We start from the raw sequence: 72,089 nt of genomic DNA on the forward strand, positions 1-72,089 counted from the left end.
ATATATACATATATGGACAAGCAATGACAGCACGGCATGGTCTAAGATAGAGTAGAATATTATAGAATACAGTATATACTGTACATATGAGATGAGTAATGCAAGATATGTAAACATTATTAAAGTGACTAGCGTTCCATTTCTTAAAGTGGCCAGTGATTTCAATAAGCAGCAGCAGCCTCTAATGTGCTAGTGATGGCTATTTAACAGTCTGATGGCCTTGAGATAGAAGCTGTTTTTCATTCTCTCAGTCCCAGCTTTGATGCACCTGTACTGACCTCGCCTTCTGGATGATAGCGGGGTGAACAGGCTGTGGCTCGGGTGGTTGATGTCCTTGATTATCTTTTTGGCCTTCCCGTGACATCAGGTGCTGTAGGTGTCCTGGAGGGCGGGTAGTTTGCCCCTGGTAATGCGTTCGGCAGACTGCACCACCCTCTGGAGAGCCCTGCGGTTGAAGGCGGTGCAGTTGCCGTACCAGGCGGTGATACAGCCCGACAGGATGCTCTCAATTGTGCATCTGTAAATGTTTGTGAGGGTTTTTGGTTCCAAGCCAAATTTCTTCAGCCTCCTGAGGTTGAAGAGGCTCTGTTGCGCCTTCGTCACCACACTGTCTGCGTGGGTGGACCATTTCAGTTTGTCAGTGATGTGTACGCAATGGAACTTGAAGCTTTCCACCTTCTCCACTGCGGTCCCGTCGATGTGGATAGGGGGGTGCACCCTCTGCTGTTTCCTGAAGTCCACGATCATCTCCTTTGTTTTGTTGACATTGAGTGAGAGGTTACTTTCCTGGCACCACACTCCCAGAGCCCTCACCTCCTCCCTGTAGGCTGTCTCGTCATTGTTGGTAATCAAGCCTACAACTGTTGTGTCGTCTGCAAACTTGATGATTGAGTTGGAGGCGTGCTTGGCCAAGCAATCATGGGTGAACAGGGAGTACAAGGAGGGGGCTGAGCACGCACCCTTGTGGGGCCCCAGTGTTGAGGATCAGCGAAGTGGAGATGTTGTTTCCTACCTTCACCACCTGGGGGCAGCCCGTCAGGAAGTCCAGGACCCAGTTGCACAGGGTGTGGTTCAGACCCAGGGCCTCAAGCTTAATAATTTGCTTGGAGGGTACTATGGTGTTGAATGCTGAGCTATAGTCAATGAACAGCATTCTTACATAGGTATTCCTCTTGTCCAGATCGGATAGGGCAGTGTGCAGTGTGATGACGATTGCATAGTCTGTGGATCTATTGGGGCGGTAAGCAAATTGTAGTGGGTCTAGGGTGACAGGTAAGGTAGAGGTGATATGATCCTTGACTAGTCTCTCAAAGCACTTCATGATGACAGAGGTGAGTGCTACGGGGCGATAGTCATTTAGTTCAGTTACTTTTGCTTTCTTGGGAACAGGAACAATGGTGGCCATCTTGAAGCATGTGGGGACAGGAGACTGGGATAGGGAGAGATTGAATATGTCCGTAAACACACCAGCCAGCTGGTCTGTGCATGCTCTGAGGACGCGGCTAGGGATGCTGTCTGGGCCGGCAGCTTTGCGGGGGTTAACATGCTTAAATGTCTTACTCACATCGGCTATGGAGAAGGAGAGCCCACAGTCCTTGGTAGTGGCCCGCGTCGGTGGCAATGTGTTACCCTCAAAGCGGGCGAAGAAGGTGTTTAGCTTGTCTGGAAGCGAGACATCGGTGTCGGCGAAATGGCTGGTTTTCATTTTGTAGTCTGTGATTGTCTGTAGACCCTGCCACATACGTCTCGTGCCTGAGCCATTGAATTGCGACTCTACTTTCTCTCCATACTGATGTTTTGCCAGTTTAATTGCCTTGCGGAGGGAGTAGCTACACTGTTTTTATTCTGCCATATTCCCAGTCACCTTGCCATGGTTAAATGTGGTGGTTTGCACTTTCAATTTTGCGCGAATGCTGCCATCTATCCACAGTTTCTGGTTAGGGTAGGTTTTAATAGTCACAGTGGGCACAACATCTCCTATACACTTCCTGATAAACTCAGTCACCAGTGTATTCATCTACATTATCTTCTTCTTCCTCTTCAATGAGGTTTAACGGCGGTTGGCATCCAATTTGTTGCATTACCACCACCTACTAGGCCCTGTGTAGCTCAGTTGGTAGAGCATGGCGCTTGCAACGCCAGGGTTGTGGGTTCGTTTCTCACGGGGGGCCAGTATGAAAATGTATGCACTCACTAACTGTAAGTTGCTCTAGATAAGAGCGTCTGCTAAATGACTAAAATGTAAAATGTACTAGACTGGAGTACAACTCCCTTATATTTTGCTTGAAAATACAATAAAATAAAGAAATACCCTACCATCTAACACTACACTCACAAATTCAAAATTATTATTAATAATTAACACCACCCTTCTCCACTATTTAAATATATTCATTCCTACCTCATGCCCTCGACCTGAGATGATGGGACATCACCACTTAACACTCCCTGTAACTCTTCTGATGTCAAGTCTCGCACACCCAAATACCTCTCTGCAGCTGCCACCACAACCTCAATTTTCTTCAACTTATGCTACATCCCTGCAGTATAATTAATAACCATTGCTATAAATGCTAAAAATCCAATCTTACTGAAACATATATCACTTGTTGGTCTATCCCTCTGTACTGGTACCTATCTACTACTCTCACCACTCCTCTCCCTAGAACCATCTTCCTCTACTTTCTTCACTGCCTCAGCATAAGACAAATTCTTCTCTACTCTTACCCTGGAAACTTCAACCTGCTTCTCTCGCACGGGACATTTCTGATCCCCAGCCCCTTGGCCACCCCTACAATTAGCACATACCACTACTTTCCCCAATGCTACACATTCCTTTGTCGCATGCCCTTCTGCACACTTCTCACACCTTGGAACCTCCCTCCTACATACTGCTGCCACATGCCCATAAGTTTGACACCTGTAACATCGTAATGTATTCGGCACATAAGCTCGTACAGGATAACTTATATATCCTAACTTCACTTTGTCAGGCAAAGACTCAACTTCAAAACGCAAAAGAACAGACAATGACTCTTCTGTTTCCCCACTCTCGCCACCCTGTTTGCGTCGCACCAAACGACGAGCATCACAAACACCGGGAATCTTCCCCTTCAGTTGGTCCACTTTTACATTTACTGCTACCCAAGTAATCACTCCTTTCAATGGTGCCCTTTTCTTGAGAGTGAAACAATTCTTTCCCCCATTTGTTTAACTCTGAGCGCCTTCTCCCTCTGCCCAACAGAAACACAAACAATTATCACTAGACCACTTCTGGTTACCCTCACCGATTCCACTATACCCAACGCTTTTTTCACCCATCTTGAAACCACAAATGGATCAGCCAAAAGGCAAGGGTCCATTTTTTCCAAAAACTTCACTCCTACTGTCACAGACTCATCTTAATCCTGACCCTCTGTGCAAGCCTCTGGCTCCGAGTACTTCACCACACCTACCACCTCTGTCACGATCGTTGAGAGACGGGTCAGACCAAGGTGCAGCGTGGTATGCGAACATGTTTATTAAATAATAAACAACAAAACAAAACAACAAACCAACGTAATGTGAAGTCCAAGGCTATACACAATACAAGCCTAACACAGGAACAAGATCCCACAACATAGGGCAAACAGGCTACTTAAGTATGATCCCCAATCAGAGACAACAAGCGACAGCTGTCTCTGATTGGGAATCACACCCGGCCAAACATAGAAACACAACTCTAGATCCTAAACATAGAAAACATAGATTCACACACCCTGACTCCACAAACAAGAGTTCCATACGTCAGGGCGTGACAGTACCCCCCCCCCCCCAAAGGTGCGGACGCCGACCGCACAAACCTGACATAACAAGGTAGGGTCCGGGTGGGCATTCCGCTCGGAGGCGGATCCGGCTCCGGGCGTGACGACGACGTCTTCCTCTCAGCCTCCCCGTTGCGCCCCTGGTCTGGTCTGGACCCTGATGTGGGAGACCCCAAACCTGGAGAGGGGCTGACGTCTGGGTCTGGATCTGCAATCCTCCCGCGATGCACCAAGCCCTGTCTGGACCCTGGTGTGGGAGACCCCGAACCTGGAGAGTGGCTGACGTCTAGGTCTGGACTGGAGCCGCTGACCGGAGCTGAACTGGACCCCGGTGGAACGGACTGCTCTGGCTCCGGAGTGGAACCGCTGACCGGAGCTGGACTAAAAACCGGTGGAGCGGACTGCTCTGGCTCCGGAATGGATCCGCTGACCGGGGCTGGATTGGGCACCGGTGGAGTGGACTGCTCTGGCTCCGGAGTGGAGCAGCTGACCGGAGCTGGACTGGACCCCGGTGGAGCGGACTGCTCTGGCTCCGGAATGGATCCGCTGACCGGGGCTGGATTGGGCACCGGTGAAGCGGACTGCTCTGACTCCAGAGTGGAGCAGCTGACCGGTGCTGAACCAGGCACCGGTGAAACGGGGCACGGGCCGGGCCGGACTGGAGACACGCACCACTGGCCTGGTGCGGGGAGCAGGTACGGGGCGTACCGGGCTGACGACACGCACCACTGGTCTGGTGCGAGGAGCAGGGACGGGTCGTACTAGACTGGGACCACGCACCACTGGCTTGGTGCAGGGAGCAGGTACGGGGCGTATCAGGCTGGTGACACGCACCACTGGTTTGGTGCGAGGAGCAGGGACGGGCCGTACTGGACTGGGAACACGCACCACTGGCTTGGTGCGGGGAGCAGGTACGGGACGTACCGGGCTGGCGACACGCACCACTGGTTTGGTGCGAGGAGCAGGGACGGGGCGTACCGGGCTGATGACACGCACCACGGGTTTGGTGCGGGGAGCAGGTACGGGCCGTACCGGACTGGGAACCGGCGCTGGAGGTCTACGACTGTACCAGTCCAGTCCTTTACTCTCCGCGCCCAGTCTTCCTCCAGTGAGGACTCCTCCTTGATCCCCCACGAGTGCAGTGGTCGGGGCTCTTCTCTATCGATCCCCGACCACCCTTTTAGCCCCCCCAAATTGTTTTATTGGGGCTGTCTCGCGGGCTTTCTCCTCGGCCAACGCCTTCTGTGTTCCTCTCCTGCCTGGGCCTCCTCCTTCGCCCAGGGTCCTTTCCCTGCCAAAATCTCCTCCCATGTCCAAAAACTCTTCCCCACCTGTGTCCAGGGTGTCTGCTGCTCCTGGGCACGCTGCTTGGTCCATTTTTGGTGGGATCTTCTGTCACGATCATTGAGAGACGGGTCAGACCAAGGTGCAGCGTGGTATGCGAACATGTTTATTAAATAATAAACAACAAAACAACAAACCAACGTAACGTGAAGTCCAAGGCTATACACAATACAAGCCTAACACAGGAACAAGATCCCACAACATAGGTAGGCAAACAGGCTACTTAAGTATGACCCCCAATCAGAGACAACGAGCGACAGCTGTCTCTGATTGGGAATCACACCCGGCCAAACATAGAGACACAACTCTAGATCCTAAACATAGAAAACATAGATTCACACACCCTGACTCCACAAACAAGAGTTCCATACGTCAGGGCGTGACAACCTCAGATACTTCACCCTCATTCACTTCCTTTTCTCCTCCTGTCTTCAGCTCACTTTGCTTACATTTCCTACCATTCTACTTTACCAAACCTTCTCCCTTTTTCCCGAAGTTTTTTCCCGACACAAGCTCACAATCTTCCTCCCTCTCTCTCTTAGACCTTCTCTGCCGATCTTGAAGCGTGGATTCCGATTGGTCAGACCAGCGTTGAATAGTCATTAGCACGGGTACTTCCTGTTTGAGTTTCTGCCTATAGGAAGGGAGGAGCAAAATGGAGTCGTGGTCAGATTTGCCAAAAGGAGGGCGGGGGAGGGCCTTATAACCATCCCGGAAGTTCGAATAGCAATGGTTGAGGATTTTAGCAGACTGAGTACAACAGTCGATATGTTGATAGAACTTCGGCAGCCTAGTCCTCAAATTTGCTTTGTTAAAATCCCTGATTACAATAAATGCAGCCTCAGGATATGTGGTTTCCAGTTTGCATAAAGTCCAGTGAAGTTCTTTGAGGTCCGTCGTGGTATCGGCTTGAGGGGGGATATACACGGCTGTGACTATAACCAAAGAAAATTGGGAGATTATCTTGGGAGATAATACGGTCTGCATTTTCATGTTCCAGGGTCCTCTGAGGTCCTGTTTACTTCTTGCTAAAAATGTCACCACAGAGTTGTAGTTTCTAAGATGCGTGGTCAACACCTGCTTTAGATTATTTTATTTTTGAAAGGGGATCAAGTTTTCTGACCCCCTTTCATATTTCTATTTATTTTGGCAGACAGGACATCAGAATGTAGAAAGAGAGACAGTAGCCCTGTTTATATCTTGTTCTAACATGTGTCCTTTGTCCTGATCTTGTCTCCACATTTTCAGACAGGTGTAGACTATTAAAAGACACATTGTGATCTGATTGTGAAAAGATCTTCCCGACCACCTCCAGAGGTAATCAGGGACCCATTGTGTCTGGATATTTTACAAGTGTAGACGTATCTGTACAGTGAAACCATTTAAATCATCATTGACCAGCCATATAAAATCATTGACAGGTGGTACCATTGACTTATGGCATCAATATGTTTCTTACAATAAATAATACAATATTATTTAGAAAGAATATTTGTCAAATAATTTATATAGGGAGGGACCAAGAAATATGGTCACAGTGGATGGATAAAAGACACATTTTAACACCATGTATAAACCCATGTCTGAAAATGTGGACAAGATCAGGACATAGGACGCAAGTTAGAATCAGGTATAAACAAGGCTAGTGAGTTGGGGAACAGACAGAATGGCCGAGACAGGGCTCGAACCCCTGTCGCCAGGGGTGCATATGTGGTCCAGGTTGCCGCTCGACCTGTCTTCAACAGACCTGATTTTCATTGTTATTTGTACGACAAGACTGGGTGAGAATTCTTCATAGTTCATACTATATTTTTTATTTTGACCCCTTTTTCTCCCCAATTGGTAGTTACAGTCTTGTCTCATCGCTGCAACTCCCCTACGGACTCGGGAGAAGCGAAGGTCGAGAGTCATGCGTCCTCCGAAACACAACCCTGCCAAGCCGTACTGCTTCTTGACACACTGCTCACTTAACCCAGCAGCCAGCCGCACCAATGTGTCGGAGGAAACACCGTCCAGCTGACGACCGAAGTCAGCTTGCAGGCCTCCCCTAACCTGGACGACGTGTGCCCCCTCATGGGTCTCCTGGTCACAGCCTGGTATCGAACCCGGGTCTGATGCAGTGCCTTAGACCGCTGCGCCACTCGGGAGGCCCGCATAGTTTATATTTACATCACACATTACAATTTACTTTGAATATTTCATTAGAATGCTTGCCAGTTTACATACCATGAATATTAGTCAATAAATGTCAGAGCATTTGTCTAGGTAGGTCTATTGTAGTCCCGTGTAGCTCAGTTGGTAGAGCATGGCGCTTGCGACGCCAGGGTTGTGCGTTCGTTTCCCACGGGGGACCAGAATTTAAAAAAATGTATGCACTCACTAACTGTAAGTCGCCCTGGATAAGAGCGTCTGCTAAATGACTAAAATGTGAAATGTTGGTAGAAACATGTAAGGGAGTACAAGGGTGGTAGAGTGTTTATCTTCTCCAATGACCTGTGTTTCCATGTTCACTCTTGCATGTTCCCCCATATACCTTTCCCAAAGCTTGCTTTGCTTTGATTAGAATTCTTGGCCAAGACTTGCATTCTTACTTAAGCATAAATTGTACTGTACTGTCTGTGTGTTCTCTGCTATTGGAGAGCAAAAGGCTGCATAATTTGTGATGACCTTGTGCATGCTTCTCCCTGCAAACAAGGGAACCAAACATTTGGTTGAATGGATATCAATGCATCCCTTTTAAGGGCACTATTGGACAGGCAACTAGATCTCACAAATTCGCCAAGGACCATCTCAATACAAATTTGACATGCATGCATTTGTATGCCAATTTATCATAAGCATAATAAAAGATTTCAGCACAAAAGTGGTGGTTCATAAGTGATGGTTTACTGTATATAGTGATTTCACCGTCTTGTAAAGGAAGAGACTCACAGACTCACAGGACTTTGATTAGAAATGGGTGTACAAACCGAAACCAGGATGACTTACACTCTGACCCAGTGTCTGGTTGCTGGAGAAGTGCCAAGGTAAACACAATTGTTTTAGTCAGACTTGCCTTTGGAGAGATGAACTGTGCGATGGTGGTCTGATGATGAAAACATCAGATCTGGACCATTTCTCAACAGGAGGATGTTCCAATTCTCCATACAATTCTATACTGTACTATACTCTAAATTTACTAAGTATTTTTGCAATAATGCATTATGCAAGATGTTCAAAAACACATAGCTCTTACCATGGACACAAGGGCTGAAAGGAATCCTGGCAAGGTTTGGATGTTACATCCCACACACCGTAGTATGATACCAAACAGTCTTGTGTACGGTTGTTTTGACAAAGGCTTATTTCTATTCAGATTATACAACTTGAGCAATAAACAGGCAAGACAGATCATATGCATACATGTCAGGTGACCTATAGAATCAGGGGATGTGTGGAACAGGATCCTTTACAAAATAACCTTGTGTACATTTTTCCATCTGAGGAGGATCTGTTATTCTATAGACATAAAACAGGAACTTGTTCCTGCTTCATGTATTAGACAACATCATGTGACTTGTTGTTTTGCAGACCACTTGATGTTAATGAGACCAGAATGGGTTAGCCATTCATTGCCAGTCACGAGTTATGTGTTATTCTCCCAAACAAAGCACTTGTTTATTACACTGTCCTAATACATATTCATGAAGTTATTGAATGAAAGACCTAAGTCTTTGAAGACTTATTTCATACTCTGCCTTATCACCAGTCTCTTTGTCTTTTGGATCAGTACTGTACTGTGATTAAAAATGGCAAAATAATATTAAAGTTATTATACAATAAAGTTTTGGTACTATACTTTTCTTTCATAATCCTGAGATTATTCAAAGTGTACCAACAGTTTAATATGGATTACAATTTCAGAGGCTAAACGAAGGATTGGCTTTAGGTGAAGGATGTTACCCAATTTTTGGGCATGGGTAGCAGATTTATGGCACTGCAACTTCACAACCAGTTTGGATGCAAGTTCCCATACTTATGCAAATTGCACAAAAAAAACATTATTTTTTTTATCACAGAAGAACAACTGTTCAACTAAATCAATCCTAGCCAACATTGTCCTAATGGCAATTTATGAGATGGTCATATGTGTTGTTTAAATTTTTAGGCACCCAAACTTTTTTGTACGTTCATCAGTGCTGGGATTTTATCAAAGCAGACAGGTATTTTGCCTGTCTGGTTCTTCCATTTGGATCAACAGACACAGTTACCATGGAAACATCCCCCCTCTGGAAGAACAGTTTTAATGTTCACAAACATTGCTTTTTTTCAACTGTTTAATATTCAGCCCTTATGCCCAGTTTCTCATCATTACCTTCGCTTGTTGCTTGATTATCTCAGATTCCAACAGCTCTCATGTTTATGAAGTGTCTCTTTGTCCCCTAATGTATGGGTCCACTTTTATTTTTTATTTCAGCAGACACAATTAATGCATTGGCCAGCATACCTACATTGAATAACATATAACAACAAACATATAGCACAGACATAATCCTTCTGTAAGCAAAGGAGGGAAATAGTGTTGGTGTGAAACACAGGGAAGGAAAGGACCTTCCTTTAATATTTTTATAATCACAGGAAGTTGCCAAATTTGTGATGAAGATTATTTCCCAGCACTCCCTGGTTGCCACAATGTGGTATCCTCACTGGGATTCATGCAGTATTCTTTCATAATGAAATCCAGAAGAGCAGGAAATGGCTATATAGATGCACTTGCAGCACTATTCTCACAGTGGAAGAATCAATATTTTGTAGTGTTTGCAGTCCTATTATTTATAGCCAATATTAATTATGTTTTCTAAAAATACTGGCTATAATTTTTGTCAGCCGTTCTTATTCAACAGCCTAAACAGCAATGTAGATTTCATGCCATCGCCAGCAATGGGGTCTAGCTTGCTTATCCAGAGCTTGGGGGGTATCTAGTGGTCAAAAAAGAGAAATACATTGGCAGATTATTCATATTGCATGTTGTACCTTTCTTTTAGTAAACTCAGTCTAACGTTTAACAAAATTGCATTACATTATTGAGGGCCTAATTTTTTAAAATACATTTCCGATCATAACAAAAGTTGACAAACACTTATTTCAGTTTTCTACTATTATATGAAAAAATGACATAGGGTAGCCTATATGTTTTTCCTATAATGGAAAACTGTGAAATAAGTTGGAATTTTGTCAACCTTTCTTAATACTAGGTTGTTAAATGAGGAACTCAAGTAAACCTTGTTCCATTTTACAGTTTATTTGGGAAATGTGCATTATAAACTTCCTTGAGTAGCGGCAGGTAGCTTAGTGGTTAAGAGCGTTGAGCCAATAACCGAAAGCTCGCTGGTTCTAATCCCCGAGCCGACTAGGTGAAAAATCTGTCGATGTGCCCTTGAGCAAGGCACTTAACCCTAATTGCTCCTGTAAATCGCTCTGGATAAAAGCGTCTGCCAAATGACTAAAATGTATGTTTTGTGTTTTTCATTTATATTACAGTAAATGTATTATTTTGTTGAATTAAATCAGAAATTACTGTGCGACACAGGATAAACACATTTTTTATTCGTTTTTGTAATGACATTGCATTTGTAAGCACTATTGTGCAATCAGGGTAATGTAGCCTACTCAGGGTTAAGAACAGTTTCTGATGTGATGGTGAAAGTTGGGATGATATCTATATGATGGGGAGCAGCAGAGCCTTCTATTCCAATGAAGGATTCTGGGTAGCAGTAGTATCTGATGGGGAACATAACCCCTGAATATAGGATAGGCTACTGTGTCCATACAACAACATATAATTGGCTTTATTTTAGAATATATCTCAAAACCTATCCACCTTATTAATCTATTTGACCTGTATCATGGTCCCTACTACCTACTAAAAAATATTTGGCAGCGCGAGTGCCCTCTATTGACCGGATGCATGTCTCATTTCCTTGGCAAGGAGCTGAGTTGGTGGTTGCAGCACAAACCAACAGTCGCTAGCTAGTTTGCCACAATCTGGGACTGCTAAAATGTTACCATTATGTATAAAAGACGACGAGTACAAGCCAGCCAAATTCAACCTCCTCGCCAAGATTTCAGGATGGTTCAGGTAAATTGTCGTGTTTGTTTGTGTTCGTACTGTCGTTTTATGTTTTAGTTAGCTAGCTATTTTGAATCTATGCCAATTCAGATATCTGAAAATTATGCCATAGATGATGCTGTAGCTACCTAGTTAGTAAGCTAACGTTAGCTTCCTGAAACAGAATGGACTTGTTAGCTAGCGTAGCTAATTTACCATCCACATTGGTTGCTGACGAGAGAGATATTTGTTTCCAGCTAACTAGCTACATAGACAAAAATATGCCTAGGATACAGTAGCTGGCTAGCTAACATCAGATGCAGGAATGAATTTCTAGCCAACACAGCTGGAAGTTAGCTACTTCCGATTTACTTAACTATCTAGTAGTAACTCAATTATCTAACCTAGAGGGGTTGTATAATATTCAATATTTGTGTGCGGTCAACATGTTTGTACAGCAAAATTGATACAATATTTGACATAGCTACTATTCATTCATAAACTGATATACCAGCAATATGCTCGACTGTTGTGATTAGCGCATGGCTAGCTTGCGGCTTTCATCAGCTGGGATTCTAACTCAGTGCAATTTCTTATTTTTCAGATCAATCCTATCTGATAAAACATCACGCAATTTGTTTTTCTTTCTCTGTCTGAATCTGTCCTTTGCTTTTGTGGAATTATCGTACGGCATATGGAGTAACAGGTAAGTTCTGACCGTATATCAATCGAAACACACGCAACTCTTATTTCAGGATGTGCCACGTATGTCAAAGTATTGTGCCATAGCCGTTGCTTGCACTGCCCCTATCAGTGGGAATGCACCACAAACTATATATTTTTTAGGTAGTTAGAGAAAATTGCTATTCCCCTGTGTATTAAAATGTCTATTCAGCTTGACATCTGTTTGTTCATTAATTTCTGCCAGGACATCCTACCTGCAACGTGTTCAAATTGCCTGGAACCAGCTGATTATCTGTCTGGTCCACCAGGCTAGTGTTCAAATGTCACTATCATAAAATGTATGTCTTTCCATAGACAAGTAACTAGCTAAAACTAATATGTGCAAGAATAAATATATTGTTTTATCAGCCATTACTTAGTCATTCATAAAAGGTCTGTTTTATTGTCCTCTCAGTTTAGGTTTGATATCAGATTCCTTTCACATGTTCTTCGACTGCACTGCACTTTTAGCCGGACTTGCAGCCTCAGTGATCTCCAGGTGGAGGTCGAATGACTCCTTCTCATATGGGTACGTATGCGATCAATGTAGACCAGGGGTGTCAAACATATGGCCCGTGGGTGGTTTGATCTTTTGCTATAGCAGTATCGAAAGGCGTTTTTAAGATGTTTTAATTGATGTATACGAGCACTCACGTACCAGTCCCCCGCGTATTCAGTGCTGCGCCTCCACCCTTGAGGCTTTTCCACTCTGCAGACCCCGTACCAACAGACTACACTGTCGTACGTCTCCAGAAGTGTCTGATACCGGTATCACATTAACCAAGTCGACTTTAATGAAACCAAGGTTATTTCTTGACAACACAACAAGGCCTTTTCACTGAAATTCAGTGGTACTCTTTAGATACCAAGGGAAGTCAACCCCTCAGTGAGAGAAACCACAGAAGGTTCCACAAAAGAGGAGTACTTATGTTTGACTCCCCTCCAGAGAGCTGATTCTGAAGCTTCTCGACGAAAGCGGCTAAAAGCCTTTGCATCCCATCCTCGTCACTATTATGGAAAGGATATTTTCAGGTGAATAAAAGAGAAGAGCAGTCGTTGATAATAGTTACAAAGGTTACGCTGCCTCTAACTGATAAGGTGTGTCTGCTAATGTTTCCATGTTGACGTTTGTGACGTCGCCACTTTCCAAGCGTATACGGTTACCTGCATTATTTTTGATCTAATGCCTTTATTGATATCCAAGTTAGCCAATCCTCCTGGTGAGCACTAAAGCGTTCTTTGACAGAATTTGCACCTTCACTTGGGCTGTCACGGTAATTGTATAATCGTGTAACCGATGATTATGGATGAAGACTGTGATGAAAGTAAAATAACAGTCATAACCGTTTTTAAAAATGTTTTATTAACTTCATTTTTAAGTCGACAAACTCTACCCAAAAGCAGTCAAGTAAAAGTAAGCCTGGTTCACATATAACAGCTGATATAAGATGAGAGGAGCGGAGACAAAGCTAGCCTGTTTTAGAATGTTGTGAACAAACAGCTGACTGAAGACTGCTGAAGCTGGAAGTTTCCATTTCCATGGTAACATGAAACTTTGTTGCTCCTTGTTTCAGCAAGGGTTTGTCACAAACGAGTATCATGAAATGCATGCAGCCAATGGCTTACCAAAAACAGGGCACACTGACCATTAGGAGCGGAGGAGAAAATGTGCTGCCCTTTTCTTTCTTTTTTTTACTATACGAACGATTATAACGGTGGTCATTTGACTGACAAATAAGTCATCCAAAATTCCATGACTCACAGCCCTACCTTCAGTACACATTTGGATGTGTGTATTGCTACTCAGGTAACAAAGGTGGTGCAGCTGTTTTAAATCCCATTGGTATTTGGATAGGTGATTAGCCTTTATTGTTTACCTGTGTGTACTGTTCTCATTCTTGTCATCTGTTGTGTTTTTCAGGTATGTGAGGGCGGAGGTGTTGGCGGGGTTTGTGAATGGCCTGTTCCTCATCTTCACTGCCTTCTTCATTTTCTCAGAAGGCGTAGAGGTATGCCACAGAACACAATCATTTTCATCATATAACATAATGAAACCAGGTTGATTTAGAATTATTTTCATGGGCCTAGTGCTTGGACAATACCGGACAATGTGATTTAACTCAAATTGACAATTGTATCTACCTTTTATTTAAGATGATCAATTCTGAATAACATCATTGTGATGTTGTTTGACTGGTCTTGTCTCCTGCTGCTTCTGACAGAGGGCTTTGGAGCCGCCACACGTGAATCACGATCGCCTGCTACCCGTGTCCGTCGCTGGGTTGCTGGTCAACCTGGTGGGTATCTTTGTGTTCCAGCACGGGGGCCACGGCCACTCTCACGGAGGGGATGAAGGTAAGACCAGGACATCCCTCTCTCTCTCCAGTGTCACTTTACACCTCCATATCACTACATGTTCCCCTAATCCTCACACTCTGCCAAGTGGTCACTCCTTTCCTGATCATTTCTCTCTTCAATGTTCCTGTACTTCCACCTTGCGCTTCTATGCTAGGTCTAAAAGCAAATAGTATTGGGGTGGAGCCATGAGGTGATTTGCCTTTTCCCCCTAAGGTTCCTTTACTTGGCGGTCCCCCAAGTTGTTCACTCAAATCCTCCCAAGGCTCACTTGTTTGGCTTTCTCTCTACTCTTTCTCTCCCAAGTACCTCTCTCTCTTTCCCAAGTCCCTAATTCTTTTGCCAGATTAAATTATTCTATATTGTGCTAATTTCCCTAATGTGGACAGTTTGTGTTACTAACTTACACAAGCTTGAATTTTCTCCCCATAAAATGTAGTGGAATTACCTGTTTTACCTCAGATTGGTGATGTTAGTATAACAGTTTACAGTCATCACGATGACATAAGATTGATTGCTTAAAACAGATCAATATCTTTGGTTTTGTGCCATTGATTTTGTCACGTGCCGGGATGCGCAGGACTTAAAACGCGTTAATGAAATGGTACCAAAAGTTTGGGCTGGTCCATCTAGAAAAGTCACTAGCCACACAACAATACATGGATTTGACAATCAAACTATCACTTAAATAGCAGCCAACCGTTGTCACTGTTGATATCCTATGCCGCGTTGTGATTTGTTTAAGTTAACTAACAGAAAAAATGGTCTGTTCCCTTTTCCGTGATGGCAGCCTCCCGAAATCAACATCCAACATTCCAAAATCTAGATATAAGCCTTCTACAAGTTCTCATCTAACCAACCATGTATAGGTTATTCCAAGTTTCCCTGTGGCCTTTGAATAGTGTTAGTTTAAACAGCGCTACACCACAAACATTGCCCCCCCCCCCCGTGCTATTGATTTCTGTGTTATATTGATAGAAGTGATTAACAAAAAAGGTGTTTTGTTACACTTACCACATTAGCGACCCACTTGAATCAAAAGGCAACACAATCAAAATGTAGCTAGCTTTCTTCTACAATCCATGTGGTTTTTGAGCTGTGTTAGTTTTAACAGGACGTGCAACCTCATCTCCCCCTCTTGCGCAATTGATTTCAACGTGATATCTTTCCGTTTTGGCGACCCCCAAATCCAAATGCATCACTCCAAAGTGTAGCTGACTGTCTTCTGCAGGTTGTTCTCTAAACAGTGATGTAAAAAAACATCTCCAGTTTCCATTAGATGTTGTTATTTTCAACAGCATTCAACCTGTTCCCCCCCCCCCCCCCCCCTAATCAATATCGGTGATTTGTTGCCACTTGTCAAAACAACCATTTTTTTGTGTGTGTGCAGTTTTATAAGGTGCTTGTAAAAATAAAATAAAAAATGCTAGTAATATGATTACTATTGTTGCACATGTATGTGTAGATAGTACAGTTTATGTTTTCAATAAATCACAAACTGTTTCTGCATATTGGTTATTGATTTGGACTCATTCAAACCTGATATTTATCTAGATGCCTTGTCAACAGGAAGCAGCGATAGCATAATTTTCAGTTTTAGGAATATAAATGGAACTTTCAACATTAATTTCCATTGGTATTGTACTTAATCAGGTATAAACTGCTGTCCAAAAACCTGCTGCTATTTTATTTTGATGATATACCAGAAATCACCAAAATGGGTTTGCCCTGCCTACGTCCTCTGCAATGGCCATTCATTCACTCCACCGTTCAGCAAACATCATTGCTGCTTCTGGTGCTCACCTTCACTCCACCTTCTTTGGTTCCGTTCTTCTGTCTCTCCGAGGAGATTTACTCTAGTATGGCTTTGGTCAGGTTAATTAGCTGAACACTTTCCTCAAGCAGGGAGCACCCTGAATAGAAGAGCACCAAGGCCAAGTGTATTCTCATTCACCTTTCATGTTCAGTAGAATGTTTTCCTCCTGACACAGATTTAGCTGTAGGTGTTTGTGCACAAGAATAAACTGGGCCACTTCAGTAATAGTAACAATAGTAATAATGATAATAATCTGTGTCTTCTATCTCTGCAGGTCACGGCCACAGCCACTCTTTGTTTAATGGCAGTGCGGGTCACGGACACAGCCATGGGGGGCATGGGCACGAGTCCAAACACGGAGATGGGCACAGCCATGGAGACGGGCACAGCCACGGAGGGCACGGCCACTCCCACGATGATCCCCACTGCCACGGTGAGACCACAACACCTTCTGGCACAGAAAACAGAATGCCTGTAATGCAGTGTGAAATAATTATCCTGTCTCTTGTTCTAGACTTGGTAGTTATTTCAGTGGGTTGCAATGTTTTAACCCCATTTAGGTAAATACACAAAACATTTGAGGAGAGTGAATATGCAGTGTATGAATATGCAGCAACCAGCATTTTAATGAGTTTTCTGCTTCTCAATGTGTTGGCATTATTTAGGGGTCCAATCCCAAATCAATTCCTACCCAGGTCTTTGTTGATTGCTCATTAAAGGGGCAATATGGGTTGCTACATCCGTTTCTGGACTTTTTAAATTCATGATACCCAATGATTCTTGGAGTGTAACTTATAAATGCTTCGTGAGCTTAGTTCAACTGTCGTACCCCAAATATTAGCTTGTTTTACCCCTTTGCTTGTAAACAACACAATTGTAAACAAACACTGTATAGCCTCAACATGGTTAAAACTATAATTTTGCTACCATGGATGGTCAGTCCTTTCATCCTTAGCTGTCTATGAATTTGAGTGGTCACATTTTTCCAGCCCCATACCTCAGCTATTTACCTAATCAGTCGCTTTGTTATTGTTTGAACTGCAGATTGTGCTTTCAAAGCTCTGTACACAATGAATTAGTGGCCCTCTAGCTGAAAATTACTCTTTGCCTACAACGCTAGGGGGCACTATTGCCTCATTGCTGATACCTTCCAAATCCTGTCAGCTCTACAAGCGGGACTCAAAGATGTAGGGGCAAGGGAGCTGTTTATTAGATTGTTCAGTGTGAGCAATTATTGACGGTTCACTCACTGTTGTCTGTCACTTTTACCACAATCAGTCTTTGCTTGGTACACAGTTTGACATGTGAGCTGGCACTTTAAGCGTATGTGGCAGCACTTCACTCACCTTTCAGTCATGGTTCTGTATGGCTCCGTTGGTAGAGCATGACGCTTGCTCCGCCAGGGTTGTGGGTTTCCATTCCCGGGACCACCCATACATAATGACTGGAAGTCGCTTTGGATAAAAGCGTCTGCTAAATGGCATTTATTATGTATGTGTTTGTGTATTGTTGTATGTTTTAATTCTGTAATGTATTCATTGTTGTTGCCTTCTTGGCCATGTCTCCCTTGAAAAATAGACTGGGTCTCAATGGGCTTTTCCTGGTTAAATAAAGGTTAAATAAAAAATATATATTGTGTCCCAGCAGACATCTCGCTGAACCTATGCAGGCAGTTGAAATGCTGTTGTAAATCTCATGTTGTTCGCCCTTTTTTCTATAGTTAATACTAATTGTCTGCTGTATTTAATGCATGTATTTATTTATTCCAGATGAACTGCACACACCAGGCAAGGGCTCCAGCAAACAGATTTTGCAAGGTACTGAACATTGAAATGACTTGATGCATAGCATAATCCAGCAATTTACTCATATTTGTTCACTTATTATATGTATACTGCGCACAGAATTATTATTTTTTTTAAACTTAAAATATGTGCTTACGTCGGTACACCACCATCCGTCACCTCCATAATGGGCGATAATGTCGTGTGAGAGATTGTAGTCATGAATTTTCATCCAGTTCAAGAGAAGAATATGTGTTGTCTCAATTTGATATCTCCCTTTTATACATAGATGTAAGGTTTTTTGTAGGCCTATCTGTTTGATTGTATTTCTAACATCGCAGCCAACACATTTGAAATGGTGAGAGATTATATGGGACGTTGGTGGGGGAACATTCAAGGCACCAATTACATCTGAGAAAGAATCCAGGAGCACTGTCACTTTAAATCGCTTTGTCCAGGCTTCTATGGGAAAGGGCTGAAAAGTGAAAGTAGTTTGTCCCTTTCACCAAGCACATAGAGAGAAATGAAGAGTGAGAAAGAATGGGGCCTTTGGGAGGCCTACTCAGGGTAAACACTGGGCCCACACAGAAGTTGGGGTGGCAAAGGGGGCTCTGGAGGGGGAGGGGAGAAATAAAAGGGGGAGGTGACAGTGCAAAAGGTGACTTAACCCCTGTCCTTGTTTAGCCATTGGTTGAGGACTTTTCCTCTGCTTTGGGTTTAATTGTTATGAAGCTAGTCTATCCCAGGAGGTTGGTTGATATATCTTGTCAAGCACTGTGTTTTCCCTTCACAAAGTGCACAGTACTTTTGGCATGGAATGAATTCCTCCAACATTCCTTTTCATCTTCAGTTTTCACCAAAAATCTAAAACCTTGCCACATCAAAGGTCCTGTGTCACTGTAATATTATGCCTCCTGTGCAATTGCAGTACTAGATTGGGCTTCAGAAAATGCCCCAAATTAAAAATATAGGTTATAGGCACAGTAGCACTACCAGTATTGCACTACTTTGCTTTATCTTGGCCAGGTCGCAGTTGTAAATGAGAACCTGTTCTCAACTGGCTTACCTGGTTAAATAAAGGTGAAATAAAAAATAAAAAAAATAGCAAATTATCATTGTTGGTTGAAGTGCCCCTTTAAACACCTGGAAAAGGTTTTGAGGCTAAAACCTTTTTGTGCAGCAATTAATATGATTTCACTGTCTTAGCCTATAAAAATGTCAGCCCAGAGTCAAGGGAAGAGAGTCCAGCGCTCTTACAGCAGAATCAGAGCTGCGCCTTACATACAGTACAAATCAACCTCCTGCTCAACTGGGTTAAAAAATGAAAGTCTTTGACCGCTTTCTTACAGTGGCTTGATTTCCAAAGTCGGAATACTTATGTCTTGAGCATGAATGTTAAAAAGTACGTTTTTTTTTTAACTTCTGCCCTGTGTTGCTTGCGGGACTTGTACAGACTTCAAATTATTTGTAGATAAGGATGATATGAAATACTTATGACAACCAATCTTGTTTTGCAGGGGTGTTTTTACATATCGTAGCCGACACTCTGGGCAGCGTGGGAGTGATCATCTCAGCCATCCTGATGCAGAAGTATGACCTGATGATCGCTGACCCCATCTGCTCCATGTGCATCTCCATTCTCATCGGAGTCAGGTGAGATGACCGTACACAGTAGTACAATTCCCAACAGGTCACACACTCATTTTACAGATATTCCCGTAAAAGAGAAACTTGAAAGCCATCGTCAAACTTCTGCAGGAAAGTAGCACACACCCAGGGCTAGATTTAGAAAGGGTTTTCACCAGTACAGTTTGGAAGAGTTATCTTCAGGATGGAATAAAATACCTTAAGTACAGCTCAAACCAGGACAGACCTTCTCTTACCTTTAGGTTATATAACCTTTCTTTGTTTGATTTTTGCACTAGTGCAAACACTTCTTAAAACATGGCCCAATAGTTGTGATTAGTGTTGTTCACTTTGATTGTTTTCGCCTTGCCATGGTAACAACAGAGAACTCCAGAGAAATTTCACAAGAATCCCCATCCATTGATTGCTCCACAAGTAGAGCCGAACCCAAGGAATATTGCACACTGGCTTCTCCCATGACATTGAATATAGGTATTCGTATTCAGCTAAATGTCGTTAGTAGGGCTGTGCTGATACCAGTATTACGATGTTTTTTCAGTGGCTAAAATGAAAACACGAAGCAGACCAAACTCTTTGGTCCTGTTAGGTTCTGAACAAACAGAGTAAAAACTCAAATGGACGACTACAAAAAGCTCAAAAGTTTATTCACCCACTGGGTCATACAGCTGCAAAGACAAAGCATGATTACACAAACACATATATTTATACCCTCCTACTAGGCGGGGTCAACTCCTTACACATCTAGACAGCCAAAACATCTCTGTAGCTAGTCAGGAACTTAATTGGTTCCTCTCACTGGTGTAGTCATGGCCCTAACTGATGCTAGAACCTTTGTGGGCGTGAAATGTATGTATGTTTGTGTGAGATAGGACTGTAGTAGGAGGGTCGTTGTGGTGGGCCCCTCTGGCCCCCCTCCCAGAGGTTTCTCCTCAATTCAACTGTTGACATGACCTCGAGCCGAATTCCTCGCTCCTCCATAGTTCCACAGATGGCCTGCCTTATCAGGAATTGAAACTAGACTGTTGCCCTTTGCCTCCCTCCTTAGAAACAGAATATTAACTTTCTGTATTTCCCCTTGTCTCACTCAGTAACTTTTAATTCCCCTAATTTCCTATCCATCCTTCATTGACCCCAACATATACATTCCTTATACATGTAAAGTAATCAATAAGTTCTAGTATGTTAACATGAATAAGTACATTTCAAGCTAGAATCCAACAGTCCTTTAAAAACCTGCTGTATGTAAAATATTGTGTGCTATAGGTTGCAAAATAAATACATTTGACTCTGGATGACAACATGATGAAGTTTTGTTTCCAAAATTAGGGCTGTTTTCCTAAAGAAGTCAAATTTGTTTTGTGTTTGGTTTCCCTGCCACGATACTAACGAGTATCGCGATACTGGTGTCGTCCCGTCCCTACTCTTTAGTGGTGGATCAGTCTTCACCGTAGACCCACTGCTCCTGGTGCTGCAGAACAAGATGAAATGACAGAGAAGGCCTGCATGCATTCAGGCATGTTGTCGCACTGCTTCAAACTGGCCGCTGTTCATCTTTCTCAAACGCTGCCACCTTCACTGTAAGGTGTCTTTGTGTCTCCCAGAACATATGGCATCCCAGAAATCATTCTCTGTCCTGCTTTGTAGCGTTCTTCAAACATTTACTGCCAAGATGCTGCCAAGTAGACTTGTTTATGCTGTGTAAGATTCATGTTCTGAACACAAAGGGTTGGATTCAATCCGTATCGCTGAAGTATTGCGGAAGATCCGTGTTATAGCTCGATTTAAATTTAGTGTTCCCTCGTTCGCGGAGACTGCATTCACAGTAAATGCTGCATATGTCGGCTCAATCGGAAATGACCTTTACATTTTAACACAGATCTTCAGCAATACGGATTGAACCCAGCCCTAAAGCTGCCCAGCATTGATTGGGAAGTTCTGTGTAGCCTATATCTGACTTAGGGAGCTGAAGTCAACATTACATCAGGTTTCAGCCCAACATCATTTTTCCTTGATTCCCAACAGAGACAGTGTAAGTTGCTGTAGCCCAACTTTTAGACAGCGTATGGCCCTGGGAGAGGTGACATTTTGGCATCTTTTTTAATAATATATCTTGCTTTTCATATTTTGTTACCCAGTGATTGATGGAATTGCTAAACTGCTGAAGTCCAGAGGCTCGAATAAGATTTATTTGGTGAGGAATGGACTTGAATGTAGGGCGGCAGGTAGCTTAGTGGTTAAGAGCATAGTGCCAGTAACCGAAAGGTCGCTGGTTCTAATCCCCGAGCCGACTAGATGAAAAATCTGTCGATGTGCCCTTGAGCAAGGCACTTAACCCTAATTGCTCCTGTAAGTCGCTCTGGATAAGAGCGTCTGCTAAATGACTAAAAATAAATAAAAATAATAAATGAATGAATCTTGAGACCCAGGGCAGGAAAAGGAATGAGTAGTCTGCATAGTGGCTCTGCTGCTCATGTTTTAGGGTGATTTTCCTTGGTGTGCCACTGTCCTCTGAAGTTGTACAGTAGGGACAAAGCGGTCGGGGAGAGGGCCCCTTTATGCAAATGATAAACTCAGTGAGTACAGCCTCTCTGGTAGACTTGTTCTCTATTTCATACTGTTTGAGTAAATTCTTCCTCTCTGGAATGTAATCTGTGACTGTTCCGTTAAATATGTGTGAACAAAGCCATCCTTGAGTGTGAATTTCTCCCCCTTTTCTTTCTCTGCCAGAGGGGGGTTTTGTGTCATTGAAACTTAAGCCAAAGCATTTTTCCTCAAGTTTTTCTCGATAGCCATCCGTGAAAGGCAAACAAATTAACAGTTCACATGTTGGACAGTAAGGACAAAGGAACCCGCCTAGGCCTATTTTACAGCATGTTGCATTTCTTCTTGGAACAGAGCAAGAGCGAGGCTTGTAAAGGACACATTTTAATACAGGTGCGATATGGGACAAGTGAGGGAAGAATAAAAAGGGGGAGGAGCAATTAAATGTGACAAAACAGTGAGAAGCAGATGTAGGCCCCAAAATAAACAGATTTAAAAACCATACAGTTAATCTCAACATTGTAAAAGCACCTAATCTGCAGCTGGTTTTTGGCTATTATTTTCAGAATGTTTGAGCTTGTGTTTGTTAATCGGCTGGATGAGAGAAAATGGAAAGAGAGAGAGGGAGGGAGGCTGTCAACCAGGGATTTGAAAACATTTCCCCTTTGTGGCCATTTTGTCCCCCATTCAGATTGTTGTGCGGGTTCGGAGATACATTTTCCACGGGCCTTGGTATGTGTCATGTTTTGCTGTGAATATTTGATTTTGTTTTGAGATTAATCACCTTCCTGTAAGTTTTAAGTTCTATGTGAAGTTACTTTGGGGCCTCGTATTGTGATATCTTGATAAAAGCTTTAGCACTGGAAAGAGTGTTGAATTAATTCCAGAAGTCAAAGCGAGAGATTTGGAAAGAGAACGTGTAATTACTTGAAGTAACCTATATTCGCCTCAGGAATGGAATGGCCATCATTGATTGTGGGATTCAAGATTCATACAATATTGGCACACAGATATCATTTGCTATTTGATTACCCAGTGAAATTGAGTGTAGTTCTCTGATTACCCAGTGAAATGGAGTGTAGTTCTCTGATTACCCAGTGAAATGGAGTGTAGTTCTTCTTTGTTATTGTGCCGGCAGAAGGACAGTGGGTTGTTCTGTTTTATTTTGCTGACACTGACCACATTTGGAGGCTGGAGGACAATTTAAGGGGAGGGGGGCAGCTTCCCCATCCTCCCTGAATGGCCATACTTGGAAGAACCCTTTGCCGTTTGCACAAACTGTACAGGACCAAGCAGCACAGACCCCTCTTTGCCCATTCTTCAAGGCAAAACCGCTCCAGCGCCTTCAAGTTGGATGGGTTCCGCTGGTGTACAGCAATCTTTAAGTCATACCACAGATTCTCAATTGGATTGAGGTCTGGGCTTTGACTAGGCCATTCCAAGATATTTAAATGTTTCCCCTTAAACCACTCAAGTGTTGCTTTAGCAGTATGCTTAGGGTCATTGTCCTGCTGGAAGGTGAACCTCCGTCCCAGTTTCAAATCTCTGGAAGACTGAAACAGGTTTCCCTCAAGAATTTCCCAGTATTTAGCTCCATCCATCAGTCCTTCAATTCTGACCAGTTTCCCAGTCCCTGCCGATGGAAAAACATCCCCACAGCATGATGCTGCCACCACCATGCTTCACTGTGGGGATGGTGTTCTCGGGATGATGAGGGGTGTTGGGTTTGCGCCAGACATGGCGTTTTCCTTGATGGCCAAAAAGCTCAATTTTAGTCTCATCTGACCAGAGTACCTTCTTCCATATGTTTGGGGAGTCTCCCACATGCCTTTTGGCGAATACCAAACGTGTTTGCTCTGTGGAGTGTACGGCTTAAAGTGGTCCTATGGACAGATACTCCAATCTCCGCTGTGGAGCTTTGCAGCTCCTTCAGGGTTGTCTTTGGTCTCTTTGTTGCCTCTCTGATTAATGCCCTCCTTGCCTGGACTGTGAGTTTTGGTGGGCGGCCCTCTCTTGGCAGGTTTGTTATAGTGCCATATTCATTCTATTTTTTAATAATGGATTTAATGGTGCTCTGTGGGATGTTCAAAGTTTCTGATATTTTTTATAACCCAACCCTGAGCTGTACTTCTCCACAACTTTGTCCCTGACCTGTTTGGAGAGCTCTTTGGTCTTCATGGTGCCGCTTGCTTGGTGGTGCCCCTTGCTTAGTGGTGTTGCAGACTCTGCAACAGAACAGGTGTGTATATATACTGAGATCATGTGACACTTAGATTGCACACAGGTTGACTTTATTTACATTTACCTTTTAGTCATTTAGCAGACGCTCTTATCCAGAGCGACTTACAGTTAGTGAGTACATACATTATTTTTATTTAATTTTTCATACTGGCCCCCCGTGGGAATCGGAATCGAACCCACAACCCTGGCGTTGCAAACGCCATGCTCTACCAACTGAGCTACATCCCTGCCGGCCATTCCCTCCCCTACCCTGTACGACCCTGGGCCAATTGTGCGCCCCATGGGTCTCCCGGTCGCGGCCGGCTACGACAGAGCCTGGATTAAAACCAGGATCTCTAGTGGCACAGCTAGCACTGCGATGCAGTGCCTTAGACCACTGCGCCACTCGGGAAATTTAACTAATTATGTGACTTCTGAAGGTAATTGAGCTTATTTAGGGGCTTCATAGCAAAGGGGTGAATACTAATGCACGCGCCACTTTCCCGTTATTTATTTTTTATAATTTTTTTTAACACTTTTTTTTTTTTTTTTTTCACTTCACCAATTTGGACTATTTTGTGTATGTCCATTACATGAAATCCAAATAAAAATCCATTTAAATTACAGATTGTAATGCAACAAAATAGGAGAAATGCCAAGGGGAATGAATACTTTTGCAAGGCACTATACTTTGTTGAGGGAAAATGTACTTGATACGATTGTGATGTTGTCCCACCTAGCCATCTTAAGATGAATGCACTAATTGTAAGTCACTCTGGATAAGAGCGTCTGCTAAATGACTAAAATGTCAATGTAAAATGTAAGGCCTGGTGGCTGCTGAGGACAGATGGAACAGTCTGCACAGCCTGTGATTAGTGATTGGAGAGCAGTGGTTAGAGGCCCCTCCAGGCCCCTTGGTTCTCTCTCTATGGCGCTGTGGGTTTGCTGGGACCCCATGTAGGGCCAAGAGCCAGGCTGATGAGCCTCTCTTCCTGCTGGAGGAAAAGCAGGCAAAGGCTGGGTAATGACTCTAGGTGAAAGCCTGGAAACCATATAAGGTAGGCGTGAATAAATTAGCACGTGCTATGTAAATACAAGCACTAATCAAGGCCTTTGGGGATTTTTTTTTTTTTTTTTTTTTCACCTTTATTTAACCAGGTAAGCCAGTTGAGAACAAGTTCTCATTTACAACTGCGACCTGGCCAAGATAAAGCAAAGCAGTGCGATAAAAACAACAACACAGAGTTACAAATGGGGTAAAAAAATACAACAGAAAATATATATACAGTGTGTGCAAATGTAGCAAGTTATGGAGGTAAGGCAATAAATAGGCTATAGTGCAAAATAATTACAATTAGTATTAACACTGGAATGCAAGATTATGTGCAAATAGAGATACTGGGGTGCAAAAGAGCAAAATAAATAACAATATAGGGATGAGGTAGTTGGGTGGGCTAATTTCAGATGGGCTGTGTACAGGTGCAGTGATCGGTAAGCTGCTCTGACAACTGATGCTTAAAGTTAGTGAGGGAGATAATTGTCTCCAGCTTCAGAGATTTTTGCAGTTCGTTCCAGTCATTGGCAGCAGAGAACTGGAAGGAATGGCGGCCAAAGGAGGTGTTGGCTTTGGGGATGACCAGTGAGATATACCTGCTGGAGCGCAGACTACGGGTGGGTGCTGCTATGGTGACCAATGAGCTAAAATAAGGCAGGGATTTGCCTAGCAGTGATTTGTAGATGGCCTGGAGCCAGTGGGTTTGACGACGAACATGTAGTGAGGACCAGCCAACAAGAGCGTACAGGTCACAGTGGTGGGTAGTGTATGGGGCTTTGGAGACTAAACGGATGGCACTGTGATAGACTACATCCAATTTGCTGAGTAGAGTGTTGGAGGCTATTTTGTAAATGACATCGCCGAAGTCAAGGATCGGTAGGATAGTCAGTTTTACGAGGGCATGTTTGGCAGCATGAGTGAAGGAGGCTATGTTGCGAAATAGGAAGCCGATTCTAGATTTAACTTTGGATTGGAGATTCTTAATGTGAGTCTGGAAGGAGAGTTTACAGTCTAACCAGACACCTAGGTATTTGTAGTTGTCCACATACTCTAGGTCAGACCCGTCGAGAGTAGTGATTCTAGTCGGGTGGGCGGGTGCCAGCAGCGTTCGATTGAAGAGCATGCATTTAGTTTTACTAGTGTTTAAGAGCAGTTGGAGGCTACTGAAGGAGTGTTGTATGGCATTGAAGCTCGTTTGGAGGTTTGTTAACACAGTGTCCAATGAAGGGCCAGATGTATACAAAATGGTGTCGTCTGCGTAGAGGTGGATCTGAGAGTCACCAGCAGCAAGAGCATTGATATACACGGAGAAAAGAGTCGGCCCAAAAAAGGATGGTGATTTGGCTCACTGAAATGTGAATGACTATGGCCCTATTCCCACTCCGAGAGATGGAGAGTCTGAGGAGCAGAGTGGTGAAAGAGATTTTCATTTCACATTACAACCTTGCCTTACCTTTTGTTGTGACTGGCAATGCGACATTTTTGGTCTGCAGCTCAAATTGACCGTAAATATCATAGTAGCCAGTAAGCACAAACTATTTAACAATCAGAGCAAATTTTCTTCTAAAACATATATTACAATATTGAATAATACAACCAAACCGTATTAGCTACACTCTTGAATAATGCAACAATCCACAAGCATGTGCAGACAATTAGGGTTTATTTTCTTGTCTGTAAACATTACGTTAGCTGACAATACACAGCTAACGCCTGCTAGCTAGCTAACTAACATTAACAACATGCTTCATGATTAAGTAACGTTAGCATATCAATAATGAACGTTAACACCTCCCATAAGAATGTAAAAGTACAGTAACATTATCATACAGTGTCATTCATATTATAATATAGGCTACACAGCTAGGTAACGTTAGCTAGCAAACTAGCTAGCTAAACAAAATACTTTTTGTGTCCTCAAACGTGCTGGCAGTAGCTGAATGCTACAATTTAAGGTAAAAACTCAATAAATAAAAAACACAAAAAAATAAGGAAAATGCTATTCCAGTTTTTAATGTAAAGGTGTTTTTACATAGTCCTCTTTAAAAGAACCGATTTCAGTCCTCTTTAAAGTGAACTCTGGGGTAAAAAATAATAATTGCGAAATAACTCAGTTCTCTTTGTATTCATACTGCCTTGCCTTTGAACTATTTTGCCAGTTCACTTCACCTATTTTGTGGTCTGAGTCCTCTTTGCGTTCACATTGCTATGTTTAGAAAGGAACCAAGCTCTTTTTTTGACATTCACTTAATGCACTCTGGGTTTTTACGAAGTGCAGGACAAGCCATTCCATCAGAACGTGTTATCGGACAGCTAGATATACCTACTAACATTTTTGAAGCAAATAGATTGCATTTAGTTAAAATTTAATAAAATAAATTACATTGTATTTATCATGTGCTGAATACAACTGGTGTAGACTTTACAGTGAAATACTTGCTTACGAACCTATCCCAACGATGCAGTTCAAAAAAAATTATACAAAATAAAATAGAAAATAACATGAGGAATAAAATAAAATACACAAGAATGGAGCTATATACAGGGAGTGCCAGTATCCGATCAATGTGCCGAGGTAGATATGTAGATGAAGGCAGGGCAAAGTGACTAAGCATCAGGATAGATGATAAGAGTAAAATAAAGAACAGAGTAGCAGCAGCAAATTATGTGTGTTTGTGTTGTGTCGGTTTATGTAGTGTTTGTGAATGTGTGAGGATTTTGTGTGGGAGTGAGTGTTTTTATAAAGTCTAGTGAGTGTTTTTTATAAAGTCTAGTGAATGTTTTTTATAAAGTCTAGGATCAGTGCAAGATAGTCATTGCGGATAGTTCGGGTACCATTAATTAACTATTTAGCAGTCTGGCTATTTAGCAGTCTGGCTATTTAGCAGTCTGGCTATTTAGCAGTCTTACGGCTTGGGGGTAGAAGCTGTCTCGTTTCCCGGACGGTAGCAGAGTGAACAGTCTATGGCTTGGGTGGCTGGAGTCTGGCAATTTTTCGGGCCTTCCTCTGACACCGCCTGATGGCAGGGAGCTCGGCTCCAGTGATGTACTGGGCTGTCCGCACCACACTTTGCCATACCAAGCGGTGATGCAGCCAGTCAAGATGCTCTCGATGGGGCAGCTGTATAACTTTTTGAGAATCTGAAGGCCCATGCCAAATCTTTTCATCCTCCTGAGATGGAAAAGGCGCTGCCGTGCCCGCTTCACGACTGTGTGGGTGTTTGTGGACCATGTTAAGTCCTTAGTGATGTGGATGCCATGGAACTTGAAGCTCTCGACCCGCTCCACAACAGCCCCGTCGATGTGGATGGGGGCATGCTCTCCCCTCTTTCTCCTATAGTCCACGATCAGCTCCCCATCCACACCTAGTGTGAAAACACCCTGAGATTGTTAGCTCAGCGAGATAATTGTGTTTACACTGCCCTGCTTAGAGGGGGGCAACTGTCGGGAGAGTGTCGTGCACTACCTTTGGAGGTAGTGGTCGAGACGTGACAAGTTCGCAAGTTTACATTCCAGTATACAGTGAGGGAAAAAAGTATTTGATCCCCTGCTGATTTTGTACGTTTGCCCACTGACAAAGAAATGATCAGTCTATAATTTTAATGGTAGGTTTATTTGAACAGTGAGAGACAGAATAACAACACAAAAATCCAGAAAAACGCATGTCAAAAATGTTATAAATTGATTTGCATTTTAATGAGGGAAATAAGTATTTGACCCCCTCTCGATCAGAAAGATTTCTGGCTCCCAGGTGTCTTTTATACAGGTACTCTTAAAGGGAGTGCTCCTAATCTCAGAACGGTGAGGAATCAGCCCAGAACTACACGGGAGGATCTTGTCAATGATCTCAAGGCAGCTGGGACCATAGTCACCAAGAAAACAATTGGTAACACACTACGCCGTGAAGGACTGAAATCCTGCAGCGCCCGCAAGGTCCCCCTGCTCAAGAAAGCACATATACAGGCCCGTCTGAAGTTTGCCAATGAACATCTGAATGATTCAGAGGAGAACTGGGTGAAAGTGTTGTGGTCAGATGAGACCAAAATCGAGCTCTTTGGCATCAACTCAACTCGCCGTGTTTGGAGGAGGAGGAATGCTGCCTATGACCCCAAGAACACCATCCCCACCGTCAAACATGGAGGTGGAAACATTATGCTTTGGGGGTGTTTTTCTGCTAAGGGGACAGGACAACTTCACCGCATCAAAGGGACGATGGACGGGCCATGTACACACGGCCAAGGTAACAAAGGAGTGGCTCAAGAAGTAGTACATTAAGGTCCTGGAGTGGCCTAGCCAGTCTCCAGACCTTAATCCCATAGAAAATCTGTGGAGGGAGCTGAAGGTTCGAGTTGCCAAACGTCAGCCTCGAAACCTTAATGACTTGGAGAAGATCTGCAAAGAGGAGTGGGACAAAATCCCTCCTGAGATGTGTGCAAACCTGGTGGCCATCTACAAGAAACGTCTGACCTCTGTGATTGCCAACAAGGGTTTTGCCACCAAGTACTAAGTCATGTTTTGCAGAGGGGTCAAATACTTATTTCCCTCATTAAAATGCAAATCAATGAATAACATTTTTGACATGCGTTTTTCTGGATCTTTTTGTTGTTATTCTGTCTCTCACTGTTCAAATAAACCTACCATTAAAATTATAGACTGATCATTTCTTTGTCAGTGGGCAAACGTACAAAATCAGCAGGGGATCAAATACTTTTTTCCCTCACTGTATATACTACCTTTTCAAAATAACTTTTTTTGTCCATTAAAATAACATTGATCAGAAATACAGTGTTGTCATTGTTAATGTTGTAAATGGCTATTGTAGCTGGAAACGGCTGATTTTTAATGGAATATCTACATAGGCGTACAGAGGCCCATTATCAGCAACCATCAGTAGGCAGAGTTGCAAAGAAAAAGCCATATCTTAGACTGGCCAATAAAAAGAAAAGATTAAGATGGCCAGTCTGAGATATGGCTTTTTCTTTGCAACTCTGCCTAGAAGGTCAGCATCCCGGAGTCACCTCTCCACTGTTGACGTTGAGACTGGTGTTTTGCGGGTACTATTTAATGAAGCTGCCAGTTGAGGACCTGTGAGGTGTATGTTTCTTAATCTAGACACACTAATGTATTTGTCCTCTTGCTCAGTTGTGCACCGGGGCCTCCCACTCCTCTTTCTATTCTGGTTAGAGCCAGTTTGTTGAGCCTGTAATCGAACCCATAATTGCTGATGCTCCAGATACTCAACTAGTCTCAAGAAGGCCAGTTGTATTGCTTTTTTAATCAGCACAACAGTTTTCAGCTGTGCTAACATAATTGCAAAAGGGTTTTCTAATGATCAATTAGCCTTTTAAAATGATAAACTTGGATTAGCAAACACAACGTGCCATTGGAACACAGGACTGATGGTTGCTGATAATGGGCCTCTGTACGCCTATGTAGATATTCCATTAAAAATCTGCCGTTTCCAGCAACAATAGACATTTACAACATTACCAATGTCTACACTGTATTTCTGATCAATTTGATGTTATTTTAATGGACAAAAAAATAATTGCTTTTCTTTCGAAAACAAGGATATTTCTAAGTGACCCCAAACCTTTGAACGGTAGTGTATATAAATATGTATGTGTGTGTGTGTGTGTATGTATATGTGTGTATATATATATATATATATATATATACACACAGTGAGGGAAAAAAGTATTTCATCCCCTGCTGATTTTTGTACGTTTGCCCACTGACAAAGAAATGATCAGTCTATAATTTTAATGGTAGGTTTATTTGAACAGTGAGAGACAGAATAACAACAAAAAAATCCAGAAAAACGCATGTCAAAAATGTTATTCATTGATTTGCATTTTAATGAGGGAAATAAGTATTTGACCCCTCTGCAAAACATCACTCAGTACTTGGTGGCAAAACCCTTGTTGGCAATCACAGAGGTCAGACGTTTCTTGTAGTTGGCCACCAGGTTTGCACACATCTCAGGAGGGATTTTGTCCCACTCCTCTTTGCAGATCTTCTCCAAGTCATTAAGGTTTTGAGGCTGACATTTGGCAACTCGAACCTTCAGCTCCCTCCACAGATTTTCTATGTGATTAAGGTCTGGAGACAGGCTAGGCCACTCCAAGACCATAATGTGCTTCTTCTTGAGCCAGTCCTTTGTTGCCTTGGCCGTGTGTTTTGGGTCATTGTCATGCTGGAATACCCATCCACGACCCATTTTCAATGCCCTGGCTGAGGGAAGGAGGTTCTCACCCAAGACTTGACAGTACATGGCCCCGTCTATCGTCCCTTTGATGTGGTGAAGTTGTCCTGCCCCCTTAGCAGAAAAACACCCCCAAAGCATAATGTTTCCACCTCGACGTTTGACGGTGGGGATGGTGTTCTTGGGGTCATAGGCAGCATTCCTCCTCCTCCAAACACGGCGAGTTGAGTTGATGCCAAAGATCTCGATTTTGGTCTCATCTGACCAAAAAACTTTCACCCAGTTCTCCTCTGAATCATTCAGATGTTCATTGGCAAACTTCAGAAGGCCCTGTATATGTGCTTTCTTGAGCAGGGGAACCTTGCGGGCTCTGCAGGATTTCAGTCCTTCACGGCGTAGTGTGTTACCAATTGTTTTCTTGGTGACTATGGTCCCAGCTGCCTTGAGATCATTGACAAGATCCTCCCGTGTAGTTCTGGGCTGATTCCTCACCGTTCTCATGATCATTGCAACTCCACGAGGTGAGATCTTGCATGGAGCCCCAGGCCGAGGGAGATTGACAGGTCTTTTGTGTTTCTTCTATTTGCGAATAATCGCACCAACTGTTGTCACCTTCTCACCAAGCTGCTTGGTGATGGTCTTGTAGCCCATTCCAGCCTTGTGTAGGTCTACAATCTTGTCCCTGACATCCTTGGAGAGGTCTTTGGTCTTGGCCATGGTGGAAAGTTTGGAATCTGATTGATTGATTGCTTCTGTGCACAGGTGTCTTTTATACAGGTAACAAGCTGAGATTAGGAGCACTCCCTTTAAAAGTGTGCTCCTAATCTCAGCTCGTTACCTGTATAAAATACACCTGGGAGCCAGAAATCTTTCTGATTGAGAGGGGGTCAAATACTTATTTCCCTCATTAAAATGCAAATCAATTCATAAAATGTTTGACATGTGTTTTTCTGGATTTATTTGTTGTTATTCTGTCTCTCACTGTTCAAATAAACCTACAATTTAAATTATAGACTGATAATTTCTTTGTCAGTGGGCAAACGTACAAAATCAGCAGGGGATCAAATACTTTTTTCCCTCACTGTATATATATATATATATATATATATATATATATATATATATATATATATATATATATATATAGTCAAAAGTTTGGACACACCTACTCATTCAAGGGTTTTCTGTCAGGTGGATGGATTATCTTGGCAAAGGAGAAATGTTCACTAACAGGGATGTAAACAAATTTGTGAGAAAGAAGCTTTTTGTGCGTATGGAACATTTCTGGGATCTTTAATTTCAGTTCATGAAACATGGGACCAACACTTTACTTGTTGTGTTTATATTTTTGAATGAACAAGTCCCTCATAGAAATGTAAAGCATTCTCTAAGATTTCAGTCACTTCTATACCCACTGTAACGACTTAATTAGTCAAAAAGGCCTACTCTTACCTTTTGACCTCTGTTCCATAATTCCCTGTCATGAACTGGACTTGGCAGTAGAGACATTGTTTTGGCAGGTAATGAATGTGAAGTTTCAGGCCGGGGCACGAGGTCAGGTAATGGCCGAGGGAGATGTGGAACCCTTCTTCCACATTACCGCTGTGAAAGCCCTCCCATTTCTGATGGTCACATAGACGCTATGTTTACATTGTTCAATCTTTCATTCTTTGTTCCCTCACGTTTTCTTGACTCAAGGAGTTAATGCATAATAGCTCTTAAACTACCAGAATTCACTTTTTTGGGGGGATCATTTCTTTAAAATGTGCAGTTTTTTGTTTTAATGACATTTTTTGGAAGACAATGTACATTTTACATTTTAGTCATTTAGCAGACACTCTTATCCAGAGTGACTTACAGTTAGTGAGTGCATACATGTTTTATTTTTTTTCATACTGGCCCCCCGTGGGAAACGAACCCACAACCCTGGCGTTGCAAGCGCCATGCTCTACCAACTGAGCTACACGGGGCCCATAGAGGAGCTTCTGCTTCCCCTGTCTCCCTCGCTCCCCCGTTTGTTTAATGTAACCATCCTAGTGTAGCCGACAGTAATAACAGGTTTTCACATGCTCCTTTCAATCAGAGGGACTTCTGATAGAGGCGTTGGTCTTAGTTGTGGGGCGGAGATTACACTAGCATGTCATGCTTAACCCACATGTTCTACATTACCATTGGCTCTCCATTTCGTTAATAACAGGTTTCCTTGTTCCTTAGAATTCTTATTTCGCCTAATCCTCCTCTTTTCAGTGGCTTTGGTCAGTATCATGTTCAAGGCCTTACGTCTGAGATTATTTATGTATCCATCTTGCCTTCTCAAAATGGCTAACTTTTCAGCCCACTTTATTCATGGTGGGTCTGTGTCCCTTTTTTAAAATGTAACGATGAACATATGCTTCCATTCAGAATGTGTGGATGGAGGTAGGGCTGTTGCGGTAACCGTATTACCGCCACACCAGCGGTCACGAGTCATGAAGGCAGTCAAATTCCATGTGACCATTTAGTCACGGTAATTAGGCTTCTCCAAGTTCTGATGCTGCTGATGGTCATTAGTAGCCTACCAAACTTGCTAACTGCCTGGTACTCAGCACTCTATTGTCCCTCTAATCACTCTGACATCAATGCAAATGTAATCGAAAATCAAAAACTTCATGAGAGCACATGAGCTCGTGTTGCGCAACATTTCTATAGGCTATGCAATTGCGTGAGAAAACGGAGTGATGGCCTCTATTAAAAAGAGGATCCCATCAGCTTACTATAGGCTAGGCCTACTATACAGTACCAGTCAAAAGTTTGGACACACCTACTCATTCAAGGGTTTTTCTTTGTTTTTACTATTTTCTACATTGTAGAATAATAGTGAAGACATCAAAACTATGAAATAACACACATGGAATCATGTAGTAACCAAAAAAGTGTTAAACAAATCAAAATATATTTTATATTTGAGATTCTTCAAAGTAGTCACCCTTTGCCTTGATGACAGCTTTGCACACTCTTGGTATTCTCTCAACCAGCTTCATGAGTAATGCTTTTCCAACAGTCTTGAAGGAGTTCCCACATATGCTGAGCACTTGTTGGCTGAAGCTGGTTGAGAGAATGCCAAGTGTGTGCAAAGCTGTCATCAAGGCGAAGGGTGGCTACTTTGAAGAATCTCAAATATGAAATATATTTTGATTTGTTTAACACGTTTTTGCTTATTACATGATTCCATGTGTGTTATTTCATAGTTTTGATGTCTTCACTATCATTCTACAATGTAGAAAATAGTAAAAACAAAGAAAAACCCTTGAATGAGTAGGTGTGTCCAAACTTTTGACTGGTACTGTGTTTATTTCTCAACTTTCCTGATATTAAGCATACTGCTTCTCTTTACAGCAGGAGTATAGCCTACCTGACTGGCATGAAAATGAACCACGGGAAAAGTGTCCTCCATTCGCTATTTAAGTGCATAGATTACATGTATTTTTTCCCCTGCCCCAGTTTCGAGACAGTTGCATGATAATGGTCCATTCTAAATCAAAACAAATTTCACACATATATTATTTAGTATATGTAAAGACAAGATTGAATCAAGAATAGTCTGATGGGTGACAATATAAGCCTATCATTTGTGAATGATGCCCAGCGTAAGGCAAGAAACAATGCCTTTTTTCCCGAATCATAGTCACACGTCATGTAGCCTAGCCCATAGGCCTATATGTTTTGCTAAGGTTTGTATCACAACTAAAGTGGCCAAAAAACTTCTTAAAATTAAGTACATGAACCCGCTTTACAACAGGTGTAGAGCCTAACTGGTATACATAAGCAGCGTGTGAGTTTCAAGTTTGGGGAAGATCATTTTCACCATAAAAATGTACCTTTATAATAAAGCATTACATGCATAATCGCATTTGCCGTCACTTTCGAGAACAGTGTTATCCTGCTAATTGATTGCATTTTGGAACATTCGCGCTTATAGCCCTCTTTGCGTATGCGCATTGCTGCATTTATAATGTGAAGAAATAGCCTAATAGTCTAGTCTATCAACATTTTAAGCTAAACGTTCTGAACTGTTGCGTCAGCCTCATTGCGTAAAAAAGTTTTTTTGATGCTAGTGGTTGTATTAATTTGCGATATATCGCATCCCACAACTGTCCCAGACTATGAATAGAATAGGTCAACCTTTGTACTATGGGGGATAGTAGATTAACATAGGCTAGTGCTTTTCCTGTTTGTTAGGCCTACTCATCTTGTTGGCTGACGAAAAGTAAATGTGGACAGTTCTTCCAATATCTTCAGTATGCACCTCGGAATTGGATAAGGACGCTCTGTTGCATCCCCAATGTGTCTGTCTTCACTTGTAGCCTGTGAGTAAGACCCGATCACGTGATGGAGAGCCATGTGCGTGAGAGGTGCTTTGGGTGCACGTAGCACTCAGGGAGTGCTGGCCGCAAAAGGCATGGATTTTTTAGGTGGCATCACGGCCACACAAAGGCGACGTCGCCGGGAAATTTGAGGCATTATCAAGTGCTTGTCAAATTGTGAATGAGAGACGGATTAAGTGTTTACAGCCTGCGCAAAAAAAACAAAGCAGAGCTCATGCCTTTCAAGCAACTTTTTTCAAATCATCATTAGTCGCATCATGCAGCCTTACAATGTATTAAAAATCAAAACATATAGCCCAACGTTTTGTAGAACAACTGAAGTTCCATGAATAACTCTAAATTAAGCATATAGGAGGACCTATTTCTTTGTTAACCGCTCAAAACAGAATAGCCGCATGTGCGCACTCCCTCAAATCGTTTGGAGAAAATATCCTTTCTATTTTATTCAGCTTTGTTCAGTTGTATTCTTCATACTATAAAATAATATAAAATAATACCACGGAATTCTAAACAAATCTTGTCTGCTAAATGAACTAGTGTAGCCCACAGCCATATGGCATAACCAGATCAGGACCTAACATAAGGACAACTCAGAGTATGCTATTCTGTTCTTCTGAAATAGACTACATTTTCTTCATATCATGCTTCTTTAGACCTGTCTAAAATACATAATGGATTTATTGTGGAGGTGTAGGCTACATTACATGGATTTATTAGACTTTTTTAAATGTAGATGTTCCAAAGGTCTGCATCAGTGGCTTGTAGGCTATGTGTGGAAGCCAGGAGATGCTAAATGTGTTGATGTTAATTAACGGTCTGTTACCTTGAGACCGGCAGTTATCTGCTTAATGGAGGCCTGTTTTTCTTCTGGGCTTGTCATGGTGGAGCGCCCTATGTTTTGCTTTATTGTTAAACTCCAAGACTGTTCGTTCCGAGGCATTGAGGAATGTGGGTCTGACTCCGTGGAATTGCCCCAAGGTAGTGTTACACATTGGTAGTGTTACACATTGGTAGTTTTACACATTGGTAGTTTTACACATTGGTAGTGAATGTGGCAACATAACTCAATACAATGTAAGGCGCTTTTAAGTCTAAGGTTAAAGGGGCTATATGAATTATTATGATATTGTTATGATATTATTATGATTAAGCTTAGCTATGTGGGCCTCTGGTGACTGAGTCCATGATGTTGCCTCTAGTCAGCTACACAGGAAGGCTGGGAACAATAGTATGATGTCAGAGCAGGGCAATCCCCTCGTGCTGGGAGCTTTCCTGTTTTCAGATGATTGTCCAGAGCATTGGCAAACATGGAGGCCGCTGAGTAGGTCATAAATAATGTAACTTTACATGAACATTTGTATTTTAGCAGACATTTAAGCACAAAGGGCTAACAGAATGTTATGAATTTGAAAATGTTAACTAGTTTTTGATTAAATAATACAAAAATTCAATGGTACTTCTGGAAAACAGAATACAAATATTTCTACATGACTTACTGGTATGAATTACATTCTACATTTCTTGAATCAAATCATGAGGCGAAACAAGAAGAGACACAAGCTCCTGACTACGAAAATAATGACTTTTCAAGAAATACATTATGGCCTTAATACACCGAGGTTATTGGCTTCTTCCACAGTAGAATACAAGGTACACCACACATATTACACAAACCGCTTGTGTGTGCTGAATTGTTAAATGTGTTACCACAGTTTACTGGCCAGCAGTGCTGAGCAGTCAGGAAATGTATGGATCACTAAAAGGCTCCTCATTACTGTTAACGTCAGGCTGGCACAAATAAAAGCTTCTGTAATGGCTGCCCATAACTTCGTAATCATAACTTCTGTATTACCAAGTAAGCTATTATTCTAAAAGTACAATACAGACAACGTTGTTCATTTGTTAATTTAGCTGCAATTCAAGGACAGTTTTGAGAATTATTGTTTGGCGTTTCCAAGTTATTACAAAATGACACTGAAAACAAAAAGGTCATGGCTGTTATGACAATTACACAGTTATTGTTCTACATATTCTGTTTGGCTTCAGACTAGTGCAGTAGAAGTCCGTTTGATGATTTGAAGTTGTTCCAGACTTCAAATGTCCTCTGAAAGGTTATCTTTTCTCATCAGCCATATTACATTTACATTGTAGTCATTTAGCAGACGCTCTTATCCAGAGCCACTTATAGTTAGTGAGTGCATACATTTTCATTCTGGCCCCCCGTGGGAAATGAACCCACAACCCTGGCGTTGCAAGCGCCATGCTCTACCAACTGAGCTACAGGGGACATTTCTTCCAAATAACATTTCCATATCCGTCTTTGGTTTCATAATTACGTGGTGGATTGTAGGGTAGGGGGACCAGACTCATCAAAGGCAAAGCTGAAGAATGTACAGTAGACTAGCAACAAGCAGGCTCAAACACTGGTACATTCTTATTTATAAGGGCATTTTAGGAAAACTGCCATTTTATCTATCCTGTCTTCTAGCTCGAAATGAAAACACATAGAAGGTCAGATCTCAATCTTATTTTATGCTAACGGTCCCGAAAATCAGAACCAAGCAGGGCTAAAACTCCAGGACCTGGTGACCCTGGAGGAGGTCAAAGGACAAATGGATAGTTTGAGACATGTAGTTGTCACTAGTTTGCGTTGCCTTATGTAAGGAAGCATGTTTTACTTCACACACTGTTTGTTGTTGTCAGTGTCTTTTGTCTGTTTTGTCTTACATTGTTTCTTTTCATTTTTAATCCCCGGCCCCGTCCCCACAGGAGGCCTTTTGCCTCTTGCCAGTCCGTCATTGTAAATAAGAATTTGTTCTTAATGGACTTGCCTAGTTAAATAAAATAAAAAATGATGCCGATGAGCTGGTTCTAGTAGTGTTACTAATGTGTACAGTAGTGCAAGGAAGACTGTAGACGTGGAGAAAGAGCAAAGTTTTGCCCACGTTGACAAGGACCAAGTGGGGTGTAGGGGGAGATTCAGGGATGATGGAGGGGAGTGTGGTTTGGGGACAGGGAAAGACGCCAAACCCTCTAATGGCTCACATATGCCGTGGTGGTCGGCCTTGTGGCTTTGGAATACGGGTCTGGCGGAACGTGCCATGACAGAGATGGGCTTTTTGAAACTGGCCGCGAGACGAAAGGAAGGAGCAAGAGTGGCTGGTGAGGCACTGTCCAGCCTCACGAAGGCACTGTCCAGCCTCACGAAGGCACTGTCCAGCCTCACGAAGGCACTGTCCAGCCTCACGAAGGCACTGTCCAGCCTCACGAAGGCACTGTTCAACTATGCTAGTAGTCTCAGCTGTAGCCAGCAAGGTCTGCACAGCACTTCTCCTGCACTCTGAAAGCAGCTTCAGTGACTTCCAACTCTGCAAGATATGGCTAGGTGGTTTGATGGCAAAACCTCCCTATTTGACCTAGGCCAGCCATTTGTGAGGAAATCCATATAGTTGAGAGGTTTATGTTGGACCGAAGAGACTTGGGGACTCTATTCAATCTGTAAAGCTGAAACGTTACAGATTCCGCAATAGAAATGTAAAGGTAATTTCCGATTTAGCCTTCATATGCAGCGTTTACCGTTATTGCAGTCTCTGCTAGAGCAGCAACATTGCCTTTAAATTTCAATCACGATGTAAAGCTGAACTTGCGGATGGGGCTTGAATAGAGTCCTAGAGCAGAAATATTACCCATGTTTCCACTAATTAAAATAACATTTGTCACTCCTGTGTTATTGTTATGGGTCCCTACCTACCTGCCTTGCCGAACAAGCTCTGTCATTGTCCAGGGTTCATATTGTTCAGCTTGGCTCCCGCCCCAGTGGCACGATATCACTTTGGCCAGACTTGGCATGCCTTGGCCCTGGGCCTGCCAGGTTAATATGAGTGTTAACAGGAAAGTGTGGGTTTGGGGTAAATAAGTCACGCTGAACTGACATTTCGTCCTTACCCTCTGCCAGTGTGGTGCCCTTGCTGAGGGAGTCCATCGGGATTCTGATGCAGCGAACTCCGCCTTCTCTGGACAACGCCCTGCCAGAATGCTACCAGAGGGTAAGTGCTGCACAACCATGCCTCAACCATACCCTCACGTCAAAGCTGAAAACATGGTGGGAAATGGTACTATAAATCTTTGCGTGAACTGTGTGTTTGCAGGTGCAGCAGTTGCAGGGTGTGTACAACCTGCAGGAGCCTCACTTCTGGACCCTATGCACAGACGTCTACATCGGCACGCTCAAGCTGCTCATCGCACCCGACGCTGACGGCAAATGGATTCTTAGCCAAACACACAACATTTTCACACAGGTAGGAAAGGAAGCCATCCCTTTGTAATTTCACACACATGGCCATTCTCCTACAAATACACACACTGATTAGCCAGCAGCAGATAGGAAACCACAAAATCACTGGTAACATTGGAAAATAACCGCCAACTGGTCAGCAGACGAAATTAAGTTGCTGCTTGGTTTATGAGCAGATGATCAGTCTATTCAAGTCACAGTGGAAGGTGTGAAACAAAGATGTAGCACCCGAGTTCGACAAGCTGGGTGTGAAGAGCTCTGCCATGACGACCATTACACTGTCTTGTTAACATTAGAATGACTTTACACCTGTACTAGGTAATGACAGGCCACAGAAATGTCCGAGACGTGAAAGGAAAAAGTATTCGCTGTGACGGATGTTGATGCAAAGCTTGACAGTTTGTCTCCATTGTACTTATCCACAGGCTGGAATACGGCAACTGTATGTCCAGATAGAAGTGGCAGCAATGTAGGAGGACTCGTTCCTCTCCATCTCCCCGGGAGTCCTGGGACCAAAGACCTCTGTGTGCTGCTGTGGGGGTTCCTCCCCACCTTGTTCCCCCTAAACCCACATCTCTCTGGGTCTCAAAAGTTTACATCCCAAACCAAGGACCAAGACAGAAGCAGCTATAGGACAAGTACACTTTGACTCTTGAGAGGAAACAAAAAAAATGAGGGAAACCAAAACTTGCAAATTATGATGTGACATCTGCGAGGAAAACAATAATTTTGCTTCAGACACTGCACATCCACACACACCTCCACCCATTCTACTGTTTAGGAAGTTTCTTTGTCTTAATAATGTCTGAGAACCTCACAAGCCATACTGTAAGTCTTGGTTAGATCCTTTTTCCCACTAAGATGGGGTTTTAATTAAAATTTGTAACTATTGTCTGATAGGAGCTCAAGTACACTTCAATGGACATTTTGTGTTAAGCCCTGCAATCATGTAAGACCCATCGATAATCAACGTTTGTACGTCTATCATACCAGTCCCACATAATTAACTAGGGGGCATGTTCCATTTGGCCATTTACTTGCACTTTGCACACTTGAGCCATTCAACTGTCATTCTGGGTTTCTTAAGTGCCTTTTGACTCAAATCATGGACAATCAGTCATATCCACGTGTGGAAAGCCATTCGTTTACGTATGTGAGACTGGAATCATCATGTCCTTCAAGACCCGGAGGGAATCAGACGAATGACATGGGTCTTTTTATTCCAACCCTTTGGTTCCATCTTTGATCCAATATCCTTTTGAGGGTTGTCAGGGTATTTTTTCCTAAGGGAAAGTTGTAAGAATTCCTCTTGACCACGCTTGAAAAAATTCCCTGGACGGCACACAGCAGCTTTATTTTAACCATGAACAGCTGCGTATGACCTTGTCAAAGGGGATGGTTAAAACAGACGTAAAAATGAAGTTAGTCTAAAACCCATGATTTCATTGCCCTCATTGGTCTTAAGTTTGCAGTTGGCCAGTTCCAATCTTTTGAAATGTAATAAATGATTTTACTGCACATTTTATATTATTTCTCATTATTGGTGATGCAGGAATGAAGGTTGACATGGGATAATAGTTTAAACTTCACCTTGAAAAGGTTTGGCAAAGCTTGTGTACATCTCAATGTTTGTTCAGTTCCACTGTTAATTGTTATGTTTGACAGAAGAGGTGGTGCATGTCTTTAAACAAGGAAATTGCTCCGTTATGTGTCATCCATGATTTCCTATCTGTAAATAATTACTTTACCAAATCTCATACTCTTAAGGCTGGTTTTACAGGCCCAGAAAAAGGTAGCTGGTGTTCCAGGTTCCAGCTAGCGTTTCTTTTTTGCAATTGCGCTGTGCATCTCCGAAGATTGTTTAAGAAAATAACGTTAATAGGAAGTAGCAAAAACTTGTCCAGACATTGTGAAATTTGATCACCTAAAAGCATTCTCTTTGGAGAATCTCCATTAAAAAGTGGTTTTAAAGTCCAGGAATTGGCTTAATCTGGGTCTGGGTAACTGGCCCTAAAATAACTGATTGCATTTGCCTTAAGTCTGCCTTGTCATTTTCTAATACAAGAATACAGGACAGCTTCACTTTACCAAGACACTAATCTTACTGAGCAGTTGTGTTCCTCCGTCAACTTTTTCTTCATTTCCTCTTCAATCACGCAGACATTTTATGACAAATGGCCAGCGAGCGTCAAGATCATTTGGTGACCCTGGTTCCAAGGCCATAGTGAGATTAAACTACCCGATACATTGGCGTATTCAGTGTACAATAACCCTAAAGCAATCACTGGCTCTCCTTAATGGCATGATGTCGACCCATCACCCAGACCCACTGGTGTGTTAGTGTCGTTCATCAACGGTATGGAGAAGAGTTGGTAGGCCTATACCACACATGGTCCTGTGTGGAACTGTCTCAGACTGTCTTTGTGGAGAACCTTCAGAGATCCTGAGAGTCAGTCTTGAGATGGGGTGTGTGCATTAGGAGCTGTACGTTGAGCTGTCAGTCATGCGGAGGTCCTGCAGTATGTCGGGGGTGGCGGCTGACAGACGTAGCATGTCTTCCTCCAGCGGGTGCAGGTGACCCGTCACGGTCATGGAGTGTAGTGGGCCGCCCAGGTCACATGACGCCCGCTGGCGGAGCATCCCCGTGTGGATGGCCTGGTCCTCGGCTCCCACCTTGGCCAGACCCACGCATACCTCACTGATGGCTGGAGGGAGGGAGAGAGACAAAATCAGTAGTATTGCTTTGATGTGTGCTCACATTAAAGGCCCACTACTTCATTCGAATAACAACGAAATGGCAGCCCTGCCACATGGTTTACTATAAAGCTGAGGGATGGGACTGGATAACTGTAACCACTAATTCATAATGTACAGCATGTTAGCCACTCACCTAGGTCATCCCCACGCTACCTCCTGTGTTGTTCCATCTCCAGGAGCTGCTCAGCTGCCTGGCTCACGGTCATATACCTGGGGGGTTCAAACATCTTACAGCCCCTTTACAGGAAAAAGACACAGAGGACGTTAGGTCTGGAGTAATGTAGGGCCTGACCAGACCTACAAGTCACAGGAGGTTGGTGGGACCTTAATTGGGGAGGACGGGCTCATGGTAATTACATTTACATTTTAGTCATTTAGCAGACGCTCTTATCCAGAGCGACTTACAGGAGCAATTAGGGTTAAGTGCCTTGCTTAAGGACACATCGACAGATTTTTCACCTAGTCGGCTCGGGGATTAGAACCAGCGACCTTTCGGTTACTGGCACAACGCTCTTACCCACTAAGCTACCTACCTGCTGGAGCGGAATGGTATCAAATACATCGAACACATGGTTTCCATGTGTTTGATGCCATTCCATTCGCTCTGTTCCAGCCATTATTATGAGCCGTCCTCCACTCAGCACCCTCCACTGCTACAAGTGCTGTGGAGGAGACATCTTGTTCGGAATATAAAAGCTGCATCTAATTGACAGGTGTAGACAAGCCCTTTGTTACTAGTAAAGACATTCACAAGGAAGGAGAAAAGAAGGACATGGCATTATGCCAAGCACCCTGTTCTGTACTGTACTGTGTAGGTCAAACGGAACATATCTGTATTTGTTCAGCACTCTGAAATCTAGCTGTTTTTTTGGCAGTGTTTCATTCTGGTGCTAGATCAGAATTACAGTATACTGAACAAAAATATAAACACAACAAGTAAAGTGTTGGTCCCATGTTTCATGAACTGAAATTAAAGATCCCAGAAATGCTCCATACGCACAAAAAGCTTATTTCTCACAAATTTGTTTACATCCCTGTTAGTGAACATTTCTCCTTTGCCAAGATAATCCATCCACCTGACAGAAAACCCTTGAATGAGTAGGTGTGTCCAAACTTTTGACTGTATATATATATATATATATATATATATATATATATATATATATTACTACCTTTTCAAAATAACTTTTTTTGTCCATTAAAATAACATTGATCAGAAATACAGTGTTGACATTGTTAATGTTGTAAATGGCTATTGTAGCTGGAAACAGCTGATTTTTAATGGAATATCTACATAGGCGTACAGAGGCCCATTATCAGCAACCATCAGTAGGCAGAGTTGCAAAGAAAAAGCCATATCTTAGACTGGCCAATACAAATAAAAGATTAAGATGGCCAGTCTGAGATATGGCTTTTTCTTTGCAACTCTGCTTAGAAGGTCAGCATCCCGGAGTCACCTCTCCACTGTTGACGTTGAGACTGGTGTTTTGCGGGTACTATTTAATGAAGCTGCCAGTTGAGGACCTGTGAGGTGTATGTTTCTTAATCTAGACACACTAATGTATTTGTCCTCTTGCTCAGTTGTGCACCGGGGCCTCCCACTCCTCTTTCTATTCTGGTTAGAGCCAGTTTGCCCTGTTCTGTGAAGGGAGTAGTACACAGCGTTGTACGAGGTCTTCAGTTTCTTGGCAATTTCTCGCATGGAATAGCCTTCATTTCTCAGAACAAGAATAGACTGACGAGTTTCAGAAGAAAGTTCTTTGTTGCTGGACATTTTGAGCCTGTAATCGAACCCATAATTGCTGATGCTCCAGATACTCAACTAGTCTCAAGAAGGCCAGTTGTATTGCTTCTTTAATCAGCACAACAGTTTTCAGCTGTGCTAACATAATTGCAAAAGGGTTTTCTAATGATCAATTAGCCTTTTAAAATGATAAACTTGGATTAGGAAACACAACGTGCCATTGGAACACAGGACTGATGGTTGCTGATAATGGGCCTCTGTACGCCTATGTAGATATTCCATAAAAAATCAGCCGTTTCCAGCAACAATAGACATTTACAACATGACCAATGTCTACACTGTATTTCTGATCAATTTGATGTTATTTTAATGGACAAAAAAATAATTGCTTTTCTTTCGAAAACAAGGACATTTCTAAGTAACCCCAAACCTTTGAACGGTAGTGTATATAAACATGTATATGTGTGTGTGTGTATATATATATATATATATATATATATATATATATACACATAGTGAGGGGAAAAAGTATTTGATCCCCTGCTGATTTGGTATGTTTGCCCACTGACAAAGAAATGATCAGTCTTTAATTTTAATGGTAGGTTTATTTGAACAGTGAGAGACAGAATAACAACAAAAAGATCCAGAAAAACGCATGTCACAAATGTTATGAATTGATTTGCATTTTAATGCAGATCTTCTCCAAGTCATTAAGGTTTCGAGGCTGACGTTTGGCAACTCGAACCTTCAGCTCCCTCCACAGATTTTCTATGTCTGGAGACTGGCTAGGCCACTCCAGGACCTTAATGTGCTTCTTCTTGAGCCACTCCTTTGTTGCCTTGGCCGTGTGTTTTGGGTCATTGTCATGCTGGAATACCCATCCACGACCCATTTTCAATGCCCTGGCTGAGGGAAGGAGGTTCTCACCCAAGATTTGACGGTATATGGCCCCGTCCATCGTCCCTTTGATGCGGTGAAGTTGTCCTTTAAAAAAAAATAGAAAATCACATTGTATGATAAGTAAAGTAAGAAGTAATTCATTTGCATTTTATTGCATGACATACAGTGGGGAAATAAAGTATTTAGTCAGCCACCAATTGTGCAAGTTCTCCCACTTAAAAAGACGAGAGAGGCCTGTAATTTTCATCATAGGTACACGTCAACTATGACAGACAAAATAAGAAAAAAAAATCCAGCAAATCACATTGTAGGATTTTTAATGAATTTATTTGCAAATGATGGTGGAAAATGAGTATTTGGTCAATAACAAAAGTTTCTCAATACTTTGTTATATACCCTTTGTTGGCAATGACACAGGTCAAACGTTTTCTGTAAGTCTTCACAAGGTTTTCACACACTGTTGCTGGTATTTTGGCCCATTCCTCCATGCAGATCTCCTCTAGAACAGTGATGTTTTGGGGCTGTCGCTGGGCAACACGGACTTTCAACTCCCTCCAAAGATTTTCTATGGGGTTGAGATCTGGAGACTGGCTAGGCCACTCCAGGACCTTGAAATGCTTCTTACGAAGCCACTCCTTCGTTGCCCGGGCGGTGTGTTTGGGATCATTGTCATGCTGAAAGACCCAGCCACGTTTCATCTTCAATGCCCTTGCTGATGGAAGGAGGTTTTCACCCAGAATCTCACGATACATGGCCCCATTCATTCTTTCCTTTACACGGATCAGTCGTCCTGGTCCATTTGCAGAAAAACAGCCCCAAAGCATGATGTTTCCACCCCCATGCTTCACAGTAGGTATGGTGTTCTTTGGATGCAACTCATCATTCTTTGTCCTCCAAACACGACGAGTTGAGCTTTTACCAAAAAGTTCTATTTTGGTTTCATTTGACCATATGACATTCTCCCAATCCTCTTCTGGATCATCCAAATGCACTCTAGCAAACTTCAGACGGGCCTGGACATGTACTGGCTTAAGCAGGGGGACATGTCTGGCACTGCAGGATTTGAGTCCCTGGCGGCGTAGTATGTTACTGATGGTAGGCTTTGTTAGTTTGGTCCCAGCTCTCTGCAGGTCATTCACTAGGTCCCACCGTGTGGTTCTGGGATTTTTGCTCACCATTCTTGTGATCATTTTTGACCCCACAGGGTGAGATCTTGCGTGGAGCCCCAGATCGAGGGAGATTATCAGTGGTCTTGTATGTCTTCCATTTCCTAATAATTGCTCCCACAGTTGATTTCTTCAAACCAAGCTGCTTACCTATTGCAGATTCAGTCTTCCCAGCCTGGTGCAGGTCTACAATTTTGTTTCTGGTGTCCTTTGACAGCTCTTTGGTTTGGCCATAGTGGAGTTTGGAGTGTGACTGTTTGAGGTTGTGGACAGGTCTTTTATACTGATAACAAGTTCAAACAGGTGCCATTAATACAGGTAACGAGTGGAGGACAGAGGAGCCTCTTAAAGAAAAAGTTACAGGTCTGTGAGAGCCAGAAATCTTGCTTGTTTGTAGGTGACCAAATACTTATTTTCCACCATAATTTGCAAATAAATAAAAACAATGTGATTTTCTGGATTTTTTCCCCTCAATTTGTCTGTCATAGTTGACGTGTACCTATGATGAAAATTACAGGCCTCTCTCATCTTTTTAAGTGGGAGAACTTGCACAATTGGTGGCTGACTAAATACTTTTTTCCCCTACTGTAAGTACTTAATATTTGGTACAGAAACCTTTGTTTGCAATAACAGAGATCATACGTTTCCTGTAGGTCTTGACCAGGTTTGCACACACTGCAGCAGGGATTTTGGCCCACTCCTCCATACAGACCTTCTCCAGATCCTTCAGGTTTCGGGGCTGTCGCTGGGCAATACGGACTTTCAGCTCCCTCCAAAGATTTTCTATTGGGTTCAGGTTTTCTATTGGGTTCAGGTCTGGAGACTAGCTAGGCCACTCCAGGACCTTGAGATGCTTCTTACGGAGCCACTCCTTAGTTGCCCTGGCTGTGTGTTTCGGGTCGTTGTCATGCTGGAAGACCCAGCCATGACCCATTTTCAATGCTCTTATTGAGGGAAGGAGGTTGTTGGCCAAGATCTCGCGATACATGGCCCCATCCATCCTCCCCTCAATACGGTGCAGTCGTCCTGTCCCCTTTGCAGAAAAGCATCCCCAAAGAATGATGTTTCCACCTCCATGCTTCACGGTTGGGATGGTGTTCTTGGGGTTGTACTCATCCTTCTTCTTCCTCCAAACACGGTGAGAGGAGTTTAGACCAAAAAGCTCTATTTTTGTCTCATCAGACCACATGACCTTCTCCCATTCCTCCTCTGGATCATCCAGATGGTCATTGGCAAACTTCAGACGGGCCTGGACATACGCTGGCTTGAGCAGGTGGACCTTGCGTGCGCTGCAGGATTTTAATTTAGTGTTACTAAAGGTTTTCTTTGAGACTGTGGTCCCAGCTCTCTTCAGGTCATTGACCAGGTCCTGCCGTGTAGTTCTGGGCTGATCCCTCACCTTCCTCATGATAATTGATGCCCCACGAGGTGAGATCTTGCATGGAGTCCCAGACCGAGGGTGATTGACCGTCATCTTGAACTTCTTCCATTTTCTAATAATTGCGCCAACAGTTGTTGCCTTCTCACCAAGCTGCTTGTCTATTGTCCTACTCTCTGGTCTTGGCCATTGTGGAGAGGTTAGTCTGTTTGATTGAGTGTGTGGACAGGTGTCTTTTATACAGGTAACGAGTTCAAACAGGTGTAGTTAATACAGGTAATGAGTGGAGAACAGGAGGGCTTCTTAAAGAAAAACTAACAGGTCTGTGAGAGACGGAATTCTTACTGGTTGGTAGGTGATCAAATACTTATGTCATGCAATAAAATGCAAATTAATTACTTAAAAATCATACAATGTGATTTTCTTGATTTTTGTTTTAGATTCTGTCTCTCACAGTTGAAGTGTACCTATGATAAAAATTACAGACCTCTACATGCTTTGTAAGTAGGAAAACCTGCAAAATCGGCAGTGTATCAAATACTTGTTCTCCCCACTGTACATGTATGGAGTACATGTTGTCCTAGGGAGTCATGATAGATGACCCAATCAGAGTAATGCGTGCCTCTGCTTTTGTTGTCTGCGCTTGTTCACCCTTTTGGAATCGTGTCCTTTGCTTGGCAGGGGTGGGGAGGTGACTTTGCTAATGCCAGGCTTCACCAGTTACACTATTGAATAATGGGTTTAACGTCGATGGGGTTAACTTTGGAGAGCTCACATATATACAAACCCACCCACACACACCCTTCTGCAGCTGGGGACACATAGGACACTTAGGGGATTGATCCTAAACGCACAGACTCTGCTTCAACCAGCATCCATTACCTTGAATTATAGGGCTCTCCCGTGTGTGCTTCGGGGGGGGGGGGGGGCAACCCTCTGCGTCCAAACCAAAATCTCTTGCTCAAATAAACATAAATTATGAGCGTTCGGGCCATCTGTCTCTGCTGTGCAGTCATAGCCGCCTCCCTATTACAGAAACAAACAGTCCGCTATTGTGACTGTGATTGAGGCCTGTTTAATATGCACCCAAGGATGGCACACACAGGGGGAAAGGTCTGTTTGTAGTTGGAGCAGAAACAGTCATAATATGAGGGCTTTGTTCAGTCCCAGCCTCCCAAGGGTGAAAGTGTGTAGAATTGAATGACATGTACACAAACGCATGCAAAATCTAAAATATCAAATCAAATTGTATTTGTCACCTGCGCCGTACACAACTGGTGTAGACTTTACTGTGAAATGCTTGCTTATGAGCCCTTCCCAACGATGCAGAGTTTAAAAAGTAACACAAAATGAATAAAATACACAACAATGGAGCTATAGTCTAGTGAGTGTGTATATGGTGTGTGTATATATAGTCTAGTGAGTGTGTATATATAGTCTAGTCAGTGTCTATATGGTGTGTTTATATAGTCTACTGTAGTGTGAGCAGTCCATATAATGTTCACAATGTGTTACGAACATACACGAACCGGCCAGTTGATTAGGTACACACATCTAGTACCCCCCCCCCCCCCCCCCTTTGCCTCCAGAACAGCCTGAATTCTTGGGGGGTTCTACAAGGTGTCGGCGGAAAAGTTTTGCCCACAGAATTGCCGCTGACTGGATGTTTTCTGTTTGTCGCACCACTCTCGATAAACCCTAGACACTGTCGTGCGTGAAAAGCCCAGGAGGGCGGCCGATACTGGATCCGGCGCACCAGGCACCGACGATCATACCACGCTCAAAGTCGCTTAGGTCACTCGTTTTGCCCATTATAACGTTCAATCCAACAGTAACTGAATGCCTCAATGCCCGTCTGCTTGCTTTATATAACAAGCCATGGCCATGTGACTCACTGTCTGTAGGAGTGATCATGAATGGGCTGGTGTACTACATACTACTCTTTTATTTTTATTTAGTTTTTTAGTTTTCTTGTTGGTATTTTACCCCCTTTTTCTCCCAAATTTCATGGTATCGAATTGGTAGTTACAGTCTTGTCTCATCGCTACAACTCCCGTACGGACACGGGAGAGGCGAAGGTCGAGAGTCGTGCGTCCTCCGAAACACAACCCAACCTAGCCAAACTGCTTCTTGACACAGTGCCCGCGATGGGACAAGGACATCCCTGCTGGCCAAACCCTCCCCTACCCTGGATGGCGCTGGGCCAATTGTGCGCCGCCCCATGGGTCTCCTGGTCGCGGCCGGCTGCGACAGAGCCTGGACTACATACTACTCTGTACAAATTTTCCACTTTGTATATGCACAGTGTCTATATTAGGACAGTCACCTGACTCCTAATTTGGACACCATAAATCTGGATGTTTGTATTGATAACTTCAAAGAGATTGTAGCTTATATTTTGGGTTCTGATGGGGTACGACAGTTGATGGGGTACGACAGCATTGGTCAGTTTCTCAAATAAAGCGTTTGTGGTTCTGGTTCACTTGTCTGAGAATCAGTGGGTGTCTGAGTGCTCCTGTGAGCTTATCGATTGTGTGTGTGTGTGTGTGTGTGTGAGCAAAATTGTGAGCAGGTCATGATTGCTGCAGCAGACTATTTTGCACTAAGTGCCTCGTGTTTTTCAGTGTGTGAAAAATCCCATGGCAAAGCTGTGCGAGCAGACTGAACCAAAACATGCACGACCCTACCTTACCCTCCCATCATGCACCGCTTTCCCCAATAAGCTAACACAAGAGCACTGCAGTGCAAGAACAAAACACTGTTTGATACGGCCGGTCTGATAAGACACATTAAACCGGCATTTTCATAATGTATTTCTTACCATTTAAAAAGCTGATTTATAGAACAGTTGTAATAGCAAATTTAAGCCATGATTTACCTCTCATTTGAAACCAATATCAAATTGTTACACTAATGTTTTACAAAATATACAAATTCTACACCCCACATATTCCAAGTAATCTGAGCTCAGGTTGGTTATTTTTCGTACATTTCTTATTAGTAGTGTCACGGGGAATACAATTAAAATGGAAAGGTAAATTCTACAGGCACATACAGTATAGAATAGGATACCCCTCCCCTGAGGGAGATGGTGAAACCCAGTAGAAACAGTATGTGTTCCACAGGCAGGGAACACACACCAAACCTTGACCCCTTGCGATGGGCATTGGGCGCTTCCTTCATTAGAATAGCAAAGCCTCCTTCTCTTCAGTCATTGCTCACTGGCAGTGGCTTTGAGTTGCCAGATCGCTTCCAATGAGTGACTGATGCGTGCCACTACCCACTAATGACGACCCTGGGACCCTGGCTCGCCAACACTGACGTTAGCGATGCTAATCTGTGAGGTACTGGAGAGAGACACAGCTGTGCTAAGCTAGCAGCCCCCACATCAGAGGCAGGGTGGGACAGCTGGGCACGCACGCTTACAATGCTCCCCTGACAGGTCAATGCAGGGCCACATTATGGATGTCCTGGGCTGGGCTGGGTATTCAGCGGAATTGGTGCTGCTCTGCCGTCTCAGTTCATAGACTACGCAAGGATATTCTTTCCCAATGGCAATTATGTTATTTGATTGCTTTCATGGGACGTTGCTACAGAATGGTTAAGATGAAGGGGCTTAGTAGACCAGATGTGATATGATGGCTCGTTTAACACATTTAGACAGAGTAGACAATGTTTGTGGTGATGTACTGAGTTTTAGTTTACAACATGTGTTTGAGTGGACGTACCTGGAGGCCACAGCATCCAACTGCGTTCATGATGGAGGCGTTATCCCTGCATTGTATCCCAGCATTCACTGCTCTCAGGACCAAGTCACTGTTGGTGGTGACGCTAGAACCAAATAGACATCAAGTGTTACTAAGAACATGGCCTGATGCTGCCTTAGAAACCTGACAACAAAGGAACAAAATCTAACATTTCACTTTGCTGCTCCATTTCCATTCCAAACCAATCATAAATTTGCTACAGTAAGGATGGTTTTGGATGTACTTTGGGCAGTGAGACTCTTATTGTTCGACTGGGTGATTTATTTATTTCAAAAGCCAAACTTGGCCCAAACAGAATCCTTGGTTTTAGATGTCATTCACTTTATTAAACCCCAACATTCCTTGGAGCAAATCGTGACCATGATGGAAAGTGGAGAATTTGACTGACCCTCGCTCCCCTCCTCCTGGTCAGTGGTTTTGGAGGGGAAAAGAGCAGAGACAAACATTCTGCTGATCTTCACCAGGACGTTGAGTACCATTCAAGTGGCTCTAGCAGATGGGAGTGCAGTACAATGAATCAGTGGTTCTTTCCAGAGACTTTTGCTGTGTTTACACAGCAGTTAGGTTCAGTTTTGTCCTACTAGTTTCCATAGAATGTTTCCCCATTGGCTTAGAGGGAAAATTGCTGCAAAAACACTTTGCTTAAATGTGCGGTGCTCCGTTGAACATTGCAGTCATACCAAACAATTTTGTGAGATAGTGTTTTTGTAGCAATTTCAATTAGTTCCATTTCCATTTGTATGGAAATGGGAACTGCAGTTGGTAGTCATTGCGGACTGAAGCATACCAAGGTCATGAGATTTAAAATATTTGTGGCATGAGATGTTGCTTAAATGATGGCAAGTATCAACTGCAGGTTTAGAGGAAAAACAGTGGTGTCCATCAAAGCAACTTATTTCAACCAGTTTGTAATGAAGTTATTTCAACCAGATTACAATGAGGGAACTGTATGTATTTACTAATTTATGATGGTGAGTACAGTATATGTGATATAACATCTCACAATAGTCAATCACTGTGTGTCAAGAAGTGTTGGTACATTCATTTCATTAGAGCAGTGTAAACAGGCGGAGGTTGACGCTTTTATCCAGAGCGACTGCATATATTTTTGTATTGGTCCCCCGTGGGAATCGAACCCACAACTCTGGCGTTTCAAGCGCCATGCTCTACCCATTGAGCCACAAGGACAATATGTTTGGACATGTGTAAGTGTTTCTCCACGTCAGTCGAGGTAAACATTACTATAATTATCAGATGGAGATCTCTCCTTAGCATATCTGATTTATCACACGCGCGTGTCATAATGCAAATAAATATATAGGTCATGACAGGCAAATATATAATAAGTCGTCATTCCAGTTGACATAAGCCTTTTATATAAAAAATAAAATTGTCATGTTTTATGACATTTTAAGATGCTGTTATGACACTAATAACGTTTTCATCCACAGTTTCTATGCCAGTAGTCATACCTTATAAAGAAAAATCACGACAGCTGTGATGGAAACAGGAAGTTCCGGTACAATTTTATAAACGCTGTTCTTGGCGCCGACGAAGATGGCGGCCTCGCAACTAGCTCTTAGAAAGCTTTGCGGTATTTTGTTTTTTTATGTATTATTTTTTACATTATTAGCTCAGAGAGTGTTTTGTATCATTACATACATCCGGGAAAAACTACTGGATATCAGAGCGGCGGTAACTCACCAGCATTACGACCAGGAATACGACTTTCCCGACGCAGATCCTTTGTTTGCTCTCCCCAGGGCAATTGAACTGATTCTAGTGGCTGACCCAAAACATCGTCGGCGGAGGAGAGGCACTCGGAGTAGCTTGCTGGTTCGACTTAGGAGGCGCACACACCACCCACCGCTTCCAAGTACAGTGAGGGAAAAAAGTATTTGATCCCCTGCTGATTTTGTACGTTTGCCCACTGACAAAGAAATTATCAGTCTATAATTTTAATGGTAGGTTTATTTGAACAGTGAGAGACAGAATAACAACAACAAAATCCAGAAAAACGCATGTCAAAAATGTTATAAATTGATTTGCATTTTAATGAGGGAAATAAGTATTACATTGGTCATTTCAGCCATAGAAACTTGAATGTAATGGCATAACAGTACTCTGTTTATATCTGAAACTAGAAGTCAATAACATGCACTTCAGAAGGGATTGTAACCTGATGCAGTTATCACCTGCTATGGACTGCATGAGGGCTGACTTCAAAATGTACAGGGGATAGAGCGATTGTAGCACAGACATACACACAATATCACTGTCAGTCTGTCACCACATTCACAAGTAGTACATACAGTTAAGTCGGAAATGTACATACAACTTAGCCAAATACATTTAAACTCAGTTTTTCACAATTCCTGACATTTAATCCTAGTAAACATTCGCTGTCTTAGGTCAGTTATGATCACCACTTTATTTTAAGAATGTGAAATGTCAGAATAATAGTAGAGAGATTTATTTAAGCTTTTATTTATTTCATCACATTCCCAGTGGGTCAGAAGTTTACATACACTCAATTAGTATTTGGTAGCATTGCCTTGAAATTGTTTAACTTGGGTCAAATGTTTCGGGTAGCCTTCCACAAGCTTCCCACAATAAGTTGGGTGAATGTTGGCCCATTCCTCCTGACAGAGCTGGTGTAACTGAGTCAGGTTTGTAGGCCTCCTTGCTCGCACACGCTTTTTCAGTTCTGCCCACAAATGTTCTATAGGATTGAGGTCAGGCCTTTGTGATGGCCACTCCAATACCTTGACTTTGTTGTCCTTAAGCCATTTTGCCACAACTTTGGAAGTATGCTTGGGGTCATTGTCCATTTGGAAGACCCATTTGCAACCAAGCTTTAACTTCCTGACTGATGAATTGAGATGTTGTTTCAATATATGCATATAATTTTCCTTCCTCATGATGCCATCAATTTGTGAAGTGCACCAGTCCCTCCTGCAGCAATGCACACCCACAGCATGATGCTGTCACCCCGGTGCTTCACAGTTGGGATGGTGTTCTTCGGCTTGCAAGCCACCCCCTTTTTCCTCCAAACATAATGATGGTCATTATAGCCAAACAGTTATATTTTTGTTTCATCAGACCAGAGGACATTTCTCCAAAAAGTATGATCTTTGTCCCCATGTGCAGTTGCAAACCGTAGTCTGGCTTTTTTATGGCGGTTTTGGAGCAGTGGCTTCATCCTTGCTGAGCAGCCTTTCAGGTTATGTCGATATAGGACTCGTTTTACTGTGGATATAGATACTTTTGTACCTGTTTCCTCCAGCATCTTCACAAGGTCCTTTGCTGTTGTTCTGGGATTGATTTGCACTTTTCGCACCAAAGTACGTTGATCTCTAGGAGACAGAACGCTTCTCCTTCCTGAGCGGTATGACGGCTGCGTGGTCCCATGGTGTTTATACTTGCATACTATTGTTTGTACAGATGAACGTGGTACCTTCAGGCGTTTGGAAATTGCTCCCAAGGATGAACCAGACTTGTGGAGGTCTTTTTTTCTGAGGTCTTGGCTGATTTCTTTTGATTTTCCCATGATGTCAAGCAAAGAGGCACAGAGTTTGAAGGTAGGCCTTGAAATACATCCACAGGTACACCTCCAATTGACTCAAATGATGTCAATTAGCCTATCAGAAGCTTCTAAAGCCATGACATCATTTTCTGGAATTTTCCAAGCTGTTTAAAGGCACAGTCAACTTAGTGTACGTAAACTTCTGACCCACTGGAATTGTGATACAGTGAATTATAAGTGAAATAATCTGTCTGTAAACAATTGTTGGAAAAATGACTTGTGTCATGCACAAAGTAGATGTCCTAACCGACTTGCCAAAACTATAGCTTGTTAACAAGAAATGTGTGGAGTGGTTGAAAAATGAGTTTTAATGACTCCAACCTAAGTGTATGTAAACTTCCAACTTCAACTGTTTATCTCACTGGTCATCCCCAAAGCCAACACCTCCTTTGGCCGCCACTCCTTCCAGTTCTCTGCTGCTAATCATCTGCTCCTTTCTATAGTGGTCACCTCCCAGCTCAAAGTGGATGACCTGCTCCTTTCTATAGTGGTCACCTCCCAGCTCAAAGTGGATTACCTGCTCCTTTCTATAGTGGTCACCTCCCAGCTCAAAGTGGATGACCTGCTCCTTTCTATAGTGGTCACCTCCCAGCTCAAAGTGGATGACCTGCTCCTTTCTATAGTGGTCACCTCCCAGCTCAAAGTAGATGATCTGCTCTTTTCTATAGTGGTCACCTCCCAGCTCAAAGTGGATGACCTGCTCCTTTCTATAGTGGTCACCTCCCAGCTCAAAGTGGATGACCTGCTCCTTTCTATAGTGGCCACCTCCCAGCTCAAAGTGGATGACCTGCTCCTTTCTATAGTGGTCACCTCCCAGCTCAAAGTGGATGACCTGCTCCTTTCTATAGTGGTCACCTCCCAGCTCAAAGTGGATTACCTGCTCCTTTCTATAGTGGTCACCTCCCAGCTCAAAGTGGATGACCTGCTCCTTTCTATAGTGGTCACCTCCCAGCTCAAAGTGGATGACCTGCTCCTTTCTATAGTGGTCACCTCCCAGCTCAAAGTGGATGACCTGCTCCTTTCTATAGTGGTCACCTCCCAGCTCAAAGTAGATGACCTGCCAGCGTAGTATGCACTCCAGCAGGTATATCTCACTGGTCATCCCCAAAGCCAACACCTCCTTTGGCCGCCATTCCTTCCAGTTCTCTGCTGCCAATGACTGGAACGAACTGCAGAAATCTCTGAAGCTGGAGACTCTTATCTCCCTCACTAACTTTATGCATCAGTTGTCAGAGCACCTTACCGATCACTGCACCTGTCCACAGCCCATCTGAAATTATCCCACCCAACTACCTCATCCCCATATTGTTATTTATTTTGCTAATTTGCACCCCAGTATCTCTATTTGCACATAATCTTCTGCACATCTATCACCCCAGTGTTAATACTAAATTGTAATTATTTTGCACTCTGGCCTATTTATTGCCTTACCTCCATAACTTACTACAGTTGCACACACTGTATATATATTTTCTATTGTGTTATTGACTATGTTTTTGTATTTTTCCATGTAACTCTGTGTTGTTGTTGTTTTATCGCACTGCTTTGCTTTATCTTGGCCAGGTCGCAGTTGTAAATGAGAACTTGTTCTCAACTGGCCTACCTGATTAAATAAAGGTGAAATAATGAGATTGTTTCTGAGTGAATACAATTGCACTACAATTGTCATATATATTAATGTTATTTATATTCAGTACCAGTCAAAGGTTTGGACACACCTACTCATTCAAGGGTTTTTCTTCATTATTACTATTTTGTACATTGTAGAATAATAGTGAAAACTATGAAATAACACATACGCAACCAAAAAAGTGTTAAACAAATCAAAATATATTTTAGATTCTTCAAAGTAGCCACCCTTTGCCTTGATTACAGCTTTGCACACTCTTGGCATTCTCTCAACCAGCTTCACCTGGAATGCTTTTCCAACAGTCTTGAAGGAGTTCCCACATATGCTGAGCACTAGTTGGCTGCTTTTCCTTCACTCTGCGGTCCAACTCATCCCAAACCATCTCAATTGGGTTGAGGTCAGGTGATTGTGGAGGCCAGGTCATCTGATGCAGCACTCCATCACTCTCCTTCTTGGTCAAATAGCCCTTACACAGCCTAGAGGTGTGTTTTGGGTCATTGTCCTGTTGAAAAACAAATGATAGTCCCACTAAGCGCAAACCAGATGGGATGGTGTATCGCTGCAGAATGCTGTGGTAGCCATCCTGGTTAAGTGTGCCTTGAATTCTAAATAAATCACTGACAGTGTCACCAGCAAAGCACCCCCACAGTATCACAGCTCCTCCTCCATGCTTCACAGTGGGAACCACACATGCGGAGATCATCCGTTCAACTAATCTGCATCTCCTAAAGACACGGCGGTTGGAACTAAAAATCTCAAATTTGGACTCATCAGACTAAAGGACAGATTTCCACCGGTCTAATGTTCATTGCTCGTGTTTCTTGGCCCAAGCAAGTCTCTTCTTCTTATTGGTGTCCTTTAGTAGTGGTTTCTTTGCAGTAATTCGACCACGAAGGACTGATTCACGCGGTCTCCTTTGAACAGTTGATGTTGAGATGTGTCTGTTACTTGAACTGTGTGAAGCATTTATTTGGGCTGCAATTTCTGAGGCTGGTAACTCTAATGAACTTATCCTCTGCAGCAGAGGTAACTCTGGGTCTTCCTTTCCTGTGGCGGTCCTCATGAGATGCAGTTTCATCATAGTGCTTGATGTTTTTTGCAACTGCACTTGAAGAAACTTTAAAAGTTATAGAAATGTTCCATATTGACTGACCTTCATGTCTTAAAGTAAGGATGGACTGTCATTTCTCTTTGCTTATTTGAGCTGTTCTTGCCATAATATGAACTTGGTTTTTTACCAAATAGGGCTATCTTCTGTACACCCCTCTACCTTGTCACAACACAACTGATTGGCTCAAACGCATTAAGAAGGAAAGAAATTCCACAAATGAACTTTTAACAAGGCACACCTGTTAATTGAAATGCATTCCAGGTGACTATCTCATGAAGCTGGTTGAGAGAATGCCAAGATTGTGCAAAGCTTTCATCAAGGCAAAGGGTGGCTACTTTGAAGAATCTCAAATATAAAATATTTTGATGACACTTTTTTGGTTACTACATGATTCCATATGTGTTATTACATAGTTTTGATGTCTTCACTATTATTCTACAATGTAGAAAATAGTAAAAATAAAGAAAAACCCTTGAATAAGTAGGTGTGTCCAAACTTTTGACTGGCACTGTATATATTTTTTGTATGTATTTAGTATGTTCTTGTTTATACCTGTGTTTGGATGTAGGGATGTAAGTCGTTGATAATCTTGTATAAAAAATAAAAATAATATTGGATAGCTAGCTAAAGTGCTAAACCTAGCAGAAAACAGACCACTGCAGTTTTAAAATGGTCCGGCGTTAGTTATGACAGAAAATATACAAGCTGGTACCTACAACATGTTTGCATTCATCATAAAATTATCTTACGAGTACAAAGCACAAAACTGTTTGAAGCCACTAAAAGCTTGTGTAGCCACTGTACGCTTTCACATAAACGCAGCAAAAAAAGCAACATCCTCTCAACGTCAATTGCGTTTATTTTCAGCAAACATAACGTGTAAATATTTGTATGAACATAACAAGATTCAACAACTGAGTCATAAACTAAACAAGTTCCACAGACATGTGACTAACAGAAATTGAATAATGTGTCCCTCAACAAAGGGGGGGGGGTCAAAATCAAAAGTAACAGTCAGTATCTGGTGTGGCCACCAGCTGTATTAAGTACTGCAGTGCATCTCCTCCTCATGGACTGCACCAGATTTGCCAGGTCTTGCTGGGAGATGTTACCCCACTCTTCCACCAATGCACCTGGAAGTTCCCAGACATTTCTGGGGGGAATGGCCCTAGCCCTCACCCTCCGATCCAACAGGTCCCAGACTTGCTCAATGGGATTGAGATCCGGGCTCTTCGCTGGCCAGGGCAGAACACTGACATTCCTGTCTTGCAGGAAATCACGCACAGAACGAGCAGTATGGCTAGTGGCATTGTCATGCTGGAGCCTGCAGGAAGGGTACCACATGAGGGAGGAGGATGTCTTCCCTGTAACACACAGCGTTGAGATTGCCTGCAATGACAACAAGCTCAGTCCGATGATGCTGTGACACACCGCCCCAGACCATGACAGACCCTCCACCTCCAAATCGATCCCGCTCCAGAGAACAGGCCTCGGTGTAACGCTCATTCCTTCGACGATAAACCCAAATCCGACCAACACCCCTGGTGAGACAAAACCTGCCTTACAACAGGCCTACAAGCCCTCAGTCCAGCCTCTCTCAGCCTATTGCGGACAGTCTGAGCACTGATGGAGGGATTGTGCGTTCCTGGTGTAACTCGGGCAGTTGTTGTTGCCATCCTGTACCTGTCCCGCAGGTGTGATGTTCGGATGTACCGATCCTGTGCAGGTGTTGTTACACGTGGTCTGCCACTGCGAGGATGATCAGCTGTCCGTCCTGTCTCCCTGTAGCCCTGTCTTAGGCGTCTCACAGTATGGACATTGCAATTTATTGCCCTGGCCACACCTACAGTCCTCATGCCTCCTTGCATCATGCCTAAGGCACGTTCACGCAGATGAGCAGGGCATCTTTCTTTTGGTGTTTTTCAGAGTCAGTAGAAAGGCCTCTTTAGTGTCCTAAGTTTTCATAACTGTGACCTTAATTGCCTACCGTCTGTAAGATGTTAGTGTCTTAATGACCGTTCCACAGGTACATGTTCATTAATTGTTTATGATTCATTGAACAAACATGGGAAACAGTGTTTAAACCCTTTACAATGAAGATCTGTGAAGTTATTTTGATTTTTCCGAATTATGTTTGAAAGATAGGGTCCTGAAAAAGGGACATTTCTTTTTTTGCAGAGTTTATATCTTGACTCAAAATATTCTTGATTTTATGACAGTTGCGTTTCTTCCTGCAATGTGGACACGTTCCAGGCGTTATTAGAACAGTCGGACAGCAGTTGTCGGTGGAGCGTGAGGTAGGCTACAGTTTGCATATTTGGATTGTTTATAATAAGATTGGACTAACGTTTTTACAAAGTAAATGTGAAAAGAGTATAAATGCACAAAGTAATGGTAAAGTGTGAACCTGCATGCTGTCATTGTTCACCAAATACATGCACAATTCACTTTCTAATGCCACTCTTTCTAAGCCTTTACTAGCCTCTTCCCAATCAGTATTTATTTAGTCAGACGAGATAATGGGGATTTGTAATTTTTTAAAACATTTTAGTCATTTAGCAGACGCGCTTATCCAGAGCGACTTACAGTTAGTGAGCGCATACATTTTCATACTGGCCCCCCGTGGGAAACAAACCCACAACCCTGGCATTGCAAGCGCCATGCTCTACCAACTGAGCTACAGGGGATGTGTTTTGCTCTGATTGTAGAGACTATAGTGAAGGATACTGTACGGTTCCAGCTATCCAGCCCAAGCCTTGCACTGGAACTGGACCCCACATACCAGTGGAGGCTGCTGAGGGGAGGACGGCTCATAATAATGGTTGGAACGGAGTGAATGGAATGGCATCAAACACATGGAAACCATGTTTGATGTATTTGATACCATTCCTCTAATTCCTCTCCAGTCATTACCACGAGCCTGTTCTCCCTAATTAAGGTGCCACCAACCTCCTGTGCCACAGAGTTCCTCTTATCCACATGTGTCTGCAGGTTTTCACGAATCCCTTGTACTTGATTGATGAATTAAGTCACTAATTAGTAAGGAACTCCCCTCACCTGGTTGTCTAGGTCTTAATTGAAAGGAAAAAATAAGCATAGAGTAGGCCCTCCATGGAATGAGTTTGAAGACGGAAAGCGAGGACCGTGAGATGGCGGAAGCAGAAGTGTCGTTTGAAGCTGAAAGCACGTTGAGTACAGTTAGTGAGAAAGATGAGTGGACAACAGGGAAATCCAAGAATGGAACAAAAAGGGCTAAGATTGTTGTGGAAAATGAGTCTGATGAATCGTTGCTTGTTGGAGTATGTTTTTTGATAAGGATGTTTATTTGGGAAACCGTTTTGAAGTCACGAGGATGGTGAAGAAGGTGTTGGGAAAAGTGGATGCAGTCAAAGTAACCAGGAGTGGTATGGTGTTGATATCATAGTAACCAGGAGTGGTATGGTGTTGATATTGTGTGTATCTAAAGAGCAAAATGATGCATTGTGGGTCACGGAATTATCGATGTATTAAGTGAACAGCTTGATTTTCGGAGCAGGGCACCGGTAAAAGGTGTTATCTCTGGCATCCTGTTGGACATTGATCATCAATATCTTAGGCTAAAAATTCCAGGAGTAGTTAATGCACGTCGCTTGACCCCTATGGAGAATGGGGAAAAATTGCTAAATGTATCTGTATTAGTGATGTTTGATGAGTATTTACCACCCTATGTAAAGTTGGGATATATAAGATACGCCGTAAGAAGTGTTCGTGCAATACCTGATGCAATAAAATAAGTGTAAAATGTTTGCAGAAGGAAGGAATATGTTATTGAAGAGTCTGTGAATGTAAAATGTTGCAACTGTGGTGGGGATCATATTTCCGAATTCCTTGTGTGCCCTGTTAGGGTGAAAGAGGTTGAGGTGTCAAGGATCAGGGCTCTACAGTAAATCTCCTATGTGGAGGCAAGAGGCCACAGTTCTGAAGAAGATATGACGGTGGATGCACCACAACCAGTTGCAAATGTTATACATCAATCAAGTCAAATCAAATTTGATTTGTCACATACATGTGTTTAGCAGATGTTATAGCGGGTGTAGCGAAATGCTTGTGCTTCTAGCTCCGACAGTGCAGTAATATCTAACAAGTAATATCTAAACAATTTCACAACATATACCCAATACACACAAAACTAGTAAGGAATGGGATTTAAGAATATATACATATATGGACAAGCAATGACAGAGCGGCATGGACTAAGATACAGTATAATATTATAGAATAGAATACAGTATATACATATGAGATAAGTAGTGCAAGATATGTAAACATTAAAGTGACTAGTGTTCCATTTCTTAAAGTGGCCAGTGATTTCAATAGGCAGCAGCAGCCTCTAATGAGCTAGTGATGGCTATTTAACAGTCTGATGGCCTTGAGATAGAAGCTGTTTTTCATTCTCTCTGTCCCAGCTTTGATGCACCTGTACTGACCTCGCCTTCTGGATGATAGCGGGGTGAACAGGCAGTGGCTCGGGCGGTTGATGTCCTTGATGATCTTTTTGGCCGTCCTGTGACATCGGGTGCTGTATGTGTCTTGGAGGGCCGCACCACCCTCTGGAGAGCCCTGTGGTTGCAGGCGGTGCAGTTGCCGTACCAGGCGGTGATACAGCCCGACAGGATGCTCTCAATTGTGCATCTGTAAAAGTTTGTGAGGGTTTTAGGTGCTAAGCCGAATTTCTTCAGCCTCCTGAGGTTGAAGAGGCTCTGTTGGGCCTTCTTCACCACACTGTCTGCGTGGGTGGACCATTTCAGTTTGTCGTTGATGTGTACGCCAAAGAACTTGAAACTTTCCACCTTCTCCACTGCGGTCCTGTCGATGTGGATAGGGGGGTGGACCCTCTGCTGTTTCTTGAAGTCCACGATCATCTCCTTTTGTTTTGTTGATGTTGAGTGAGAGGTTATTTTCCTGGCACCACACTCCCAGAGCCCTCACCTCCTCCCTGTAGGCGGTCTCGTCATTGTTGGTAATCAAGCCTACTACTGTTGTGTCATCTGCAAACTTGATGATTGAGTTGGAGGCGTGCTTGGCCACGCAGTCATGGGTGAACAGGAAGTACAGGAGGGGGCTGAGCACACCCTTGTGGTACCCCAGTGTTGAGGATCAGTGAAGTGGAGATGTTGTTTCCTACCTTCACCACCTGGGGGGGGCCCGTCAGGAAGTCCAGGACCCAGTTGCACAGGGCGGGGTGCAGACCCAGGGCCTCAAGCTTAATGATGAGCTTGGATGGTACTATGGTGTTGAATGCTGAGCTATAGTCAATGAACAGCATTCTTACATAGGTATTCCTCTTGTCCAGATGGGATAGGGCAGTGTGATGGCGATTGCATCGTCTGTGGATCTATTGGGGCGGTAAGCAAATTGAAGTGGGTCTAGGGTGACAGGTAAGGTAGAGGTGATATGATCCTTGACTAGTCTCTCAAAGCACTTCATGATGACAGAGGTGAGTGCTACAGGGCAATAGTCATTTAGTTCAGTTACTTTTGCTTTCTTGGGTACAGGAACAATGGTGGCCATCTTGAAGCATGTGGGAACAGCAGACTGGGAAAGGGAGAGATTGAATATGTCCATAAATGCTCCAGTGCATGCTCTGAGGACGCGGCTAGGAATGCCGTCTGGGCCGGCAGCCTTGCGGGAGTTAACATGCTTAAATGTCTTAATCACGTTGGCCACGGAGAAGGAGAGGCCACAGTCCTTGGTAGTGGGCCTCGTCAGTAGCACTGTGTTATCCTCAAAGCGGGCGAAGAAGGTGTTTAGCTTGTCTGGAAGCGAGACGTTGGTGTCGGCGACATGGCTGGTTTTCCTTTTGTAGTCCGTGATCTGGATACACTTATTGTGAAAAAGGTGGATTTTGTAGCATTTATAGCCACAGTTATTAATTGTACTGCACAAGTGTCCAAGAAGCTGTACATCATTATATCTGCAGCTGAGAAGTTTTTGGGCCTCCAAGACTTAAAGGCAGAAGCACTGCAAGGATTGCTGTCACCAGGAAATGTCCCGCCGTCACAGGATCCTTCTGAGCCTGTGTAGAGACCTGATTAAAACAGAAACGCAGGCTGATTTAGTTAACATTTACATTTTAGTCATTTAGCAGACACTCTTATTTTTATTTTTTACTTTATTTTATTTTTTCATACTGGCCCCCTGTGGGAAACGAATCCACAACCCTGGTGTTGCAAACGCCATGCTCTACCAACTGAGCTACATCCCTGCCGGCCATTCCCTCCCCTACCCTGGACGACGCTGGGCCAATTGTGCGCCGCCCTATGGGTCTCCTGGTCTAACCAGGATCTCTAGTGGCACAGCTAGCACTGCGATGCAGTGCCTTAGACCACTGTGCCACTCGGGAGGCTCAGTTTAATTAGCATTCGTTACTGAGTTTGAATGAAATGTTTATTTTATGTATTTTCTAGGCCGCATTTTTTCCTTTTTGGATAATTATTATCCACCTGTACAGTAGGTGGTGGAATGCACTTATAATTGTTGCGAACACCATTATACCAAAGAAGAAGAAGAAGCGTTTGAGGCCCCTGCTCTAATCTGACTGGAATATGTTTGGAGTTTAGATTCTAGTTGATTCATTGTATTCTAGGTCATTCATGTATTGTAAAACTATACCCAGGGAGCAGCACTTTTTATGGGGTTGGTTTAGGCAATACCCAAGCACTTGCATGTTAATGGAAGGAATGTGGGTGTTTTAGCACCAAAACGTATTAACGTGGAGGCCTGGTTTTGAGTCAGATTTATTACCTCATCAGTGTAGCCTACAGTGTAAACAAAGATGCCTAGAGATAATGTGGAAAAGACCTGTAAAACGTGTGTTATCCAACCTCCTTTCCTTCAATAAGGTATTTGACATTATCTGACCATGTTTCATTAAATCAATATAATGTTCAGAAATATGCAGCATTTTAGAACCAAATGGAGAAGTTTGGTAATGGGAACCTAGATTTAGAGAAAGGGTTTGATGGTAGAGTGTGCAAAAACAAATAGAAGGTATTAGCAGGACTGTCTGGGGAAGAGTTTTGTGATGTAAATTAGTTGAACACCAAATTACAGGTCAGAAATGTTTATCTTCCATCTCAAAAACAGGAAAAAGAGGACTGGTGACTTCATAATGTGATAAAGGTTTTTTCAATCAATGTGCATTTCTGTTTCACTCTAAGTGTTGTTTTGCTGAGGACATGCATCCAAACGTACATCTTTGAAGACAAAGGTTGGCTTTCTCTAGAAACCTAATTTCCGGTCTTGATTAAACGGGCCCATTAATTTAATGTGGTATTAGAGATCTAGCAGTTGAAGTGAGAGTTGAAGGAATTGGAACACATCCCCTAAGTCTAAGGCATTAACCATCTGGTCCACCAATGAACTGCTTGGTAAAAGGTCATTATTTGAATAGCGAATCAAATGAACTGTTTCTTCATGATTCAAGTTGCTAATAGAAACATGGTTGTCAATATTTAAGTCCCTTTAAATAAAGTTAATTCCCTTTTTAAAATGTGTTTCCAGCATGACATCAGAATTATTTGTTTTCCCTAAAGGTGATGAATTAAAAACTGTACATTTCGTAATGTACACTACCGTTCAAATGTTTGGGGTCACTTATAAATGTCCTTGTTTTCGAAAGAAAAGCAAATTTGTCCATTAAAATAACATCAAATTGATCAGAAATACAGTGTAGACATTGTTAATGTTGTAAATGGCTATTGTAGCTGGAAATGGCTGATTTTTAATGGAATATCTACATAGGCGTACAGAGGCCCATTATCAGCAACCATCAGTACTGTGTTCCAATGGCACGTTGTGTTTGCTAATCCAAGTTTATCATTTTAAAAGGCTAATTGATCATTAGAAAACCCTTTTTTGCAATTATGTTAGCACAGCTGAAAACTGTTGTGCTGATTAAAGATGCAATAAAACTGGCCTTCTTGAGACTAGTTGAGTATCTGGAGCATCAGCAATTGTGGGTTCGATTACAGGCTCAAAATGGCCAGAAACAAATAACTTTCTTCTGAAACTTGTCAGTCTATTCTAATTCTGAGAAATGAAGGCTATTCCATGTGAGAAATTGCCAAGAAACTGATGATCTCATACAACGCTGTGTACTACTCCCTTCACGGAACAGCGCAAACTGGCTCTAACCAGAATAGAAAGAGGAGTGGGAGGCCCTGGTGCACAATTGAGCAAGAGGACAAATACATTAGAGTGTCTAGTTTGAGAAACAGGCGCCTCACAGGTCCTCAACTGGCAGCTTCATTAAATAGTACCCGCAAAACACCAACTTGGATTAGCAAACACAACGAGCCATTGGAACACAGGACTGATGGTTGCTGATAATGGGCCTCTGTACGCCTTTGTATATATACCATTAAAAATCAGCCGTTTCCAGCTACAATAGCCATTTACAACATTAACAATGTCTACACTGTATTTCTGATCAATTTGATGTTATTTTAATGGACACTAAAATTGCTTTTCTTTCGAAAACAAGGACATTTCTAAGTAACCCCAAACTTTTGAACGGCAGTGTACGTGAAAGAAAATGACTTGCTTAAGGGCTTGCCATTGCTTCTTCCTTGCCGTTTGTAAAGGGCCAAAAAGAGCCCGTCAGCAGACATTGTGCATGGCAGAATGAGCTCACTGAACCCTGGCAATGGGATTTGAAGCATGCCCGGATCTCTCTCTTTCTCCCTCTGCCCATTCCAACACTGCTTGCCACCCCAGCCTGTTCCCTGCCTCCCAGCCGTTTCAGGGAAACTCCGCCAGGCCAGCATCTGAAAACAATTTGGTTCTTAATGAGAATTTACTTCACACAAGTGGTGTGGGAAAATGGGGGGTGAGAGAGAGGGGGAGAAAGAGAGAGATGACGGATGGAGGAATGGAGTTCTGCTCCTTGGACACTCAACATGGACTGCCCTGTGCTTGTTTATGTACAGTACTTGAAGGAATGAAACTGAGGCGTTGATTGAAACTGAAGTTTATGCCATTAATGTCTGTGTCAAGGTTTTATTTTTCTATTAGGGCAGGAGTTTTGATGCTTCCCGTCTCACATCCTCTGCAATTATGCTATTTTCCTGATGAAGTACACTACTGGTCAAAAGTTTTAGAACAGCTACTCATTCAAGGGTTTTTCTTTATTTTTTACTATTTTCTACATTTATCAAAACTATGAAATAACACATGTGGAATCATGTAGTAACCAAAGAAGTGTTAAACAAATTAAAATATATTTTATATTCTTAAAATAGCCACCCTTTGCCTTGATGACAGCTTTTCACACTCTTGGCATTCTCTCAACCAGCTTCACCTGGAATGCTTTTCCAACAGTCTTGAAGGAGTTCCCACATATGCTGAGCACTTGTTGGCTGCTTTTTCTTCACTCTGCGGTCCGACTCATCCCAAACCATCTCAATTGGGTTGAGGTCGGGGGATTGTGGAGGCCAGGTCATCTGATGCAGCACTCCATCACTATCCTTCTTGGTAAAATAGCCCTTACACAGCCTGGAGGTGTGTTGGGTCATTGTCCTGTTGAAAAACAAATGATAGTCCCACTAAGCCCAAACCAGATGGGACAGCGTATCGCTGCAGAATGCTGTGGTAGCCATGCTGGTTAAGTGTGCCTTGAATTCTAAATAAATCACAGACAGTGTCACCAGCAAAGCACCCCCACACCAAAATACCTCCTCCTCCATGCTTTATGGTGGGAAATACACATGCGGAGATCATCCATTCACCCACACCGCGTCTCACAAAGACACGGCGGTTGGAACCAAAAATCTCAAATTCTTGCCACAGGCAAGTCTCTTCTTCTTATTGGTGTCCTTTAGTAGTGGTTTCTTTGCAGCAATTCGACCATGAAGCCTGATTCACACAGTCTCATTTACATTTACATTTACGTCATTTAGCAGACGCTCTTATCCAGAGCGACTTACAAATTGGTGCATTCACCTTATAGCCAGTGGGATAACCACTTTACAAATATATATATATATATATTTTTTATTCATTTTTTCAGTCTCCTCTGAACAGTTGATGTTGAGATGTGTCTGTTACTTGAACTGTGAAGCATTTATCTGGGATGCAATTTCTGAGGCTGGTAACTCTAATGAACTTATCCTCTGCAGCAGAGGTAACTCTGGGTCTTCCATTCCTGTTGAGGTCCTCATGAGAGCCAGTTTCATCATAGCGCTTGATGTTTTTTGCGACTGCACTTTAATAAACTTGAAAAGTTCTTGAAATGTTCCTGATTGACTGACCTTCATGTCTTTAAGTAATGATGGACTGTCGTTTCTCTTTGCTTATTTGAGCTGTTCTTGCCATAATATGGACTTGGTCTTTTACCAAATAGGGCTATCTTCTGTATACCCCCCTACCTTGTCTCAACACAACTGATTGTCTCAAACGCATTAAGAAGGAAAGAAATTCCACAAATTAACTTTTAAGAAGGGACACCTGTTAATTTAAATTTATTCCAGGACTACCTCATGAAGCTGGTTGAGAGAATGCCTTTTTTGGTTACTCCATATGTGTTATTTCATAGTTTTGATGTCTTCACTATTATTCTACAATGTACTGTAGAAAATAGTAAAAATAAAGGAAAACCCTTGAATGAGTAGGTGTTCTAAAACCTTTGACCATTAGTGTATATTAGATGTATTGCTTTGTCTCTTCATGTAATTGTACTTGAAAAATGGGTAGATGATATGATACACTTTTGAAGCGTGACACTTTTGTCTCTCTCTCTAATATTAGGTATCTAGGCTTATCAACCTATCAGCTCTACCTAATTCACCTAATATTGTAAGTCTCTCTGATTAACCCTTGAAGTGGTAAACAGCCTGGCTCTCCCCTGGCACTGCTCTTCCCCAAACTTGCAATTGGGGTCCAATTAATGGCTGTGGTTGTTGTTTTAGTGGCTGATTATGTAATGGCATTATGTGCTCCTCTGTGAGCTGATTCAGTCTGCCATCGGGGAGCAGTGCCAGCTTCCACTGGTGACTCTCTTTTGTCCCCTGGTCCCTTTTCTCTCCCGTTTTGTTTGAGTCCAGTCAGCCAGTGGCAAATTGTCCCTGCAGTGAGGGGCAATATGGTTGGACTGTGTTCTGGTGACTGTCCTCCTCCCACACATAAACATGAACTATTTCCCAGTCCTTAGCCCCTTGGTTAAATCTACTATAACCCAGCATCGGGAGGACTTTCAGAGTAAAGGTGCAACTTGTTTTGTATCCCAAAAAGGATAGGAGGCAGAGGGGGATGGGGAGAGATGTGTAGAGAAAGTGAGATACAGTTTTGACTAAAAGAGAGTGGATGAAAATATGGTGTTTGAATGTAGCTATTTGGAGACATTTTATTAAAAGAAATTCCCAATCTTATTTTCCCATGTTAATATAATATATGCCACTTGGCAGACACTTTTATCCAAAGCCACTTACAAGTAAACGATTGCATACATTTCTATGCGATCCCTCTGGGATAGAACCAAAAACCTTGGCCTAGCCAGCAGGCATCACTGCCCGACATATCAACATGACAGTGCAGTATAACAATTAGAATTAGTAGAACCAAATTTAGCATAGAGAGCCTAACACAGTACACAAACTACAAGCAACTGATAGAAACAGCAGGAAGGCTGCCTTGTCATCCTGTGCTCTTATACAGGCATGAAACGACTTGTTTCCTCCACTGGCTGCAGTCAGACATTTCCCACGGCTGGCAGTTGGGAAGTCAACAGTCCCCTATGTCAGGTAGTTGTTGCTGACTGTGAACCAGATACTGTATGTACCCTGTCTGTTTTCAAAGCTCTCCGATGCCCTCAACAACCACCAAGGCTCACACTGGAGAGAAACCTGCTCTTGAAATAGAGGAGGTGGTATTGTAACATGGAAATGAGGGTAGAAGAAGAGCACAGATGACGTTTTGTCACTGGAACCATTTAGACAACATTTTTGTCTCAGACTAAGAGAAAGTGGATGGAGTATATCACAAGTCGAAACATTCCCGGCGGCAGGTAGACTAGCGGTTAAGAGCGTTGGGCTAGTAACCGAAAGGTCGCTGGTTCGAATCCCCAAGCCAACTAGTTGAAAAATCTGTCGATGTGCCCTTGATCAAGGCACTTAACTCTAATTGCCCCTGTAAGTCACTCTGGATAAGAGTGTCTGCTAAATTACAAAAATTGTACAGTGAATTCAACTTAGTGAAATATGACACAAAGATGATTTCTTCCAAACGCATCTCACTGGACTGACGAGCAGTGTTCATGGCAGGATAACCTTGGAAAGGTCCTCATACACACATATCCTAACAACAACACATATCCTAATGACGGATAAACTCAACATACAAACAATGGAAGGTCAATGTGAGAGGTGACTTAGCTGTTCGCTATGTGGATGACTACCAGGAGAAAACACCTTTACGATTGCATCCCTGAAACTACGAGAGGAATTCAATGCATTTCCACAAATGGGATGCACAGACGAGAATGGCTAATTTCCTGGTGACATCCAGGCTTCCTGTCACCCCACAGCAATACACACATCATTCTCCAAAAATGGTAGGCTACACACAGTTCAAAGGAAAAGTTGGAGAGGTGAGTTTGCAATTGCGAAATGTGACAACCGAAATATGGCTCTGGTAACAATGGGATGTATTCTGGGCAGAGGAAAATAAAGATCAGGAAGGTGAATATGGCAGAGAGTAGTTCAGGCCATAACTGCACTGTAGCCTAACCCCATTTAGCTGTTGTTCACTAATAGCATCCAACCATACATCCCTTAGTAGGGTTTTTAAATGTTATGACCAGATGTTTTTAGACCTGGATCTCCTGAAACAAAAGGTTAACACTACATTATGTGGCCTTCTGAAATGTTTTCACGGCCGCACAAAATTCCCAACTTCAGTAGTATATGTGTACTAACAGTGGAAATGTACACTGAACAAAAATATAAACTCAACATGTAAAGTGTTGATCCCATGTTACATGAGCTGAAATAAAAGATCCCCGAAATTTTCCATACTCACAAAAAGCTACTTTTACATCCCTTTTAGTGAGCATTTGTCCTTTGCCAAGATAATCCACCCACCTGCCAGGTGTGGCATATCATGAACCTGATTAAACCACATGATCATTACACAGGTGCACCTTGTGCTGGGAACAATAAAAGGCCACTAAAATGTGCAGTTTTGTCACACAACACAATACCACAGATGTCTCAAGTTTTGAGGGAGCGTGCAATTGGCATGCTGACTGCAGGAATGTCTACCAGAGCTGTTGCCAGATAATTGAATGTTCATTTCTCTACCATAAGCCACCTCCAACGTTGTTTTAGAGAATTTGGCAGTATGTCCAATCAGCCTCACAACCGTAGACCACGTGTATGGCGTCGTTTGGGCGAGCGGTTTGCTGATGTCAACGTTGTGAACAGAGTGCCACATGGTGGCGGTGGGGTTATAGTATGGGCAGGCATAAGCTACGGACAACGAAAACAATTGCATTTTACCGATGGCAGTTTGAATGCACAGAAATACTGTGACGAGGCCCCCTGAGGCCCATTGTGAGGCCCATTTATTTTAAGGTATCTGTGACCAACATGTATATCTGTATTCATTTGAAATACGTAGATTAGGGTCTAATTTATTTATTTCAATTGACTGATTTCCTCATATGAACTGTAACTCAGTAAAATCTTTGAAATTGTTGCATGTTGCGTTTGTATTTTTGTTCAGTATAAAACCAATTTAAAAAGATGCAGGTTGATTTAAAAGCTATAGCCAGCCAAT

At 42.8% G+C, this 72,089-nt stretch overlaps 1 protein-coding gene across 1 annotated transcript; it reads left to right on the plus strand.

Annotated features, from left to right (window-relative positions):
* Positions 1 to 11,104: 11,104 nt before the first annotated feature.
* LOC311137242 (zinc transporter 7-like) lies at positions 11,105 to 41,756 on the plus strand. The gene is made up of 11 exons (XM_084171625.1): positions 11,105 to 11,265; positions 11,840 to 11,941; positions 12,374 to 12,487; positions 13,880 to 13,967; positions 14,181 to 14,313; positions 16,404 to 16,562; positions 17,899 to 17,946; positions 19,431 to 19,566; positions 39,900 to 39,990; positions 40,093 to 40,242; positions 40,664 to 41,756. The coding sequence occupies exons 1-11, from the start codon at positions 11,186 to 11,188 to the stop codon at positions 40,709 to 40,711; spliced, it is 1,149 nt and encodes a 382-aa protein (XP_084027751.1). The 5' UTR covers positions 11,105 to 11,185; the 3' UTR covers positions 40,712 to 41,756.
* The last annotated feature ends 30,333 nt before the right edge of the window (positions 41,757 to 72,089 follow it).

The sequence above is a fragment of the Coregonus lavaretus genome (assembly GCF_964263955.1).
Source record: "Coregonus lavaretus genome assembly, chromosome: 11".
Lineage (NCBI taxonomy): Eukaryota > Metazoa > Chordata > Actinopteri > Salmoniformes > Salmonidae > Coregonus > Coregonus lavaretus.

Bases quoted from the DNA above. Each gene is read 5' to 3' on its own strand.
- LOC311137242 (XM_084171625.1), top strand. From the start codon at position 11,186: ATGTTACCATTATGTATAAAAGACGACGAGTACAAGCCAGCCAAATTC. The intron at 11,266-11,839 runs GTAAATTGTCGT...CTTATTTTTCAG, and splicing joins AAGATTTCAGGATGGTTCAG to ATCAATCCTATCTGATAAAA. The intron at 13,968-14,180 runs GTATGCCACAGA...TGCTTCTGACAG, and splicing joins TTTTCTCAGAAGGCGTAGAG to AGGGCTTTGGAGCCGCCACA.